The sequence below is a fragment of the Homo sapiens genome, chromosome 9, assembly GCF_000001405.40.
Source record: "Homo sapiens chromosome 9, GRCh38.p14 Primary Assembly".
Taxonomy (NCBI): Eukaryota; Metazoa; Chordata; class Mammalia; order Primates; family Hominidae; genus Homo; species Homo sapiens.
In genome coordinates, this window is record NC_000009.12 from 42,262,876 (window position 1) to 42,334,964 (window position 72,089).

The 72,089-nt window shown below is 41.0% G+C and overlaps 8 annotated features.

Annotated features, from left to right (window-relative positions):
• Window positions 7,801-8,301: an enhancer, noted in NCBI's record as "H3K4me1 hESC enhancer chr9:43543213-43543713 (GRCh37/hg19 assembly coordinates)". NCBI's record gives its function as "activates a minimal SCP1, AML or CMV promoter by ChIP-STARR-seq in naive H9 embryonic stem cells {active_cell/tissue: H9 hESC(naive)}" and the evidence as "EXISTENCE:reporter gene assay evidence [ECO:0000049][PMID:30033119]".
• Window positions 25,202-25,821: an enhancer, noted in NCBI's record as "H3K4me1 hESC enhancer chr9:43525693-43526312 (GRCh37/hg19 assembly coordinates)". NCBI's record gives its function as "activates a minimal SCP1, AML or CMV promoter by ChIP-STARR-seq in naive H9 embryonic stem cells {active_cell/tissue: H9 hESC(naive)}" and the evidence as "EXISTENCE:reporter gene assay evidence [ECO:0000049][PMID:30033119]".
• Window positions 25,822-26,441: an enhancer, noted in NCBI's record as "H3K4me1 hESC enhancer chr9:43525073-43525692 (GRCh37/hg19 assembly coordinates)". NCBI's record gives its function as "activates a minimal SCP1, AML or CMV promoter by ChIP-STARR-seq in naive H9 embryonic stem cells {active_cell/tissue: H9 hESC(naive)}" and the evidence as "EXISTENCE:reporter gene assay evidence [ECO:0000049][PMID:30033119]".
• Window positions 43,611-44,417: an enhancer, noted in NCBI's record as "OCT4-NANOG-H3K27ac hESC enhancer chr9:43507097-43507903 (GRCh37/hg19 assembly coordinates)". NCBI's record gives its function as "activates a minimal SCP1, AML or CMV promoter by ChIP-STARR-seq in primed H9 embryonic stem cells {active_cell/tissue: H9 hESC(primed)}" and the evidence as "EXISTENCE:reporter gene assay evidence [ECO:0000049][PMID:30033119]".
• Window positions 44,418-45,224: an enhancer, noted in NCBI's record as "OCT4-NANOG-H3K27ac hESC enhancer chr9:43506290-43507096 (GRCh37/hg19 assembly coordinates)". NCBI's record gives its function as "activates a minimal SCP1, AML or CMV promoter by ChIP-STARR-seq in naive and primed H9 embryonic stem cells {active_cell/tissue: H9 hESC(naive and primed)}" and the evidence as "EXISTENCE:reporter gene assay evidence [ECO:0000049][PMID:30033119]".
• Window positions 45,225-46,032: an enhancer, noted in NCBI's record as "H3K27ac hESC enhancer chr9:43505482-43506289 (GRCh37/hg19 assembly coordinates)". NCBI's record gives its function as "activates a minimal SCP1, AML or CMV promoter by ChIP-STARR-seq in primed H9 embryonic stem cells {active_cell/tissue: H9 hESC(primed)}" and the evidence as "EXISTENCE:reporter gene assay evidence [ECO:0000049][PMID:30033119]".
• Window positions 54,399-54,899: an enhancer, noted in NCBI's record as "NANOG-H3K4me1 hESC enhancer chr9:43496615-43497115 (GRCh37/hg19 assembly coordinates)". NCBI's record gives its function as "activates a minimal SCP1, AML or CMV promoter by ChIP-STARR-seq in primed H9 embryonic stem cells {active_cell/tissue: H9 hESC(primed)}" and the evidence as "EXISTENCE:reporter gene assay evidence [ECO:0000049][PMID:30033119]".
• Window positions 60,434-61,027: an enhancer, noted in NCBI's record as "OCT4-NANOG-H3K27ac hESC enhancer chr9:43490487-43491080 (GRCh37/hg19 assembly coordinates)". NCBI's record gives its function as "activates a minimal SCP1, AML or CMV promoter by ChIP-STARR-seq in primed H9 embryonic stem cells {active_cell/tissue: H9 hESC(primed)}" and the evidence as "EXISTENCE:reporter gene assay evidence [ECO:0000049][PMID:30033119]".

Sequence of the window (72,089 nt, forward strand, 5' to 3'; positions counted from 1 at the left end):
TAATAAATGTGATACATCACGAAAATAGAATGAAGGATTAAAAACCTCAATAGATGCAGAAAAATCATTTGATAAAATTCAGCATCCCTTCATGATAAAAAAAAAACCCTCAAATAACTTGACATGGAAGTAACATACCTCAAATAATAAAAGGCTTATATGACAAACCCACAACCAACATCATACTGAATGGGGGAAAGGTTGAAAGCATTTTCTCAAGAACTGGAACAAAACAAGTATTCCCACTTTCACCACTCCTATTTGATATAGTATTAGAAGTCCTAGCCACAGCAATCAGGTAAGAGAAAGAATTAAAAGACATTCAAATAGGAAAAGAGAAAATCAAATTATTTCCATTTGCTGATGATAGGATTACCTGTCTAGAAAAACCTAGAGACTCCACCAAAACACTCTTGGATTTGATAAATGAATTTAGTAAGTTTATTTAGTAAAATTGATACAAAAGTAATATACAAAAATCAGTAGCATTTCTATACACCAATAACAAACTAGCTGAGAAGGAAATCTTATTTACAAGAGCTACAAAAAATAAACTACCTAGGAATACATTTAAGCAAGGAGGTGAAACATCTCTACAAGGAAAACTATAAAACACTGATGAAAGAAACTGTCAGTGAGACAAACGAATGGAAAAATATTCCATGCTTATGGATCAGAAAAATTAATATTGTTAAAATGACCCACTTTGGGAGGCTGAGGCAGGCAGATCATGAGGTCAGGAGATCAAGACCATCCTGGCTAACACAGTGAAACCCCGTCTCTAAAAATACAAAAAAAAAAAAAAATTAGCCAGGTGTGGTGGCGGGCACCTGTAGTCCCAGCTACTTGGGAGGCTGAGGCAGGAGAATGGCATGAACCTGAGAGACGGAGCTTGCAGTGAGCTGAGATCACGCCTGGGCAACAGAGCAAGACTCCATCTCAAAAAAAAAAAAAAAAGACCATAATGCCCAAAGCAATCTATAGATGAAATGCAATCCCTATCAAAATACCAATGTCATTTTTCACAGAATTAGAAAAAACAATGTTAAATCCTTATGGAACCAGAAAAAAGAGCCCAAATAGCAAAATCAATTCTAAGCAAAAAGAACAAAACTGGAGGCATCACGTTACCTGATATGAAATTATGTTACAAGGCTATGGTAACCAAAACAGTGTAATACTTCTGTAAAAACAGACACATAGATCAATAAAACAAAATACAGAACCCAGAAATAACACGACATAGTTACAGCCAACTGGTCTTTGACAAAACTAACAGGAAGAGACACTGAAGAAAGGACATCCTTTTCAATAAACGGTGCTGGGAAATTAGATAGCCATATGCAGGAAAATAAAACAGAACCTGAGAGGTGAAGCCAGCTGGACTTCCTGGGTCGAGTGGGGATTTGGAGAACTTTTCTGTCTTAAAAGAGGATCGTAAAATGCACCAATCAGTGCTCTGTAGCTAGCAAGAGGATTATAAAATGCACCAATCAACGCTCTGTAAAATGCACCAATCAGTGCTCTGTAAAATGCACCAATCAGCAGTAGCTAAAAGTAGCCAATCACAGGGAGGATTGAAAAAAGGGCACTCTGATAGGACAAAAACCAAACATGGGCAGGGACAAATAAGGGAATAAAAGCTGGCCACCTCAGCTGGCAGTGGCAATCTGCTTGGGTTACCTTCCATGTGTGGAAGCTGTGTTCTTTCGCTTTTCACAGTGAATCTTGCTGCTGCTCACTCTTTGGGTCCGTGCCACCTTTAAAAGCTGTAACACTCACCGTGAAGGTCTGTGACTTCATTCTTGAAGTCAGCGAGACCACCAACCCACTGGCAGGAACCAAATCTGGACACAGACCTTTATCTCTCACCATATGCAAAAATCAACTTAAGATGTATTAAAGACTTAAATATAAGACCCAAAACTATCAAAATACTAAAAACCTTGAGAAAATTCTTCTGGACATTGGTCTAGGCAAAGAATTTATGACTTAAGACCTAAAAGGACAGGGAACAAAACCAAAATTAGACAAATGGGACAATTAAACTAAAAAGCTTCTGCACAGCAAAAGAAATAACCAGGTGTGTAAACAGACAATGCACAGGAGAAAATATTTGAAAACTATTTATCCCATAGGGGACTAATATCCATAATATAGAAGAAGCTCAAACAACTCCCTCAACAACAACAAAAAGCGCAAACAAGGCCAGGCATGGTGGCTCACGTTTATAATCCCAGCACTTTCAGAGGCCAGGAGGACTGGACCACTTAAAGAGTTTGAGACCCGCCTGGCCAACATAGCGATAGCCCGTTTCTACTAAAACTACAAAAATTAGCCGGGCATGGTGGTGGGCACATGTAATCCCAGCTATTCGGGAGGCTGAGAGGCAAGAATCCCTTGAATCTGGGAGGTGGAGGTTGCAGTGAGCCAAAGTTGCACCACTGCACTCCACATTGCACTCCAGCCTTGGCGACAGAGGGAAACTCTGTCTAAAAAAAAAAATTAAAAAAAAAAAAGAAAAAGAACAAATAATGTTCTTTAAAAGTGGTCAAAGGATATAAATAGACATTTTTCAAAAGAAGACACACAAATGGCCAGCATGGGCATATAAAAAAAATGCTCAACACTAATCATCAGAGAAATGTAAATTAAAACCATAATAAGATATCATCTTCATTAAAATGGCTATTATTAAAAAGATAAAATGTCTCATCTGCTATGTTGGTGAGGATATGGAGAAAAAGGAATGTTTGTATGCTGTTGATGGGAATGTAAATTAGTACAACCTTTATTGAAAATAGAGATTTCCCAAAGAACTAAAACTAGAACGACTGTTCGATCCCACAACCTTACTACTGGGTATCTACTCAAAGGAAAATAAATCAATATATCAAAGAGGTACCTACACTCATGTTTCTTGCAGCACTATTCACAATAGAAAAGATATGGAATCAACCTAAGGGTCCACCAGTGGATGACTGGATAAAGAACATGTGGTATATATACCTGATAGAATTCTATTCAGCCACAAAAAGAATGAAATCATGTATTTTGCAGCAACATGGTTGGAACTGGAGGTCATTATCTTAAGCGAAATAAGCCAGATATAGAAAGATGTCGCTCATAAGTGAGTGCTAAAAAAAGTGTCTGCATGGATGTAGACAGTGGAATGATAGGCAGTGGGGACTCAGAATTGTGGGGGGATGATGAGAAATTACTAATGGGTACAATCTACAGCATTTGGGTGATAGATACCCTAAAAGTTCTGCCTTGACCACTATGCATGTAACAAAATTGCACTTGTTACCCATAAATTCATACAAATTAAAAAATATATAAGACAAATGTAACCATGCTTTCTTCAAAAAAACAAAAACGAGGTAATCCCCATTGTAGTCCCAAAGATGGGAGGAGAGAGGCTCATCCAAGAAGGCCAGAGAGGGCTGGATGTACCCTGCTTCCAAATCTGCTGTCTCTCCCACACCCCTTACAACAGACCCTTTGCTCTCCCTTCTACCTCCCTGTTCTCAGAGGCTTCCCTTTCTCTTATTTCTCATCTGCCCCCTAAAAAGGAAGGCAGAAGATTCCAATTCCTTGTACCCTTAGGTACTTGGAGCAGAATGAAGTAAATTTAGTGAATCATTTGCAACTCTGTACTTCTTGGGTGCACTTCAAATATCAACAAGAACATTTATTCTGTGGAATAGACTGGTTTAATTTCGGCCTTTTACTTCAACTTTCAGCCATCTGAAATTGTGTAGACTTTTCCAAACTGTGTTCATGTGCCACCCTGACCTACTGCCTATCCCTGCAATTGGATGGGCCTTAAGAACCCAGCTCCAGGCCAGGCGCGGTGGCTCACACCTGTAATCCCAGCACTTTGGGAGGCAGAGACAGGTGAATCACCTGCAGTCAGGAGTTCCAGACCAGCCTGGCCAACACAGTGAAACCCCCTCTCTACTAAAAATACAAAAACTAGCTGAGTGTGCTGGCAGGCAGGCACCTGTAATCCCAGCTAGTCAGGAGGCTGAGGCAGGAGAATCGCTTCAACCCTGGAGGCAGAGGTTGCAGTGAGCGGAGATCATACCACTGCACTCCAGCCTGGGCAACAGAGCAAGACTCCATCTCAGAAAAAAAGAACCCAGCTCCAGACACTGCTCCCTGATGTCTATGCATCCAAGAGGTGCCCTCTTCCCAGCAGCTATCGCTGTAGTGGAACAAAGCACCAGGTTTCTTCTCTAATTACTTCTATTAGTAAATAATTTCCAGGCACCTAAGAGTTTAGATTTAGCCATGTCTTTGAGGACTGTAATTTTTCCCTAATTTGTGCTTTCTATAATAATAATTAGGGATTTATTGCTTATATTAAAAACTCATCAGAACTCTAATTGAAAAGGTTAACTACTTCTCATGAGTTCAAGTTGGGCATTACTATTCAAATTCACTGACAACTTAAACTGTAAGATAATTTTCTTTCCTACCGTGCAGGTTCTTCATGTGATAAGGATTTTACTTTTGCCAAACAGAAGTTCCTAGAACATCCTGGGAATATGGTATTTTAGAAGAAAAACAATAAGCAATTACTCAAAGCAAATTTAACATTCAGAACAAAACAGTGTTTCATTTGATTGATACATATTTTGTTTTTACCTTGAAGAACGTACCACAAAAAAAGGGTCACAGCAATGAGATATAACTTCACTTAACTTTTCAAACTGATACTGTCCAAATATTTAATAATATTCTGTTGATTAACACAGTGCTTTTAAAATTATGGATAGGAAAAGCATATTTCTTGTAGTTATATGTCTTGGAATAATATATAAATCACACATCAGCCTTAAATATTACTGCTTAGCAGAAGACAATCATAAAAAGAATTTTATCAATTTAAATTAGAATACTAAATAAACCAGTAAAGCTAGCATTTGCAGAACACTTGGTGTGTTACACGTAAATATTCAATTAATTCACAGAAAAATCACAAGAGATTGTCAGTTGCATAATGTCACTTTGCTAGTTAAGGTGGTACAGAGATTTAAACCCAGGCCCAGATGAACAACCACATCAGCATAGAGACAGATGTTATTGCATGTTGGCAGATGAAATTGTGAAAGTGAAATTCCCATGGTTCCAAATCAGAAATTGCTGCCTTAGGGTGTGGGGAGTAGGTGACAGTCATTTAGACGGCTGGTGGGAAAATTTTAAAAATAACACAAGAGGGATAATTGGCAATGTCATACAAATAAATAAATGGCAACTTTTCTGAGTGGAAGAAGGCAATCCACAAGGAGGCTGGTGGGTTACTATAAGTCCACTTTCATATTCATTCTTTTCTTTTCTTCTTTTTTTTTTTTTTTTTTTTTGAGATGGAGTCTTGCTTGTCACCCAGGCTGGAGTACAGTGGTGCAATCTTGGCTCACTGCAACCTCCACTTCCCTGGTTCAAGCGATTCTCTTGCTTCAGCCTCCTGAGTAGCTGGGACTACAGGCGCCTGCCACCATGCCCGGCTATTTTTTTTTTTTATTTTTTTTTTTTAGTTTCACCATATTGGCCAGGCTGGTCTTGAACTCCTGACCTTGTGATCCGCCTGCTTTGGCCTCCCAAAGTGCTAGGATTACAGGCATGAGCCACCAAGACCGGCCATATTCATTCTTTTCTAAATGGTGATTCTTATGAGAAATACTCATATCCCCCGCTAAATGGAGATGTTAATTGTATCAATTTTTATAACAGTGAAATAGTACAGGTCCAGTTCTCCAGCAATAGGTGGCTGACTAAGCAAATAATAGTGCCTCCATGCCCCAGAATAACAAGCAGCCATGAAAAAATAAGGTCATATTTACTGATAACGTTAATATATATTGCTTTTTAAAAAGGCAAAATACAGAATAGTGTGCATATTGTGCTCCGTGCATAAAAAGTGACTACAGTAGGTTTGTTTTACTCAGCTCTTTTTAATCTCTGGGAAAGCTTGGAGCCACAGGAAGAGAACTAACGACAGGAATGTTCGCTTGGTCAGTGATTAAGATTGTATTCTCTATGGCCCAGGCAGTGGGTCAGGATGTACTGGGCTGACAGCATTGTTTAAACATGAAAATTAATGATGTGTACCTGGTGCCTGTTTGGCATCTGCAACTTGGCTGGTTGGGTAGCTGTGTGATCAGCAGCCTTTAAGAACTCTGGATTCTGAGATTTGAGTGGACTTTTTTTGTTGTTTGTTTGAGACAGAGTTTCGCTCTGGTCGCCCAGGCTGGAGTGCAATGGCGCAATCTCGGCTCACTGCAAGCTCAGCCTCCCGGATTCAAGCAATTCTCCTGCCTCAGCCTCCCTAGTAGCTGGGATTACAGGTGCCCGTCATCACGCCCGGCTAATTTTTTGTATGTTTAGAAGAGACGGGATTTCACCATGTTGGGCAGGCTGGTCACTAATGAGCGGACTTTCTGAGGTGGAGATGCCTGCCACACATCTCCACAGTTTGCAGCCAGAAAGGGCGTGTCTGCACAATTCTCGCGAGAGAAGGAACGTGGAAACCTGGGCCTGACCTCTCTAGTCTTTGCTTATGCATGCAAAATATGTGTCTCACAGTTCCTGCACAGTATCCTTTGCAGTAATATATCTTAGCTGTAAGCATAACTTTTTGACTTACATGAGTCCTTCCGGTGAATCACTGAGCAAATCATGACCATGATGTAGTCGTGGGAACCCCAAAATATGTTCTCAGTTGAAATTTCCAAATAAGATTTATACATATACATGCATATAAAGGTACAGGATTATTTCTGGAAGGATCTTCAAGAAATTAGTGTTCCCTGATCCCCAAGTGAGAGAGCCAGTGGTGTGAAGTGAATGACTTTTTTTTTTTTTACTCCATATATGTGTTTCTTTTCATTGATATGAGATAATTTAAAGTATATTTGTAAAAAATATATAGTAGTTATACTTAATGCTTTGCCGTGACCATGGAGTTGTTGTCTTGAGGTAAGATGTGAAGGATCTTTAAGTTGCAGTGGAGAATAGGAGAGAGTAGAAAGCCATGAGTGTGCTACTGGGGCTTCCCTGAACCTGCAGGTGAGAGCCAGACTCTTCTGACCTTTTGGATGAGATCAAGAAGGCAGGCAGAAACAGGAAAAGGGTCTCTGATAGAACAGCATGTGCGGGAAAGCATCTATACAGTGGGTTTATAAGAAAGATGACAGGAATCCCTCATACATTGTATGATGTTTATAACCTTATAACATTTATTAATGGTATAAATATAAATATAACAATTTTAGTTTTGCACCTATGTTTTGCTAGTAACTGAAAAGGAACCCACAGTTGTTCATTTGTTCAATGATTTTGCAGCACTTGTGACTGTCTGTCACCTTGTTGTGACTCTTCTATGTCATGTGGACAGAGCAGCAGGCCGAGAGCCAGAAGACATGGTACTACTCATGAAGGGGTCCTAACAAGAACATCTCCAACAGCTAGTCACGCAACATGCATGAGATTCTTTTACTTTGGTTGAAAAATGAGGGTTATGGTGGAATCGAGTTGGGCCTGAGTGATCCCTAATTCTCTCTTGCTTTTTAAATTGCATGTTTCTGCTGCAATCTCATAAAGAAGAGGAAACAACTTCACTTTGCCAACTGAGGAAATAATGGTTCAGGTATTAAGTTCCCACCAAATTCACATTTACAACTGCCACATTTTATAGAATTGCATATTTTAGATTTTTGGTGCCATCCTGATGTTTATCAATACAGAAGGTTGGCAAAGAATAATGTTTCAATGCACTAAAAAAAGAGAATCTGATATGGTTTGAATGAATGGGGTTAAGGTCACTATATCTTATGAATGAACCCAATGATAGTCTCCATAGTTAGATAGTATTGGATAATTTATTATTTTAAAAAGTATGCGGCCAGGTGCAGTGGCTCAAGCCTGTAATCCCAGCACTTTGGGAGGCCGAGGTGGGCGGATCACAAGGTCAGGAGATCGAGACCATCCTGGCTAACACAGTGAAACCCCGTCTCTACTAAAAATACAAAAAATTAGCCGGGCGTGGTGGCGGGCGTCTGTAGTCCCAGCTACTTGGTAGGCTGAGGCAGGAGAATGGCGTGAACCCAGTAGGCGGAGGTTGCAGTGAGCCGAGATCACACCACTGCACTCCAGCCTGGCAACAGAGCTAGACTCCGTCTAAAAAAAAAAAAAAAATCCTTAAAGATAGTACCATCCTGGCTGGGCACGGTGGCTCACGCCAGTAATTCCAGCACTTTGTGAGGTCAAGGCAGGCTGATCACGAGGTCAAGAGATCGAGACCATCCTGGATAACGCGGTGAAACCCCGTCTCTACTAAAAATACAAAAAAAAAAATTAGCCGGGCGTGGTGGTGGGCGTCTGTAGTCCCAGCTACTCAGGAGGCTGAGGCAGGAGAATGGCGAGAACCCGGGAGGCGGAGCTTGCAGTGAGCCTAGATTGCGCCACTGCACTCCAGCCTGGGTGACAGAGTGAGACTCCGTCTCAAAAAAAAAAAGATGGTACCATCCTAGGTCATGAGAAGTTCCAAGTACGTCCATGGCATGGGTGCTGAAAAGGAGCAACAGTGAAGATCATTTACACATGAAGGAATTGCAAGTTCCTAGCACTTAAGTGTCATCTACAAGGAAATTGAAGATTGAGGAATTGAGAAGATGGTGATGGATGTAAGAAAATGACCCATTTGGAAGATGACACTTGCTAGAAATGGTAGAGGTTGCTGTAATCAGCTGATATTTGTCTAAAAGGATAAGTGAGATTGTCATTTTGTTTGCTTGCTTGCTTTTTTTTTTTTTTTTTTTTTTGAGACTGAGTCTTGCTGCATCGCCCAGGCTGGAGTGCAGTGGCCCGATCTCGGCTCACTGCAAGCTCCGCCTCCCAGGTTCACGCCATTCTCCTGCATCAGCCTCCTGAGTAGCTGGGACTACAGGCGCCCGCCACCAAGCCTGGCTAATTTTTTTTTTTGTATTTTTAGTAGAGACGGGGTTTCACCGTGTTAGCCAGGATGGTCTCAATCTCCTGACCTCATGATCCGCCCGCCTCGGCCTCCCAAAGTGCTGGGATTGCAGGCTTGAGCCACGGCGCCTAGCCTACTTGCTGCTTTTTATGAACACCAGTGACCAGGAATTGATGGAAATTTACCAGAAATGTTTCCTGATGCTATGGTAGACAAACTATGGAAGTAATGAGTTCTACAAGGGCATTGAAAATGGTGGTCTAGGCTTCAGTGGAGTTGAGGATGTATAGTCAACCCTTTTTTTGTTGTTTTATTATTTTTTGTGTGTGCCAGGCATTAGCCTGTGCATTTTATGGGCATCATCTTATTTAATCTTCACAATGGATACCTTCATTTTACAGTGGAAGATACTGAAGTTCAGAGACATTAAGTGACTTGTTAAGGTTTGTGACTGGTAAATGGTGGAGTCTGCATTAGAAATCCAGACTGTTGCTTCCAAGCCATACTCTCAAACGCTATGCTATACAAGGGCATTCTGTGATGATGTTGAGATAGTCCTTTTTGAAAATGTAATGAGTTCCCAGAGGGCACAGAAGGAAAGAGCTGGAAGGCAGGACCACAGTGAAAGGGTGAGCTAGAAGAATAGAGGTGCTTAGAGTAGAAGAAAAGACAGACTTACTGAGGGGTTTGGGACTTGACAGAGCACCCAAAAATGGCAGAGCAGAGAAATATGGGGGAGGATTATGGGCCTTGAGGTTCAGAGTGGACCCTTGCAGGGATGGGGCTTCAGTCTCCACCCCTGCTCACGCCCTTGCTTCCTGGAAACCTATCACGGGTTTTGCTCAGGTTACCCCAGGACTCCAGAAGTTTTATGCTTCTTGGAGTCTGTCTTCTGAGTAGGAGTGGGAATGTAGATGTGGCAAAGCTGTTCTCACTCCAGTTTGGATGCCAGGTGGTAAGAAGTTTAATTTTTCTGCAAAGTTTATACCCTTGATTTATGAAGGGGTATTGACGTTTCTCAAACTAAGGAACCCAAACCTTTTTTACGTGGTGTAAGGACATTACATGCTGAAAATTTGATTTTTACTTTGGTTCCACTATTAATTTGCTGGGTGACTTTTGGCAGGTCACAGCTTCTTTGAGTACCTGGTTTCCTTTTCGTAAGCTCAGAAATTCAGCTGCGTGACCTTTAAGATTTCATATGCTCGCCAGGCACAGTGGCTCATGCCTGTAATCCCAGCACTTTGGGAGGCCGAGGTGGGCGGATCACGAGGTCAGGAGATCGAGACCATCCTGGCTAACATGGTGAAACCCCGTCTCTACTAAAAATACAAAAAATTAGCTGGGCGTGGTGGCTGGCACCTGTAGTCCCAGCTACTCAGGAGGCAGGAGAATGGCATGAACCCAGGAGGCAGAGCTTGCAGTGAGTCAGGATTGTGCCACTGCACTCCAGCCTGGGTGACAGAGCAAGACTCTGTCTCAAAAACAAACAAACAAACAAACAAACAGAAGATGTAGTATGCTCTGAAGTTTTGCTGACATGGAATTTCTTCCCTCACAACCCATACCCCAGCCCTAAGCATCATTGTTCCTGTTCTGTACCACTGCATAGAACAAGCTGCCTCCTAATTTAGTGAATGAACACACTGCATTGATTTCATGGCAGGGGATGGTGATGTTGATTACTCCAGATTAGTTCTCACTTGTGGCACCTCAGATGGCAGACAAGGCTGAAGCTGTCAGAAAGCTTCTGCACCTCTATACCTGGCACCTGGAATGCTATGGATTGAAGAGCTAGGAGCTGGTCAGGTAACTTGGTCTCCACACAGCCTCTCCATGTGACAAGCTTGAGGTTCCTCACAGTATGACAGTCTTGGGCTAGTCAGAGTTTTTGTAGAGAGCTTGGCTTTCCCCAGATTCCCCTGCATTCCACGAGACCCAGGCAAAAGCTAAAAAGCTTCTTATGTCCTAATCTTGGAATCTGCAAATGCAGATTCATGGGGGTACAGAAATAGATACCACCTCTCAGTGGGCGAATGACCTGATGGAAAAGAAGGGAAGAAAGGAGCGGCCACTTTGCAGGCAAGCTCATAGTCATTCTGTCTTAATAAACCTCATCCCAGGTTGCTAATTCCAAACAAATTTCCCAGACCTAAACATACAAAGAGGAAGAAGGAGAAAGCAATTTACCATTCAGAAATAGACTGAAATTAACATGAATACTTACATCTTCATTTTATTCCATGCCCGAAGGTAGAATAATTTAATAATGTTAATTTTTTCTAGTCATGACTTGCTGAGCCAATTAATTTTTTTCATTTATTTTCTCATTTATTCTTTCTTCAGAGTTTGAATTGGCTTTGTTTTCTGCTTTTTCATATCTTGATTTTAGCCACATTCAATCCAATTACAATTTTCTTTCAGTTTTTACTTTCTTTTTATTGTCAACACTTTGCTTCTTTGTATATTGAATTTCCACCCTTAACGCAAGGATGTCTAGTCAGTAGCTGCTGGAGGTGTAACTACTGATTTATTTTTTCTTCTGTATGGAGCAAGTGTCAAGCCAGTGTAGTAGTCGGTCTCCTAAGAAACTTTATTATCTCTTTCAGCTTCACTGGCTGTATTCGCTGGGAAGCAGTTTAACGACACTGGCTGATCTTAACAGGTTGCTATAACCACTTGAAGGCACAATAAATGTGGGAGGAAAATGTTCTTTTTCTTTTCTTTTGGTGGAAAAATAGATGTATAATTTTCTAGCTTTCTTTTCTCCATTTGGGTTAATGATATGAAGAAGATTTCTGCTAGTTTAAGTGTAATTAAAAGAGAGAGATTGGTAACCTCTGGATAACGGTGGGCATTTTGAGGATTGCACTGTGTAGAGCTGATGATGAAAGAGCTTCTCTAGCTAGTATGTGCTCAAACACACAGTGACAAGAACTAGAATGACAAAATCCAGGCTGTATGCTTCTGAATGGTATGGATGACGAGTGGATTTTTCACCACCTGGTATGAACATGGGATGTTAGGTGGAGACAGACAGCGGATACCTTTGGGTATCTGGGAAACTTATACCTCCTGCTGTGATAGTGCTGAAGCCCTCAGGCCTTTTGTGTTATAGAATTGGGATTTGTGGTAGGCAGGATTCTAAAGATGGCGCTCCCAAGGCGATATCCCATCCACCTGGCATACAAACACTGCCTAACCCCGGGAACCATGAATATAATGTGTTTGACTCCTGTAATTAGGTCATTTGTATGGCACAATTGTCCCTAAGATAGGGATATTATTTGAATGCATTGACTTAATCAGAGGTGCACCTGACTTAATCAGAGCTTTGAAGAAGTCAGAGAGGTGAGAAGCCTGAGAGAGTTGAAGATGCGAGAGTTTCTCTGCTGCTGAGATGACAGGCCGCGTGGGGAGGCCTTGAGAGGAATCTCTGGAAGCTGAGAGGGGTCCGCAGCTGGCAGCTAGGAAGATGGTGCGTACTGAGTTATACAATCACAAGGAAACAAATTCTGCTGATAACCTGAGGGGTCTTGGAAGCAGCTCTTTCCCTGGCCGAGCCTCCAAGATGAGAATGTATCCAGGCAACATCTTGAATCCAACCTCACGAGACCCCAGGCAGACTCCCACGGATCGGGAGACATATGACATAATAAATGCACATCATTTTAAGCCAGTGAGTCTGTGGCAAAATTTGCAGCAACAGAAAATAAACACAGCAACCACCTCATTTATGAAAATGCACCTTAGAATTTAATTTTCATAATTTCATAGAGATTCTGTGAATGTTTTTGTATTATGAAAGTAATTCAGCTGTTCTCACTCCAGTTTGGAGACTTTAGGGGAGAATTCCTATACTGTAACTTATGTTTCAAAATATTCTGATGGGCACGTTTGAGCTCTGTAAGTTCTTCCTGCCTTATTTCCAGCTGTGTTTCACAGTGATTGCACAGACTTCGGTCCCTGCAGGATTGGCCTTACTATTGCAGAAAGAAAAACACCAGATTCAAAAACTGTCACATGACAATGATGACAAGGTGCATCATTGTCGAGATGCAATGTGGTCAGGAGTCTGAGGTATAAAAAGGATCCATTCATTTACTCTTTATAATTGGAGATTCTTCTACAAAATGGTTCAGTTTTCTCCCACTGATGAGTGGTGTCTGTTTCTCTGGAGAGTGCTTGGAGAAAGGCAATGTGGAGTACTGTGGAATATTGATGGATGTTGTACCTTTATAGCTAAAGCAACCTTCCCTCATGCCACCAGCATCAGGCAGTTCATATCATAGGACCAAGCACAAAACTTATTTTTTCTTCATGTTTTCTCCCAACACCGAGGCTTTTTCTTCTGCTCTGCTCCTCTGTCACCTAGCTCTGCAACTTCCCCAACTTCTTGCACCCTCTTAGTCCCTGTTCTCTCTATGACCCTGCCTCATCGCTTCTCCACAATAACTTCCTCATACAATTTTCATGAGGGTCACCTAGAAGAGTGACAGGTACCCAAAGCATATACTTTATGCTGAGCATTTGATGTCATCCAATGTCCTTTCCAAAAGGAACCATTTCTGCTAGGTTGGTATTCTCCAAAGCCCAAAAGTCCTTAGAAGTGCTCCATAGTGCCTGGGCATGGTGGCTCATGCCTGTAATTGCAGCACTTTGGGAGGCCGAGGTGGGCAGATCACCTGAGGTCAGGAGTTCAAGACCAGCCTGGCCAACACAGTGAAACCCCATCTCTGCTAAAAGTATGAAAATTGGCCAGGCGCGATGGCTCACGCCTGTAATCCCAGCACTATGGGAGGCCGAGGCAGGTGGATCGTGAGGTCAGGAGATTGAGACCATCCTGGCTAACATGGTGAAACCCCGTCTCTACTAAAAATACAAAAAAGAATTAGCCGGGCTTGGTGACAGGCATCTGTAGTCCCAGCTACTCGGGAGGCTGAGGCAGGAGAATGGTGTGAACCGGAGAGGCAGAGCTTGCAGAGACCCGAGATCACGCCACTGCACTCCAGCCTGGGCGACAGAGCAAGACTCCGTCTCAAAAAAACAAACAAATAAAAAAAAAAACAAATGAAAATTAGCTGGGTGTGGTGGCATATGCCTGTAATCCCAGCTACTCAGGAGGCTGAGGCACGAGAATCGCTTGAACCCAGGAGGTGGAGGTTGCAGTGAGCTGAGGTTGCACCACTGCACTGCAGCCTGGGTGACAGAGCAAAACTCAACAGCAACAAAAAAAGAAGTGCTCCATAGTGTCCATAGTAGCGCCTGAAGTGAGTTGCGAAGACTGAGCTCTTATGGAGCAGCCTCTCAGGCCCTCAGGCCCCATGAGCCCAAATCTCTTTCTGGGAGATTCGAAGAGATGCACAGGTCGCTCCACCAGGTAATGGGGCAGGTCCAATAAACTGTAACCTCATGCAACCAGCAATGCCTGAGAAGTGGGTTCTGAAAGGGCTCAGCAATCTCATGTAGCCTCTCCAGGACTCTCTCACCTTCCTTCACAGTAAGTCCTTTGTGAGTCAGGCTCATATAAGGAGAATGTGACTTTCCTTACCTCAGCTCTTCACACCTATGGACATCTTTAATTGTTACTGCAAATTGACCACAACTTTGTTGTAACTGTAGCAATTTGCAAAAGAAGTGTATGTGTGTTGGGTGATGGATGGGTGATGGGCACCTGGTTTTGCTCCAGGAAATAAAATAATTTGCAATTTCAGGTCTTTAAAGAATGTTGAGTCTATGATAGTCCGACTGACGCACAGACGTTAGCCCAGAAAGACTGTGGCAGACCTCTGATTTACAGAGCTGTAAGATGGAGTGTTTCCTGGCCTCCTTCGCCACACGTTCTTTCCTCCCTTTTCTGAACTTCCCAGCATGAGGTTTGCCTACATGCCTGTGTCAGGCACTGAGTTGTGACAGTCCTGAAAGTGAGGTCCCTGTCTCTCTATGCCTAGCATGCTATCTCACCAAAGTCAGTCTTTCGAAAGTATGTGAGGATTTATTGCATTCCAGTTAAAAGCAGCTGCCCCATTATATGAAATCTTTTTAATTTATTCTTTGTTTGTTTGTTTGTTTGTTTATTGAGACAGAGTCTCACTGTGTTGCCCAGGCTGGAGTGCAGTGGCACATTCTCGGCTCACTGCAACTTCCGCCTCCCAGGTTCAAGCGATTCACCTGCTTTGGTCTCCCAAGTAGCTGAGACTACAGGCGTGCCCCACTATGCCCGGCTAATTTTTTGTATTTTTAGTAGAGATGGGGTGTTACAATGTTGGCCAGGATGGTCTCAAAATCCTGACCTCAGGTGATCCGCCCACCTCAGCCTCCCAAAGTGCTGGGATCACAGGCGTGAGCCACTGAGCCGGGCCCCATTATACCAAATCTTAAAACAGATAGTTCCCTGTGTATAGAGCATATTGCAGCTATGCTCAGGGGAGATGATATTCCTAGCACTAAATTACCTGTTTTGAACTATTGAGTAAATGTAGCCTCAACCGTGCAATGCTAAAAGACAAACACTATTTTTTATTTCTTGCAAAATAATATTTTATTCACAAAATATCCATTATAAGGCTGAAGAGTTCAATGATATCCATATGGTGAAATATGTAAACAAACAAATCTTTATAGTTGCTAAGAGGTTAGCGATGCATTTACGTGCTCTTCCAGCCTGTTGGCATTTAACCTGCATTAATCACTTTTGAATAATTGATACTGTGATCTCCCATTGTTCATTCAACTTAATAAGGTGAAACTTTAAAAACCACACTGATTAAGATCTTCCAACTTGAAAACCTCTATTCTTTTCTCTATCTTAGTTTCCTAAGAATGTGAGCTACTAGTTTTTAAAGAAATATAGTCCTAGACAGAAATAGAATAGAGATTGCACACATTCATAAATTTGTCTGACTCCTAACGAGAGTACCTTGTCAAGGGTAATATGGCTTATGTGTTAGAAATATAATTTAAAATTAATAAAATACCAATTTTATCACATTATGGTAATGTTTACTGCTTTCCTGAAGTGTTTGAGATTTTCCTGTAGAATGTACTTGGAGCATGTACAGTTATACAATGAAAGTAATAAACTATTAAATCAAAAAATATTTTAGAAACACTCAGTATATGAACCTCTTGCTCTAGCGTAATCTATGTATATGTTTTACATCCGGTGTTAGAACATAGGCATTTTTCTTACAGAAATTCTCAAATAAGGACAAAACATCCCCCTAATATGTAGTAGAATGTTTACTGCGGCACTGTTTGTAATAATAATTTCTAAAAACCTGACAACTCTCTAGAATGTTATCAGTGAGGGATAGAAAAATCATTCTGAATCCTTGCTATCTAGCAGGGTGCAGCTGTGAGAAAGTAGGAGAGAAACCTAGCTACGGCGTGACACGGAGAGATCACCAAGACAGAAATGACATGAGAGAAGAAAGGAAGTCAGATAATAATGCATAAAGTAATATTCCATTGATGCTAGAATGCAGCCAGACAACACAGGTGTGTTTAGAGAAATTTATTAGCTAAACTTAGACATTGTTTGAAACTTTTATAAAAATGCATTTGTGGTCTACAAATATGTACATTAATAAAAATAAAACAGCACTTATTGTGCATGCACACTCAGTGCATCTCTCTGAAGTGAGAACTCATAATTTTCCAGATGAGGAAACTCAGGCACAATGAGGTTAAGGGGTTTCACCCAGAGCCCACGTTCAGTGAGCAGGGAGCTTTGTAAGGCTCTGGAGCCTTTGTTCTTAATTATCGTTGCTGTATTATGCTTTGAGTAATGAAAACAAATCAACTCAGGAGTTTTAACCAAAAACATCTGTTAAAGAAAACGAGGAGGCCGGGCACGGTGGCTCACACCAGTAATCCCAACGCTTTGGGAGGCCGAGGCGGACAGATCACAAGGTCGGGAGACTGAGACCATCCTGGCTAACACGGTGAAACCCCGTCTGTACTAAAAATACAAAAAAAAAAAAATTAGCCAGGTGTGGTGGCACACACCTGTAGCCCCAGCTACTCGGGAGGCCAAGGCAGGAGAATCGCTTGAACCCGGGAGGTGGAGGTTGCAGTGAGCCAAGATCACGCCACTGCACTCCAGCCTGGGTGACAGAGCAAGACTCCGTCTCAGCGGGGAAAGAAAAGAGATTGGATCAGGTGAGGTCTAAGATCTCTTGAGCAATTACATCTTACAGGAGTGTGAGCTTTGGGGTCAGCTGGCTTTGGGTGAGACTCCAGTTTTGATGCTGACACTTGACTGTGGGCGGTTAACTAAGTCCCACTGAGCTGGTTTCGAACCCGTAAAATGTAAAGTGTAGGCACTGCTTTATGGGGTTACTGTAGCGAGAGGGGCTGGTCCTGAGGCAACCTGGGGATAGTTCCTAGCAAGTGCTCAGGAATAATATCACTTTCCCCCATGACTCCAAAATCCCAGGATCTTTAGTCTTACCTGAATATGTATGGAGTAAAACATATTCCCAAGTTATGAGATCTCTCTGGAGCTCAGTCTTTCATATCAAACTGCTAACCAGACACCTCCACTTGCATGAGCCACGGACCATTAATACTCAGTCTATTTGTTTGTTTGTTTGAGACGGAATCACCCAGGCTGGAGTGCAGTGACACAATCTTGGCTCACTGCAACCTTTGCAACTTCTGTCTCCTGGGTTCTAGCGATTCTCCTGCCTCAGCCTCAGAGTAGCTGGGATTACAGGTGAGCTGCCTCCGTGCTTGGCTAATTTTTGTATTTTTAGTAGAGACGGGGTTTCACCATATTGGCCAGGCTGGTCTCGAACTCCTGACGTCAGGTGATCTACCCCCACCCTCGGCCTCCCAAAGTGCCCGGATTACAGGCGTGCAATACTCAGTCTATTTGAAACCAGTATTACCTCCTTTGTTCTCGTCCAAAGCTGTCTTATTCTCTAGCGCCCCCTATCTTGACAGCAACATCCTATCAGTTGCTAAAACACATATTCCAGACTGTTGACGCTCAGTGGCACTCTAAGCCCTGTGGATGCCACATTCTTAATACATTTTGAGTGTGCCCACTTTTCTCTGTCTGGATGGCTGGCATCTTGCTTAGGGTGCCATCATCCTTGGCATAAGTTTCTGCATCCTATGTACGCCACCTGCCTCAAGTCCCTTCATGTTGGAATCACACTGCAGTCAGGGGTATCCTTCCAAAATGTACAGCAGATTCTCTGAAAAATAATCTGTCTTGCTCTTAAATGTGCCCCTCAGATACTGTAAGAGCTCCTCCTTGCCTGTGGATTAAATCCCAAATTCTTTATGCCCGAGTTGATCTTCAATGTCATCTCATATTCCATGCCCCTTCCAGACTCGGAAGCAGTTCATGGAGCAGAATATTCAACTATTCAGAAACACTGAATCAATTTTCGCTCTGAACAAGAATGATTTTTCTAGCTTCATGGGCTCTGCCCACACCACCTCAGACACCTGCCACATTCCCTTTACACCCACCTATCATTTCCTTACTACCTGATTCTTTTCATTCTCCAGATCTCAGTAAAGAAGTCGCTTGCTTTCTGTTAATTTTCCTGACATCTCCACATCTCCATCTCATGTTCAAGATAAAGGAGGTTCTCATGTCTTCCCATAATGAACTATCTCGTACTGTCCCCATCATGACAGAGCATGCTGTATTACAAGTTCGATGTGCAAGAAATAGGGCCCAAGTGGTGTTTGCCATTAATCAATGTGGCATATGCAGTGCAGTACTGGGGCAGACTCCTATAAATGACCTTTTAAAAGATGCTAACATGACCTTTCAAAAGATGCAAATCTGACTTTATCACTTTCCTGCAAGACCTTTAAGCAGCTTTGAACCTCTTTGTCTTCGTTTCCTCCAAAGACACCATCCAGCTCCCTGTGCAGCCTCAGGCCTCAGTGACTTAGCCCCCGCCTTTTTTTTTTTTTTTTTTTTTTTTTGTGAGATGGAGTCTCGCTCTGTCACCCAAGCTGGAGTGCAGTGGCGCCATCTCGGCTCACTGCAAGCTCCGCCTCCCGGGTTCACGCCATTCTCCTCCCTCAGTCTCCCGAGTAGCTGGGACTACAGGCGCCCACCACTACGCCCGGCTAATTTTTTTGTATTTTTAGTAGAGACGGGGTTTCACCACGTTAGCCAGGATGGTCTCGATCTCATGACCTTGTGATCTGCCCGCCTCGGCCTCCCAAAGTGCTAGGATTACAGGCGTGAGCCACCGCACCGGGCCTAGCCCCTGCCTTTCTGACTTCCACTCTCATCCTCCATTCGTCTCTGGTATAAAGTTCTTTCCTGACACAAGGTCTTTGCTTATGTGGTCTCCCCTCCCCCTCTCTGGATTTCTTTCCTGGCAAACTACAAATCATCATTTAGGTCTCAGCTTAAATGCCACTTCCTGAAAAATGACTTTGCTGAGAGCCTCAATTGGGTCTCTCAGTTCTAAAAACCCTGCACGTTCCCATGTCTGTGTGTCCCCCGATGTGCTCTTCCCAATTAGACAGCAGGGTCCCCGAGTGCTGAATTTTCTTCACTGCTATCACGCCAACACCTAACAAAGAACTTGCCCCAAAATCTATTTGTCAAATGGAAGAATAAATCATTAAGGAAAATATCTGATCAGTGATTTGATGATAAAAAATACACTATATAATGAATACCTAGAAGTTTATTATAGTTAAATGGGCCGTCTCTGAGATGGAATAACTTCACTACGATTTATGTGTTTTAGAAACATAATGACATATAATTCACAGATTTAATGACAGTGTCACATCTATACTTCCATTTTATGTGGCATAATATAGAAAGAGCGAGTTTTATTATCCAGATTACATAATAAGGAAACAGTGTTTAAATGCTGATATGGTTTGGCTGTGTCCCCAGTGATTCAAAGACCAAAAGGGCTTAAATAAAAAGAAGACCGAAGGAAGTAAATAGAAAAGAGGAGGGAATTTATGAGAAACCATTTTAAATGGTCCATTTTCAAGGCATGATAAATCAAAAGTACTGGAAGCCAGCCTGCAAATTTAACAAACCGCACTGCTCATGCACCTAGAAGGTCACAGTAAGCAAACAATGAAAAGGAGGGGTTAGCCCATAAAAGGGAAAAAAGTTTCATTATTGGGAAATTGAAACAAGCAAGAAAGAGGACCGGGATATAACCTTATAAGGGGGATAATGAAACTTAGGTGACATCCAGGAAAATTGTAACCCCATAGCACTCAACCAATGAGGAACTTGGGGAGGGACTTGCGTACTGGAAGATAAATTACTTGTTGTGACTGCCCCAGATGTACCTACCTACCAGACACCCAATCTTGCAAGACCATTATTAAGTCTCACTTTCGCTGTTCTTCATGCCTCTAAGTCCATTCTTTGGGTTTGGATGGATGAGTAGATTTCTCACACCCACCCAAATCTCATCTTGAATTTCTACTTGTTGTGGGAGGGACCTGGTGTGAGGTAATTGAATCATGCAGGCAGGTGTTTCCCATGCTATCTGTGTGATAGGAACGGTGTCTCTTGCACACAGATGGTACTGACTTCAACTATGTCAAACAAAAAGTTGTTTGATAGTTACTTAACAGTCATCTCATTTGCTACTATACCTTCAAGAATAAGCCACTGATTCAATTTATCTAAAATTATGATGTTAAAATAATTTTTGAAGTTTGTTTTTACATATATCTGATTATCTACCTACCTATATTTTATTTTACCAAGTTAATTGCTTTTAACTTCAGTGTTCTTAAAATCACTCTGCCTCCTTTGCATTATGGTATAAAAATAGAACAATCTTTTTCCTATTGATTTCTAAATGCTTGATGTCTCCTCTCCTTCTCTTTAAAACCCAATCTGATAGTGTGGATTTAACATGCCTACCTTCAACATTTTGTTATTTGTATTAAGTTATTTCACAGTATTATTTTTTAAATTATATGCCTTATAAGTCAGGTTTGGACTTTTACTCCTGGTTGGGAATTCTTAAATAAAATAAAAAGTGATTAGTTGTCAAAGTTTACTTCAAGCATAGCTAAGAAAATTTGGCCCATAGTTCTTTCCTCTTGTTGCTATAAGATCTGTGCTTTATCTATCAAGAAGAAGCATTTCTCATTTTCAACCTACAAGTCATGATTAAGGAATTAATAGAAGAACACGCAATGTCCTTGTTCAACAGGAATTATCAGGGTTAAGTCAAATTCTTATAACTCAGCGGTTAATTACTCAATTTTTGCATTTTGTTATATAAATTTTTACCCGGTCTACTTTGCAAGTAGTTTCAAATAACTACTTGCAAAGTAGTCACTAGCTGTTATCAGTCTATTCATGATTTGCCATGGTAATTTCTTCCTATCACTCATCTCTTCTGCATTGCTGAGTAAAGGAAACAATGATCAACTTAAAGCATGTGGAAAACAAAATAAATAGAGACTGAGAGAAAAACAGCAAATTTTACTTGTGTATTTAAGATTTTCTTCCTTTCTATGGCTTGATTTTATTTGATGTTTAGAACACAATCTATTTCTAAAATTTGTGGGGACAGTTCCATCTTTTGGTTTCTGTGTTTGCATTTCCACCTCACTTCCTTAAATTAATTTTCTTCCATAATATTTCATGTTAACATATATCTAGGTTTTGTGATCACACACAAACACACACAAAGACACACACAGCTCTTCTTGAAGTTTGTACACCATTTACACCATTTTTCTGGACTGTCGAGACTATTATGATTGTTTACATTGAGGGATGAATTTTTGAAGACATATGAATTGAAACAAAGGTCAGTGGACCAATTCAGTGTATTGCAAAGTTGTTTATTATAATGAGATTATTATCAGGGCTTTAAGCCTTTTAGGCCATGAGGAACAATTAATGGCACTCCAAATTTACATTGAGTAAATTAATATTTGTAATACTTTATATATCTTTTGCCCCCCTCAAAATAAAATAATATAGTATTAAATCAACTCAAGAGAAAATTTTAGGAAACAACTTGTTTATAGTAGACAGAATTATAAGATACCTCCTCCCACTGCCCATGGCCAATATTTTTTACCCTATTGTATACACACCTACTCCCAGTTTTTCAAACACTGATATAGATACTGCTGTGGAGAGATTTTGCAGATGTAATTAAGGTCCTGATTCATTGATAAGGAGATTATCTGGATGGACCCTAACATGGGGAGATTTTTCTAATCATATGAGTCCTTACAAAGCAGAAAATTTTCTCCAGCTGATGTCAAAAAAGGAAGTCAGAGATTCAAAACACAAGAAGAATTTGACATGCTATTGCAGTTTTGAAGGAATACAGTATCCTCTAGGATGTGACAGTGGCCTCAGTGGACAGCCAGTGAGCAAACAGGATCCCAGTCCTACAACCACAAGGAATTGGATTCTCTCAATTGTGCTGATAAGCTGGAAGCAGATTCTTCCTTGCTCAGTCCTCCAGATGAAAACAGCCCACAGCAGTTTGATTTCAGATTTGTGAGATGATGAGCAGAGAACCCAAGCAAGCGACACCAGATTTCTTTTTTTTTTCTTTCTTTCTTTTTTTTTTTTTTTGAGACAGAGTTTCACTCTTGTTGCCCAGGCTGGAGTGCAATGGCACGATCTCAGCTCACTGCAACCTCCGCCTCCTGGGTTCATGCAATTCTCCTACCTCAGCCTCCCAAGTACCTGGGATTACAGGCACCCGCCACCACGCCCAGCTGATTTTTGTATTTTTAGTAGAGATAGGGTTTCACCACTTTGGCCAGGCTGGTCTTGAACTCCTGACCTCAGGAGATCCACCCGCCTTGGCCTCCCAAATTGCTAGGATTACAGGTGTGAGCCACTGCAACTGGCCTCACCACACCAGATTTCTATCCTACAAAACTATGAATTTATAAATGGCTTAGTTGGAACCTGCTAAATTTGTAGTAATTGGCAGTACAGCAACAGAAAACAAAGACAGATTTTATAATTGAGACTAGGAGTGGCTTCATAATTAGGCAGTGGAAGAAAGACAGAAGAAAATGAGGAATATGACTCAGAAACCCTAAGTTACCTCAGACAACACCTAAATTGTTGTGCCCAGGCAACTAAAACTGTGAGATAATAGATTCGTATTATTTTAAGCAGCAGAATTTGTGGTAATTCATTATGCAGCAACAGAAAATGAAGACAGCGCCTATAATATGTGAGACTAATACTTCATTGTAACATGAAGCATTTCATGCTACAAAGTACTCAGATGCTGGACAAATTATGGCATATAAATCTTAAAAGATATTGATGAGCTTCCAATCCAGTAATTATAAGCTCCACCCACCTACTCACTCTAGGGACTTGATATGGTTTGGCTGTGTCCCCACCGAAATCTCATCTTGAATTCCCATATTTTGTGGGAGAGACCTGGTGGGAGGTAATTGAATCATGGGGGCAAATCTTTCCCAGGCTGTTATCGTGATAGTGAATAAGTCTTACACTATCTGATGGTTTTAAAAAGAGGAGTTCCTCATGGACACAGGGAGGGGAACATCACACACCAGGGCCTGTCGTGGTTGGGGGAAAGGGGAGGGAGAGCATTAGAATAAATACCTAATGCATGCAGGGCTTAAAAACCTAGATGACAGGTTGATAGGTGAAGCAAAACATCATGAGACATGTATACCTATGTAACGAAACTCCATGTTCTGCACATGTATCCCAGAACTTAAAATAAAAAAAAATAAATACATACATACACATATATGCACAACAAAAATTAAAATAAAGCACAAGCTCTCTGTCTTTTTGCCTGCTGCCATCCACGTAAGACGTGACTTGCTCCTCCTTGCCTTCTGCCAGGGTTGCAAGGCTTTCCCAGCCACATGAAACTGTTAAGTCCAATAAACCTTTCTTTTGTAAATTGCCCAGTCTTGGGTATGTCTTTATAAGCAGCGTGAAAACAGACTAATACAGTAAATTGGTACCAGTAGAGTGGAGTGCTGCTGAAAAGACACCCAAAAATGCAGAAGCAATTTTGGAACTGGGTAAAAGGCAGAGGTTGGAACAGTTTAGAGGGCTCAGAAGAAGACAGGAAAATGTGGGAAAGTTTGAAACTTCCCAGAGATTTGTTGAATGGCTTTGACAAAAAAAGCTGATAGTGATATGAACAATAAGGGCCAGGCTGAGGTGGTCTCAGATGGAGATGAGCAACTTGTTGGGAACTGGAGCAAAAGTGACTCTTGTTATGTTTTAGCAAAGAGACTGGCAGCATTTTGCCCCTGCCCTAGAGATTTGTGGAACTTTGAACTTGAGAGAGATGATTTAGGTTATCTGACAGAAGAAATTTCTTTTTTTTTTTCCTGTTAAAAGAAGTGTTTTGTCTCGTTTTAATATCTTATCAGCTTTACAGGGTTACAATCGTCTTAAATATTTCTGAAGTTAAAATACAATCTGCATAATAATGCTATTATAAAATGTAAACTTTCAGTGTTCTTTTAAATTTCAAAATCACACCTTTTTTCTGGTCTTTTTGTCTTTTTTTATTTTTTTTCCTTTCAATACCTGGATGTTCTGCAAAACTGAAATTGTTACAGGCCACCCTGCTGCGGCCAGGGCAAGAAAGGCTGGGCCCAGCCAGAGGTAGAGAGTAGTTTTATGATTCTTTTATTTTTTATTTTTTTAAAGTCTATTATTTTTTTTCTCCCATTACCTAACTTTCAGGCGTGGTCCCCGCGTCCTCTGACAAACCCCAGAGAAACTGAAATGTCACACGTCATGAATGAAAGGCTGAGTTTACGTTTGCCAAGAAAAAAAAAATGCAAGAGCACAATTAGGGGAAAAGAGGGACAAAGTGGGTAAAAAAAAAAAAAGATAAAGGAAATTCAGACTGTACAGATGCGTGACCCTTAACGACCCCGGCTCTCCCCAGTGCCCCATGCCCATCCTCCCGCCTGTCCTGACGGCCACTTAAGGGTCCCACTGAAGGTTCCAGAAGCTGCCTGTCCCCCAACATCTCACAGCAGGGAGAGCCCCCCCTTGGCCTCGAGTGTGGGGTCCCCGCCCAGTACACAGCTAGCCCCACGGCCCCAAGAGAACTCGAACCCGTCCAGGGTCCTCGTGGCTGAGGGAGGTGCCCGACCCCATCCCAGTCTGCATAAGAGGGGATGCTGAGCTGCACCCCAGAAAGCCACCCCAACTTTAAACCCCCACCGACAGGCAGTGGCGGGAGGTGCGTACGGCTGGGGTTGAATGGGGCCACCTGAGGCAGGGAGTACCCTCTGGAGACCACGGCTTCCTGCCCAGTATCCAGGACCGGGCCCCACAGACCCCCTGCGACCCCCTCCCATTTCCACGACCACTGCCTTCAGTGATTTCCTTCTCCTGGAGTCGCCAGGCCGCCCAGGACCCAGCCCCGTGCCCACCCACCGCCCGCCCCACCTGTCCCTACAATCATCGAAGTTAACAGCAGGCCCAAGTCCCCTGAGTTAGAATCCAGTCCCACCCACAGCCAGGGGGCCGGATCGCCCACACAGGCACGACACGCAGGATTCCCGACACACACACGTGCACACGGGAGCGCAACACACGCAGCCCGAGAGAGACGACCCAGCCCACGGCCCTGCGCAGCCCCTCCCCAGACACCAAGGCGGGCGGGTGCAAAGGGGCCCATGGCCGCCTCCAGGGCCGCCAGATGCAGCAGGCAGCCTGGCCCCAGTGGCTGCTGCAGACCCTGGTGCACGGGAGGCGGGGGAGAGGCACCCCAGGGGCTTAGATTTTGGCATCAAAAGTCAGACCTGAGGTAGACAGAGATAAGCAGCAGGCGCTTCCCCCAGCGCGGGACCCAGGCGCGGGACGGCGGCTCTGGGGAGAGGAGCCCTGGGGGCCGGAGGGCAGACACGGACAGGGTCCAGGCGGTTCTGCGAGTGGGGCCCGATTGCGTCTTGGAGCGAAAAGACACCCCCTTCCCGGGGTGATTGTGCTGCTACGGTGCCGGCCCCGGGAAGGGGCAGGGAGAACCTAGCTGCCCACCAACCCCTCCTGGAAAGGGGGTGTGTGTCAATGGCCCTGAGATCAGAAGAAAGTGGGGTCCCGTCCCCAAAGACAAAGGCAAGTGAAAGTCCCCTCCCACAGCCCGACGGGAGAGTGAACCTAGACTCAGGGGCTCAGAAGCCCCCCAGCCCCCTCCCCCAGGGGTCTCCAAGGCTATGCGGAGGTGGGGCGGTTGGGAGTCGGGGGAGTTGGGGAGTCCCCTTCCTCACCGACCCCCAATGCCGGTGGCCTAACAGGGCTCCCAGGGCCCAATTAGAGACCCAGGCTTACCATGGGAATAGCTGAGTTAATCCCCACCCCACCACAAGAGAAATGAAAGCCCGGAGCTCCCGTGTAGGACGCGACAGCCCAGCCGGTCACCAGGCGGGTCCAACAAGGTCCCCAGACCCTGCCGAGCATTTCAGACTCCTGCCTTTCTGCTCCAGCAGCTCCAGCCAAAATAACCCCCAGCTCGGCTGCTGTAAACCCACTTTCTCCTAGCCTGGCAGAGGGGCACTGACCCACAGGGTTGGGGGGCAGCCTCCCTTCTCGGCCTCGATTTAGTCACCGCACAACACAGGGAGCTCGCAGCCCCGGCACAAAAGCGGTCGGGAGAAGAGGAAGAGATAGAAGGAGGAGAATGTTGGGGTGTGGGGTGTGTTCAGTACGCCAGGGCCCCGAAATCCTCACCCTGAGCTAGGTCTGGCTTCACCCCCACTCCCCAGTATTGTTAGTCCCCAAAAGCAGCCCTTTTGGACAAGAGAAGAATCCCAGTGAGAAGGCCACATTCATCCCTGAGACAGGAGCCTGGGGGCTGTGACAAGAACCACCCCCGCCCCCCAGGCCCCAGGCCCTTTTTCCAGCAGTTGCTACTTTTTAGATAAGATTTCCAGGCCGGGCCGGGCGCAGTGGCTCATGACTGTAATCCCAGCACTTTGGGAGGCTGAGGAGGGCGGATCACCTGAGGTCAGGAGTTCGAGACCAGCTTGGCCAACATGATGAAACCCCATCTCTACTAAAAATACAAAAATTAGCTGGGCGTGGTGGCGGGTGCCTGTAATTCCAGCTACTCGGGAGGCTGAGGCAGGAGAGTCGCTTGAACCCAGGAGGTGGAGGTCGCAGTGAGCCAAGATCGGGCCACGGTACTCCAGCCTGGGTGACAAGAGGGAGACTCCATCTCAAAACAAACAAACAAACAAAACAAAACAAAACAAAACAAAAACAGAAAAAAGAAGAGCTAATGAGGAAATTAAAAGAATTGTAAGAATCTATTTAGCTTAGTTATTCAAATTAGTTTGATAATCTTAATAAAGTATATGATTTTCCAAGAAAATATAATTTAACAAAATGAATCCTATAAAAATTAGAAAAGTCTAAATTGACTGACTTCCATGCAAAAGACAAAGAAAAATGTCAGTCCTTCAGAATATTAGGTGGCCACTACTTTCTAAGAGAATTGTATCGCTCCTTTAAAGAGAAGTTAATTCCAGTGCAGTCTATACTGTTCCGAAGAATTGAAAACTGATAAAAGCTTTCTAATTCATTTTATGAAATGAGTACAACATTAAAGCTAAATTACTTTTAAAAGATTAAATACAAAAAATAAAATTACAGTTACAATCTCAGTTAACCATGCAAAAAATTCTAATGAAATAGAAACAGCCGATTAGCAGAATCTGCTTCATGATCACTGCTTTTAGTCTAGAAATGGTTGGATAGTCTTATGTGTTTTTTTTGTTTTTTTGTTTTGTTTTGTTTTGTTTTGTTTTTGTTTTTGAGACAGAGTCTCGCTCTGTCGCCCAAGCTGGAGTGCAGTGGCGCGATCTCCGCTCACTGCAAGCTCCACCTCCCGGGTTCACGCCATTCTCCTGCCTCAGCCTCCCGAGTAGCTGGGACTACAGGAGCCCGCCATCACGCCCGGCTAATTTTTTGTATTTTTAGTAGAGACAGGGTTTCACCATGTTAGCCAGGATGGTCTCGATCTCCTGACCTCGTGATCCGCCCACCTCGGCCTCCCAAAGTGCTGGGATTACAGGCGTGAGCCACCGCGCCCGGCCAGTCTTATGTTAAAATATATGAAATAAGGTTCCATTTTTATTTGCAGTCCATCAAAATCGCAATGGAGAAAAAGCCAAGGCCTTGTCTAAAGGACAAAAGAAATTTTATGATATTGTTCTGTGTCTCAACTACCTGTTTACTCTTTATACAGTAAGGGCAGAAAGGGGTGATACCTTTCCAAAGTTCCCCATCAGAAAGGTCACAACCAGTACTCCTATAACAAAAGGCAGTTTAAAGAAAAGTATAGCAAATCAATTTAATCAAAGTTTTACATATCAGAAGAGCTTTCAAAAATGAAGAACCAAAGACCCAGGGAAATCATCTATTTTTATAGGTAGGCTTCATGAAGAAGGGACAGCCATGTGGAAATGTGATTGGACAAAAAGGAATGATCTCATGGTAATAGGCTGAGAAAGAACCCAGCAAGACCTGTCTTCCTGGCCTCTAAGCTGCATTTATTTCTCCTGCTGTGGGACACACAGTCTTCAAGGGAGAAGGAAAAGAATGACTTTTCTAGGTTTTATGACTTGCTTTGGGGAAGAGGGGCTCTAGTTTCTGTGAGTTGCCTTGGGGAAAAGGAATTCTGGTTTCAGCTTCAGAGTAATGAGAGGGGAGGGAGACAGGAGGGTAGGAGAAGGTCAGCGACCTTGCCCTTGATTCTGAAGCCTCCAATCTCCTTTAGTTCAAAGTATTCAGCAGGCCGAGGTGCCATCTGTTGGAGTATTGTGTTCTGAACCCCAACAACATCACTTCGGAAGACTGAAATGGCAGATGTTATATGCCATGGAGGATAAATATTGCTGTTACAATCTAACAGTAATACTAGCCAAAATGAAAAAGAGAAAAGAACATACCAAAATAATCTAGACTATATCTCAAAGCAAACTTTTTATAATTAGCTAAATTGTAAAAATAGTTCTCATATAAAATAAAACCTTACTGTTCTTATTTAAGATACTCGTAACACAAAGATAACTGTACTGTCATAAATGTGACAATATTGAAGGCCCTGCTCCAATTGTTCTTATGTTATTATGATTAATAATCACTTTTAAAATCACTTATATTTGACATAGAGATTTTTTCTATTGTGCCTAATTGTTCTGTAGTGTATGAGGAGAAACTGTCCAATCAACAGATTATTTAGATGTAATTTGATGCTTACGCATTGTGTACTCGGTAAATGAATTTTTAGAAGTACATTAACAAGATGTGAGAAAACACATTACATTTTCAAAAGAAAACTACACAAAATAGACAAGATTTTTAAAATCATGAAAGTAAATATTTTACATTATATATAATGTGAATGAAATTCATACCCGTAGATTCAAATGTTTGTGACTTTTAAAATCAAATTAAACAAATTGAGAAAATATGTAATGCCATTATATTGACTTAGAACATGTCAGTTGAAAAATAGCTTCCTATTTTATTTGGTTTCTCTGGCATCTATATAAATGTATGTTTAAAGGGCAATTACCTTTCCTTTTCCCTTTTTATTTCTGAAGTATGAAAGACAGTGTGAGATTTTTCTGGGTAATATGAGCTTCTCTGTACATCTTTTTCAGGATGCCACTGATGTTGACAGCTGTTCTTTTAAAATACTGATATTCAACATGACAATGCATGTGACTTGCCAAGGAATTGAGAAGCTGAAAGTACAGTGACATGGTTATGACAGGGCTGCAAAAGACATGACTTGTAATGTCATTTCAAAGCTTTCTCTAAAAATAAGTTGAAAAACACAAAATGAATTTGCCTTTTATTCAGCCAAAATGAGTATCTCTTTACTTCAGGTACCTAGTTTGTATTGGAAGTGGTTTTTGAAGATTCTAAAATGTGTGTGTGTGTGTGGTGTGTGTGTGTGTGTGAGAGAGAGAGACAGAGAGAGACAGAGAGAGAGAGGGAGACTGTGACTCTGCTCAGGGGTTACAAATCATTTACCTTGAGTAGCATATTTTCTTTAGTCTTTGCAACTAGCTGAAGGATATCATAACTTTCCAATATTATCATTTCATAAAAGTTGTCTTTAAATAAACAAAAAGATGGAGTAGACGTTGACCAAATGTTTTGATTATCATATGTTTTTACAAAAGGAAACAAAATGGACATTTATTTGTTTTCATAATGATACGTGTAAGATAGGAGCAGTAAAGAGTAGGGTATGAGACAAACTTCTAGTTGGTATATTTTAGAAAAATGTTAGCTAACAATGGGATTTAACATATTAACCTCTGATACTGAAAGGGAATTCCATTTCTGGTGGTATGTTTTTCCTTAAGTGAATAGGCCAGAGATACCCTCATACTAAAAATGTATGTGTATGTGTAAAGCTTCATATATTTTAAACACCTTATTCAGCATCATATTTATACTTGGAGAGTTTTCACTGTTTTTCTAGGATCTACTGAAGTGTTTAGTTTTGATGAAAGAAAGTCTGTGGGTTTGATCAGAAGCCCATGAGTCCAATCAAAGGTATTATTTATTTGAAATTTAAAAACCATGCAAGCAATTTCAAGCATGTAAATTAACTAGGATTTTAGGACAACCTGTGAGCGGAGAAGCACAGGAAAACTAGGTTATCAGAAATTCATAGGAGATCCTCCTGAGGCAGAAGTAAAATTATAGTGGAGGAGAAATATAAGTCATCATCCCAGATTAATTTGCTTGCAATTTGAAATTATGGAAAGAGGAAAAGTCCATGTGCAAGGATCTTCTTTTCCATGCAATCTAATTTTTAAAAATTGGGATAAAAACAGCATGAGAGCTACCCTCTTAAATTTTTAGGAATACAACACAGTGTTCTTAACTACAGGCACAATGTTGTACATAGCAGATCTCTAGGACTTATTCATCTTGCATACCTGAAGCTTTATACCTGTTAAACAGTAACTCCCTATTTTCCACTTCTCCCAGCCCCTGGTAACCCACTGCACTTTGTGCTTCTGTGAATGGGGTTATTTTATATTGGACATATAATAACGGACTCACACTGTATTTTCCTTTTGGCTTATTTCGCTTAGCATAACGTCATCAGGGTTCATCCATGTTGCCACATATGGAAGGATTTCATGTCAGACAATAATATTTTGTTGTAAGTAGATGCCACATTTTCCTTATCTATTCATATGTCGGTGGGTCTTTATGCGGCTTCTACATCCTGGCTATTGTGAGTACTGCTGCAATGAACATGAGAGTTCGAATATGTCTTCAAGATCTTAATTTTTTGAATAAATACCAAGTGTGGGATTGCTGGATCATACGATAGTTCTATTTTTAATGTTTTTGAGGAGCCTCCATACCGTTTTCTATAGTGGCTGCACCATTTTACACTCCCAATAGAGTACAAGGATTCCAATTTCTCCACATCTTTGCTAACACTTGTTATCTTTTTGTTGTTGTTTTGACAACCAGTGGGGAGTGATATCTCATTATGGTTTTGATTGGCATTTCTCCGATTAGTGACATTGAGCATTTTTTCATATGTGTGTTGGCTACTCAGATATTCTTTTAGAGAAATGTCAATCCAAGTACTGTACACCTTTTAAAAATCTGGGTATTTGTTTCAGGCGATTCAGTTGTAGGGTTTCCTTATATATGTTGGATATTAACACCTTATTAGATAAATAGTTTGCAAGTATTTTCTCCTATTTTATAGGTTGCCTTTTCAATCTGTTAACTGTTTCCTTTGCTGTCATAAAGCTTGAACCCTTTCTGGGTTTACCCTACAGATATCTTGTCATTATGAATCTTCTTAAATGATTTCATTTTTATATGTACAATAAAAATCAATGAGAATTGTTAAAAACAAAAACCTCAGAGAGATAGGATTTTACTCCACAGAGAACAAAGTGGAGCTCATATCAACCTGGGATTAATAAAAGGAAAACTCTTTTCACTCAGATAAAACTCTCAGGCAAGGCATTTGGAAATATTTTTGATGCATTCATTGTCTTTGAACAATTTAAGAGTATATTTATATCACATGTTCTTACCTACAAGTGGAAGCTAAACATTAGGTACATATGTACACAAAGATGAGAACAATAGATTCTAGAGAATCTGAAGGACAGAAAAGAGGGAAGGGGCAAAGGGTGAAAAACTACCTATCAGGTACTATGTTCACTATTTGGGTGATGGGTTCAGTTGAAGACCAAACCTCAGCATCACGCAATACATCCTTGTAGCAAACCTGCACATGTACCCCCGCTCCAAATCTACAATAAAAATAGAAATCTTTGGCAAAAAAGAGTGTATCTACAGCTCTTAAGGGCTATGTTTATATATCTCTATTGTCTTTTGCTTTATATTTTGTTTATATTTTGACAATTTGTGAAATAAGTACATCTTTTAATGCTCTTTATATAGTTCTAATGTAACAACATAGCTACACACCGTTCTCATAAAAACAAGGACAGGACATTTAGAGGTAGCAATAATGAACAAAGGTAACATTTCAATGGAAACTGAGCTAAATGACTAAAAACAATACAAATGATATGTAAAGGATTACAAGGTTGATAGGATATTGTGTTCAAGCCCTAGATAAATCCAAACAACTAATCTTTGAGAGAGAAGTACGTAGTATGGAAGCATGTAACTGTAATTATTTTGAGAAATGCTAAACCTCAAAATAAAAAATGTGTTTTTTTGCACTTGTCATAATTGAAAGTTTGTTTTTCCTCTCTTTTTGGTAACATTCTATCACTCTCGCCTGCAACCAAAATGACCCTCACCCTGGCAGCCAGCACTGGGATTCCATCCTCATCGAGCTCCTTGACACGAAGGTCAGCTTCACCGTGGGCAAGCATAATCATCATTTGCAGACAAAAGGAGAACCCAGTTATTTGATCTTGATTATCAGATGTGACAATTATCTCTCAAATATTACAGATTTTATGTCATAAATTGCTCTGGGGCACTGCAACCTAGCAAGTCCTCCTGAGAGGCCCATCTAGCCTGCTGCCCAGGCCACAACCAACCTTGCCACTAGCCTTTTCATCAATACAAAGGACAACTATTTGTAATTGTCCTCCAATTGAAAGAACATGTCTGAAGTTGTCAATTGTGTTTATATATTTTAGGTAGGTAGGTAAAGAAAAGTTCTTGTTGTTGGTGAATCACAGACAATTGTTCAATTTAGAGGAGAAGGCAGCCTGGGTAGTGGAGAGGAGGACATTGTTTTCATTGTTGTGTACCCAGGGCCCAGCATAGAGATGGGAAAATAGTTGGCATCAGATAAACTACTATTGAATTCAATTATCATGAGATTCCTTTGCTAATGCTGAGAAGTACAGAAGGTAGAGAAGATAGAATTTTATGCTTAGGGAAATAAAAGACTCAGAAGGGTTTGCCTTATTGAAACTCACTTAGATTTGAAAGCCCTTTAAGATAAATATCATTGAATTTGACCTAGGTGAGCATTTATATTAATTCTAGGCTTACAGGTCTAGAAGAAGCCTTTGTAAAGACTTTGACATTTCTGAGTAAGATTGAAGGTGCCACTCTGAAACCTACTCCATAGCCTCACTTACTTTACTTACTAGAAAACATGTTGCCCTCTTGTTCCACTCTTCAAAGTCAAAGACCTTGTGACTTTTCTGAGCCCTGAGGATGAGGATGAGGTTTCCATCACTTTTCAACTTTGAATATAGAACAGAGCAGGATATTTGCTGTCCAGTGAACATCAACATATTTCAGCAAGCCTCATCTTTGTTCTCATTGATGGAAAGTTTAAATTAAATCTTTCTCAGCCAGAACATTCAGCAAGGGATATAATAAATGAATTATGTAAAGAAATACACAGATGTTTTAAACAAAACTTCTCTATGGTCTCCCACAAACCTCACACATAAATAGAAAGTTAATCATTTGGCAATAAATGAACACTTTAGGTAATGAGAGATACTCAGGATCCCTGAAGAAATTAAATTCTTATTTTCTCTTTTTTTTTTTTTTTTTGAGATGGAGTCTCACTCTGTTGCCCAGGCTGGAGTGCAGTGGCACGATCTTGGCTCACTGCAAGCTCTGCCTCCTGGGTTCATGCCATTCTCCTGCCTCAGCCTCCTGAGTAGCTGGGACTACAGGCACCCGCCACCACGCCTGGCTAATTTTTTTGTATTTTTAGTAGAGACAGGGTTTCACCACATTAGCCAGGATGGTCTCAATCTCCTGACTTCGTGATCTGCCCACCTCGGCCTCCCAAAGTGCTGGGATTACAGGCATGAGCCACCGTGCCCGGTCAGATTCTTATATTCTCTTAAAAAGACAGCATGTCCTGGGCACATATGGAATGCCATGTCCAAGCACACACCCAGCTCCATCCCCATTAGGAGTCACAATTAGCACATTGCTAATGACAAGGTCAAACACAGACCTTTCCCCTTTGGCCTAAGTCTGCTGACAAGGCAAAACACAGATCCTCCAACCACCCATTCTTTGTCTCATTATTAATTAGCTAAGATTAGAACTGTTTGTCCCTCCGAACTAACAAAATCCAAAGATAAACATTTCCTGTTGAGTTGACTAAGACCCCCCTGATTGCAGAATAATTTTGATAGTAAATTATACCACCAGTTACACAGTCACAACCTGCTGAGATCAGGCCATGTTCTCTCTATTAAAAATAGTCCTAATGAAATCATATGCTCCACAGTCTGGTGCATTTTGTCTTTGACAGTTGCCAGGCTCTTTTACTGGAGTTGTAGCTCATGATGTAGAGGAAGCTACTCTGGGGACTTTGGTCATTTTGCACTTTGTAGGAATTGTGCTCAGTAAGTGATTGATTCACTTATCATGAGAGATAATAGGCAAATAAAAAGAATTCTTATACTTTTGATGGCAGCTAATTGGGTTCCCAGGTTAGTCTGGCATAGTGGAAAGAGGATTCCTGGGTTCTATAGGCTGCAGACATGAACCTCCACATTTGCTACTTGTCTCCTTCAAGGAAGTCACTTCACCTCCCTAAGCCTCAGGTATTCAATTTGTGAAATGGTAAGTGCTAGATTTCTAATGTTAACACTGTGGAGAAAAACTCCTTTTCTTAGTAGAAATATCTTCCGTACTCCCAAAACACACACACTCCTGTTTCTCTTCAGGAAATGATTCTATTGACCTGTTAGAATAGGAGCTGAAATCCCAGGTGACAATTTTGAATAATGATATAAGAGGTTAATATTCTACTTTAGATGATGGAGGTTAGAAGCAAGTCAGCTAACTGCAGAGCTGTTGTTTTGCTGATTGGATTCAAGTAGAGTGACAGATCTGAGTACCTTGGGACAAAATGAGGGCATTTCTGAGGAAGCAGAAGTCTGAAAGAAAAGAAAGAGGAGAAGTCATGGGAACCACCTTCTCAAATTATAGTTCCTTTTGGCTAGATACTTAGTTAACTAGTGTAACAGTAAATACAAATGGAACATAAGAAAAAAGTAATAATTCTCCCTGATGGAAAAAGGGAAAGAGATCTCCACCACCACCACCACCATTTCCTCAGAATATTTTCTTTTAGAAACATAAATTCTTTCTCTGCTTCTTAGGGATATAGCAATTTTTTAAAGAAAAAAGATAAGTCTCTTGCAGGTTTTACAATGTAGGAATGTGTTTCTCAAGGGTCTGGAACTATCTCTGAGATAGAATCACCAAGGAGGATTGTACCTCATCCCCTCATCTTTATAAACCAAAAATAAAACTCATAGCCACCCCCTACACCCCTCACAAACATCTGAATGGACCCCTCCTCTGCCAGGGCACCCTAAATTTAACCTGAAAGACTGGTTTAGGCCATGATGGTGAGACAGCCAGGTGGGAGAGGGTCCCCAGTGAAACTGCAACCAGCCCACACTGGAAGGAATGCACCTTGGGGTGGAGCCACAGAAGTTTGCACTGTTTGCAGAGGGAGGAGCCTGGCCCCACCTCTTCCTGTGTGGAAACTGGGATTCAATCTGCAAGGCAGGAAGCACACCAGCAGAGACTCTGACTTTGCAGAGGGTCCCTGTTCCCCCTTTTTTTTCCTTTTCACCCAATAAAACCCTGCTTTACTCACCCTTCAACTCGTCTGCAAGCCTAAATTTTCGTGGCCATGGGACAAAGACTGCATCTTTAGCTGAACTAAGGAAAAGTCCCACAACAATGGGGAGGGAGGGTCAGATATGCCTCATTATGCCCTCTTTCCTCTTGGAATTCAGGAAAAGCCAATCACCATTTAACATCAACACAAGCCTTAGGTCTGAGAAGAAACCTGTACAATCTATTTTCTCTGAAGCCTGCGACATGGAGGCTTCATCTTCATGATAAAACTTTGGTCTCTGCAACCTCTTATCATAACCCAGACATTGTTTTCTATGATAAAACTCTTTCAAGCAATTGCCAATCCGAAATTTTTCATTCTACCTATAACCTGGACACCCCCTTGCTTTGAGTTGTCCCACTTTTCTGGACTGAACCAACTTATATCTTAAATGTATTTGATTGATGTCTCATGTCTCCCTAAAATGTATAAAACTAGGCTGTGCTGCAACCACCTTGGACACATGTTCTCGGGATCTCCTGAGGGCTGTGTCATGGGCCATGGTCACTCATATTTGGCTCAGAATAAATTTCTACAAATGTGTTACAAAGTTGGACTCTTTTTATTGACATTTTCATGGGAGGGTAGGAACCTAATGTTACCTAGGCGTCGGGCTCCACATTGCAAAACTACCTCCTGGTATAAAGATATGAGAATTTGTTTTTCCTTTGGATAAAGGTAATTAGCAAGCACCCATGGCCAATTTCAATTACCCAGTGAATCTGGGATGAATTCTATGTGGCAAGTGGTGCTGTCAAGTCCTTTTACTTACTTGCAAACAACTTATCATCAATCTTGAGAACGTGTATGTGAGGGTTCTACCTACTTGGCCACATGAAAGGGTGAGATTTCTGTCTGTTTTTCAATCTCTTTGGCAGATTTCTTGTGATGCACATTGAAGTGAGCTTTAGTGCTTATTCAACAACATCTATTCTACTTTTGTGGAGAGGTTTCCTGAACAGGTTTTGTTTTAAATTATTTCCCAAACACTAGATATTTGCTATACTTGAGGCTGCAAAGAAGGGGTCAGCAAGCTTTTTCTGTAAAGGCCCAGATAGTAAATATTTAGGCTTTATGTGTCACATACAGTTTTAGGTCATATTATTTTCTTTGCTGTTTTTTTTTTTCCCCAGCCTGTCATTAATGTAAAAAACATTCTTAGCTTGTTGCCCAAATGGGCACTGGATTTGGCCCTTGGCTCCATAATTTGCCAACTGTAAAGTGTGGGAGGAGATTGTGAAACCCTTCCCAGAGAGGCCTGTAAGGGGCACCTTCAGAGGGTGATGCTACCTTTAGGGAAACAGGTGACTCAGACCCAGTCTTTCATTTACTTCCCTAGCCACTAGAGTTTGGCTCCATCTCTGTGCCAAAGGAATGCAGTGAAGAGAGAAGAGAGGTATTCAAAGGTGACATATACAGTTGATTCTCATTATTCACAGTAGTTATGTTCTATAAAGTTTCTGTAAATATCAAATTACTGTAGGGGCAGAGAGAAATCTTCCCCTCTGCCCTCTGATAGTTCACTGCTGAAATGAGCTGACAATAGACAGATTAACAAGGGAAAAATGCATGCAATTTATTAATATGCACATGGAGAAGGAAGTCCTAAAAATATGAGACTCAAAGAAGGGCTTTGGTTAAGGCTTAAATGCCCTCTAGTTGGTTAATTCTTAAATATCCTATTCACAGGGGACAGGGAAAAGGGGGACTGTGGGCACATCTAGAGGGAAAGTAAATTATTTTAGGGAAAATGAATGAGCTCAAAGAAAAGACAATTGGCCTGGTACAAAGTTCGTCTGAGCTCTGGGGGAGGTACAAGCAAATTATGGAAAGGTGAGACCAGAACTTCATTGTAAACAAAGGTTGTCATTATGCAGATAAAATCTTTCCCATAATCTCTCTGAGCTGCCCTCAGAAGGATAGATGAAAAGTCTGTCTGGACATGGTAATGACTTATTTTCTCCTCTCTGGTGGTTACTCTTTCCTGGTTATATGATAAGATCTGTAGAGAGGGAGTTTTAAAACATCTGCATTTCTGGCCCGGTGCAGTGGCTCACGCCTGTAATCCCAGCACTCTGGGAAGGCCGAGGAGGGTGGATCACGAGGTCAGGAGATCGAGACCATCCTGGCTAACATGGTAAAACACCGTCTCCACTAAAAAATACCAAAAAATTAGCCGGGCGTGGTGGTGGGCACCTGTAATCCTAGCTACTCAGGAGGCTGAGGCAGGAGAATGGCGTGAACCTGGGAGGTGGAGCTTGCAGTGAGCTGAGATTGCGCCACTGCACTCCAGCCTGGGTGACAGAGCGAGACTCCGTCTCAAAAAAAAAAACAAAAAACAAAAAAACAGGCCAGGCACAGTGGCTCATGCCTGTAATCCCAGCACTTTGGGAGGTCGAGGTCGGTGGATCACAAGGTCAGGAGTTCGAGGCCAGCCTGGCCAATATGGTGAAACCTTGTCTCTACTAAAAATACAAAAAAATTAGCCGGGCATGGTGGCACATGCCTGTAATCCCAGCTACTTGGGAGGCTGAGGCAGGAGAATTGCTTGAATCCAGGAGGCAAAGGTTGCAGTGAGCCAAGATCACGCCACTGCACTCCAGCCTGGGTGACAGAGCAAGATTCCGTCTCAAAAAACAAAAACAAACAAACAAAAAAACCCTGCATTTGTATATGTCAATTTGACTGGGCTAAATTAAAACAAACAAACAAACAAAAACACTGCATTTCTTCTGGAGAAACCTCCCTTGGTCAGACTTAATCAGATAAGGAAACTTCAGCAAAAGCCTCTCCTTTCTTGCTTCCTTGCTTCAGGAAAGAAAGAGGATGGTAGGTGATATGGTTTGGCTACGTCCCCACACAAATTTCATCTTGAATTGTAGCTCCCATAATTCCCACATGTTGTGGGAAGGACCCAGTAGGAAATAATTGAATCATGGAGGCTGTTCCCCCCATATCCCCATATTGTTCTCCTGCAACAGAATAAGTCTCATGAGAGCTGATGTTTTTATAAGGGGAAACCTCTTTCACTTGGTTCTCATTCTTTCTTGGTTGCTGCCATGTAAGGTGTGCCTTTTGCCTTCCACTGTGATTGTGAGGCCTCGCCGGCCATGTGGAACTGTGAGTCCATTAAACCTCTTTTTCTTTATCAATTACTCAGTCTTGGGTATGTCTTTATCAGCAGCATGAGAACAGACTAATACAGTAGGGTGGGGTTGGGGGGGCTGATGGTGTTAGACAGAGTGTTGGTCCTGAGGCTTATTTCTGAGGCCTTTCAATTTTATTTAATTCAAAGCACTCAACATGTCAAAGTGCCATTTTTGAGGATATGGTTTTCAGAGCTCCAACATTAGCAAGTACTAAATTGTTGCTTCTTGGGAAAATGTAAGGGGAAGTTTCTGTGAGCCTCTGGCTGCAACATTTTCATCAAATGATCAAGACATAATCTTGTTTTATATGTGTTTCTGTTTAAAGACACCTTATTTAACATATAAAATTTATTCATCAGCATTGAGATTATAGCCAATGGCACTGTAGGTCATATCTGAACAAAGTTTATGTCACATGTGCCTCCATAATGCACATCACGGTCTTTTTGTGCTTTGAGAGCACTTTAGCACTATGTTTGGGGGCCATTGTAAACATCAAAATCACCAAAAAAGCACAAAAATATGAAAACCGCGACACTAAACAGATTGTGAAAAGGACACTTGATTTTAGTATGAGAGTTGAAACAAGAAGGCAGAACACGGTTTTGTTCAACATCAGCTGGGAATGTGCAAGCTGGGAGAATGAAATTTTTGGCCAGTCTGTGTATGACAAAAAAGGTGCTGTGAGTGTGAATTTTGGGGTTAGTAATAAATTTTAGCAGGTGGGTGAATTTGCAAATACAAATACATTTTAGCAAGAAGGTGGATTTGAAAATACAAAATCCACGAATAATGAGAATTGACATTCTGTGGGAGTTTTATTGAATGTGAAATGTAAAATCTATTTTCTAACTATTCACAACTACTTATGAATAATGAATTCATTTCCAAATATGTTTCTGTAAAGAGTGTATATATGTTGGGGGGGGGTGTCCCTGGAAGTGCTGAGTGGAACCTCCATTTGGGTGTTATTGTCACCTGACATTTCAGCCCCATTTTTGGGTTATATCACATAATCTTAAGAATTTAAAAGAATCTAATTAAAATATTTGTATGTTAATGTCCATTTGAGGATATTTCAGGAGTAAGAGTGTGTGTGCCTTTAAAATGTCATAATTCTTGGCTTGGATTATTACAGTCATCTATTACCATATTTAGAATAATAGCTATGACAAGCTTCTGCAAGTAGGTCATGTTTGTGCTAATTGCTTGTCAAAGCTGTATCCCCAATTATCACCAACATAACATGTTGATGAGACAAAGTTGATTGCTTATTTATTGCAAAGTTTTTTTGTTTTTTTGAGATGAAGTTTCGCTCTTGTCGCCTAGGCTGGAGTGCAATGGCGCAGTCTCGGCTCACTGCAACCTCTGCCTCCCAGGTTCAAGCGATTCTCCTGCCTCAGCCTCCCGAGTAGCTGGAATTACAGATGCCTGCCACCACGCCCAGCTAATTTTTGTATTTTTAGTAGAGGTGGGGTTTCACCATGTTGGCCAGGCTAGTCTTGAACTCCTGACCTCAGGTGATCCACCCACCTCAGCCTCCCAAAGTGCTGGGATTATAGGCATGAGCCACAGCACCCAGCTTATTGCGAAGTTTATTGCTTACCTATGTGGCAGGAAAATAATTGACCTCCCAAAGATGTCCACACACTCATCTCTGGAATATGTGAACATGTGAACTTACATGAAAAATGGAAATTAAGACCACATTTGGAATTAAAGTTGTTAACTCACTTTGAAATAGGGAGATTATCCTGGATTATCCAGATGGGGCTAATCACAAGATCTTAAAAGTGGAAGAGGGGGGCAGAAGAGAAAGAACCAAAGAGATGGCAGCGTGAGAAGGCCTCCCAGCCTATCACTGCTGACTGTGAAGATGGAGGAAGGGGCCAGGGGCTGAGGACAGCAGGCAGCCTCTAGATGCTGGAAAAGTCAGACACAGGAGCCCAGAGCCTGCAGGAGGAACCTCTACCCTGCTGATGCCTGAATTTTAGGTCAGTGAGACCCACATGGAATGTCTGACCAAGAGGACTGTAGGATAACAAGTCTGGATTGTTTACAACACTGTTTGTGGTAATTTGTTACAGCAGCAATAGAAAACTAATACACTGGCAAGGGAGAGAGTACAGCCTTTGTAAATTTCTATCAGCATCTCAGAGGAGAGAAGGGGAGATCAGAATTTATTGAGAACTGCAAGTTTGTTTTAAGATGGGTCTCTGAAGGAGAGGATTTGATTAGAATTGTGTGAGAATCATGATACAACAGTCTGGGCTTAGAGAAAATAGTGAGGTGAGGATTTGTGGGGAAGGATTCAAAGACTCAAGCTGTAAACTCGGTCTATGACTTCCCCTGAAGAGTTGATAAAGCATTTGGGAAGTTCCTATAATGAAAAATCAAACCATTCTTTAGCTAGGACAGTCCTCGAAAAGTAATACTAATGGAACAATAGAATAACAAAGTCATGTTAATATCAGTGGGAAGGTGTGGCTTCGGTTCTCAGTGTCCAGGCTGAGATGGTTCTCTTGGTTCTTGATTTAATAGCTGATCTTCTGTAGAAAAATGTATAGCTGTCACTGCCCTGCTTCCTCTGTGTACTAATTTATGACTATGCTCAAAGGCACAAAAGCAATACAAGTATGATCTGGATAGAAAAAAAGAAGTATTTGGCAGCTAACTATGAAGAAAATAGAGTATTCTGATGGCTGCTTTCATTACTATCACTGTGTACATTGCTGAAAGTAGAACATGAGCAGAAAATAATAATTTTTGAATTTAAAACATACTTTGCTGTCTACTTATGACATGCTAATAAGGTAACAAATTCTTATCAATCATGTCTGAAAAGGACACAAATAGAACACAGTGCTTGCCATTTTAGTGATTGTCAGATTTCTTGTGACAACTGAGAATGTTAATTTTACAGTAAACTTGCCATTACTCTGTATGTAGTTCATCATGATGTCTTCTGAAGACCTTTCAGTCATGGCCTAGTGTTAAATACCAATGCAATGCTGCTTTGATCAATGCAATGCATGCAGTGCCCATAAAACTAATGTCTTGTAAAACTACTTTGTAGCCAGAAATCTTTAAGACATTACCAGTATTCTGAGATAACACAGAATACTCTCTCATAATTTTTAAATCTTTAAATATTAATTTCAACATCAAACACAATTCATTATGGTACCACTTTTTTTAACATGATTAACTTGATAGCTAATACAAATCAATGTGAATGTAAATATATAAGAAATGACCTAGGTAAGACAATAAACATCTGATTACTTGCTCAGCAAATATTTTCTTACCAACTTTACAAACCTCTTTTTTTTGCATTATTTTGAAACATTTACTTTTGCTAGATTCAATGAAGCAAGTAAAGTTTGAATTTGAAAATAAACTAAACTGTGATTTGTGGAAAAGGTTTTTATTTCACTTTTGAAATAAATGACACATACTGCAATTAATTAAATTTGAGATAATTTGATTATTAGAGATAATGACTTTGAGCAAATTTATCAAAATTTATTATAATAACTCTTAAAATAATCGCATTGTTATTCATGTGCTATGTTAAACCACATAATCAAACTGAAACTTTAAGAAAGTACACAGGTCCCAGAACAGAGCAGTTTTTCCTCAAGACAGGAAATTCTGGTCTACCTGAGTCAGTGCAAAAAGGAACTTTTCTCTGCTTTAACCCTTACAACAAATTAACCTGGATTAACCCTGATCTTAACCAATCAGCTTTTTGTCTATTGTTTTGTTTAATTGTTCTCATTTTACAGAAGCTACTGTTCTTCCATTGTCTGTGGAAGCTCTCATCCTATTTTGTAGAATGCCGGCTGCCCTGATTCATGACTTACAAATAGAAGCCAATTACATCCATAACTAAATTTGTTCTAATTTTGTCTTTTAAAAAAGTTATCGTCATAGGCCAGGCACAGTGGCTCACACCTAAAATCCCAGCATTTTGGAAGGTCAAGACAGGCAGATTGCTTTAACCCAGGAGTTTGAGACCAGCCTGGGCAACATGGTGAAGCACAGCTTCTATAAAAAATAACCAGATATGTTGGCATGCGCCTGTAATCCCAGCTACTCCAAAGACTGAGGTGGAAGAATCACTTGAACCCAGGAGGTCAAGGCTGCAGTGAGCCATGATCACTACAGCCTGGGCAACAGGGCAAGACTCTGTCTCAATAAAACAAACAAACAAACAAAAAACAGTTAACATCATAAATTTTGTTTTTATTAAGAAAGGGCAACTTAACACTTTCTTAGCTCTTGAGGATGTAAATTGGTTATCTAACATATATTAATGTCTCAAATATTGTATTATCTTTTAAAAATATGTTTGTGTAGAATATGGAGTGAATTAAGTTAAAATCCAGATAAATATTTTCATTATCTTGCAAAGTTTCCAAAATGCTATGTGTTTTTGCATATAATTATTTACAACTTATTTTTAACACATTACTTCAGCCTATTAGGGATCCAATGACATAGCCTGGATGTTTGTCTCCTAAACCTCATGTTGAAATTTGAACCCCTGTGTTGGAGGTGGGGCCTAATGGGAGGTGTTAGGGTCTTGGGAGCAGATCCCTCATGAAAAGATTGTTGCCCTCCCCGGGGAGAGGGGATGAATGAGCTCTTTGTTAGTTCCCAAGAAAGCTAGTTGTTACAAAGAGCCTAGCACCCCCTCCCCCCTCTTTCCTCTTTTCTCACTATGTGATCTCACTACATGCTGGCTTCCCTTTGCCTTCCGCCATGTGTGGAAGCAACCTCAGAAATTCACCAGAAGCTGAGCAGATGCTGGTGCCATTCTTCCTGTATGGGCTGCAGAATCATGAGCCAAATAAACCTCTTTTTTAAATACATTTTTTAGTCTCAGGAGTTTTTTTTAATAGCAACACAAATGGGTTAAGATATTCAATGCAATGGTTCATGCCAAAAAATACTTTGCTATCCCATGTCACGTTATAGACTTCAGGAGAAAGGACGTTTAGAAGGCATAAAGACATTTACAAAGCACAGTAGTCCCTGTTTTTATTAAAACACATCATTGCTCTATGTAAGTATTTGCTCTGGTTCTGTAAGTGACTCTCCCAGCACACCTCTGGCCTTCAGGTTTATTCTATTTTCTCAGCACAGCACAGTTTTGCTAATTTGTAAAACTCCAATTTCTCATGAACATAATCAGATTTCTGGTTTCTCATAAAAAGAAATCATAGAAGACCTGGTCACACTGGGAGGCATCCCTTATAGGGTAGGACTATGCCCTTTCAATGAGCCAGGCTCTGTCCTGAGAGACAGCATTCCCTCCCAGCTCCATTTACTCCTTACCTCTCCTTGAAGGTTTTTACCTGCTATGATCTTTAGCAACTCTGCTGCCTTTGCTTGCAAGAGAAGATTAGGCATATAATTAACATTTCAGTAGCAGATCAGGCAGAGTCAGAATGAGGGCTTTTGAAACACATCGCAGCATTCATTTACAAGTGATTAGTGGTGGCCACAGGACTGGCTGTCGCTGATTTGCCTTGCTTTAGGGAAGCCATTTTTATCTTCCCTCTACTTCTGGCTGTTGGAATGTTTCCATCTTCCAGCATATGGCACACTTAGTTCCTGAGGTTTTTGCTCCCAGGAAAAGAGAAAGTCCCCAAACTTAATTTTATCCTGGGAAGAGTGCATCTAAACCTTTAATTCAGAGCAGATGATCACTAATCCTAGCATAGTCAGACCTAAGCAGGCAATATTTAGGGACAGACAAACTTTGAAATAATAGCAACTGGCTATTGTATCTCTACTAAGAACTCTGCCTCAAGCGTAGACATGGTTTTCTCCTATAAATCTCACCCTTAGGAACTGACAATTTGTCTTAGGTCAGGATGATATTAGTTTAGCACTCACAATAAGTTTTTCTGGAAATTTAGAATGGTAACAGAAGTTTATATTCTTAGGAATAAATATAAACTATTTTCTTCCTACTATGTTCTGTGTGTCATTGTGGCTGGTGAATAAAGAAAGGACAGACACTTTGGGAGGCCGAGGTGGGCAGATCATGAGATCAGGAGATCGAAACCATCTTGGCCAACATGGTGAAACCCCGTCTCTACTAAAAATACAAAGATTAGCTGGGCGTGGTGGCATCTGCCTGTAATCCCAGCTACTTGGGAGGCTGAGGCAGGAGAATCGCTTGAACCAGGGAGTTAGAGATTGCAGTGAGGTAAGATTGTGCCACTGCACTCCAGCCTGGTGACAGAATAAGACTCCGTCTCAAAAAAAAAAAAAGGACAGAAAGAAAGAGAGCAATTTCTCCCTCCAAGCTTCCATACTCTCTTCATCTGCAGTGCATATGGACATGTGAACACTTTCCTTCACTACTGGACTTAACAGACTGACACATGAGGGGGCAGGCAACACCCTCCCTGCAAGGCAACACAAGAAATGGTTCAAGGTGAGGCAGAGGACAGGTGATGTTCCTGACCTGGCTCTGAACTTTGCTGGCTGAGTGACCATGGATGAATGGCTGATCCACCATAATTCTCATCTTTAAAATGAGATTTTAGAATGGGTTGTGTTGTAGATTAGTACAGCCATTATGAAAAACATTATGGAGGTTCCTCAAAACCTTAAAACTAGAACGAGCATATGACCCAGCAATCTCACTTATGGCATATATGGAAAGAAAATGAAATCAGTATGTCAAAGAGATGTCTTCACTTCTACATTTACTGCAGTGTTACTCACAATAGCCAAGATACGCAATCAACCTAAGTGTTCATCAATGAATACATGGATTTTTAAGATGTGGTATATATATGAATACTATTGAACCAAAAAACAGAATGAAATCCTGTTATTTTCAACAACATGGATGAACCCAGAGGACATTAGGTTAAGTGAAATAAGTTAGGCACAGAAAGAGAAATATTGCATGATCTCACGCACATGTAGAATCTAAAAAGTTGGGCTGGGTGTGGTGGCTCATGCCTGTAATCCTAGCGCTTTGGGAGGCCGAGGAGGGTGGATCACCTGAGGTCCGGAATTTGAGACCAGCCTGGCCAACATGGCAAAACCCCATCTCTACTAAAAATGCGAAAGTTAGCCGGTCATGGTGGCACACGCCTGTAATCCCAGCTACTTGGGAGGCTGAGGAAGGACAATCATTTGAACCCAGGGAGGTGGAGGTTGCAGTGAGCCGAGATCGCACCACTGCACTCCAGCCTGTGTGACAGGAGCTAGACTTCATCTCAAAAAAAAAAAAAAAAAGTTTATGTCATAGAAGTAGAAAGTAAAATGGTTGTTACCAGAGACTGGGATGTTGGGGGCAATGGGAAGATACTGGCCAAAAGATATATAATTACACTTAGATAGTTAAATGTCCAGGAAATAATAAATGTATAAAGACAGAAAGAAGATAAGCAATCACTTGGGGCCGAGGGATGGTGAGGAGAGGATAGATGGAGGGAGGAGAGAAATGAGGAAAGACTACTAATGGTCATGGAGTTTCTTTTTTGGGTGATGAAAATGCCCTAAAATTAATCGTGGTGATGGCTGTGCAACCCCTGAACATACTAAAAACCACTGAAGTGTATACTTTAAATGGGTGAATTGTATGATATATGAATTATCCCAATAAAGCTGTTTAAAAAAAATGGTTGTGATGAGGAGTGATGCCTATGAAACCTTTAACATAGTGCCATATACAGTAACAACTCAGTAATATTTAGTTATTTGTATTATTATGCCATCTCCAAGACACCTCACCACTAGTCTCTAGAGTATCACAAGTAAAACTATGTGGAATCTTCCACTCACTCCAGTTTCCACTCTGGCAATCGTGTGGTCTATAAAATATACTGTCCTCTTTCAGACCTGGAAGTGGAAGGAGGCTGCACACATTTGAAAGAAAATTGTCCAATTAAATTCATTATCTTTATGACATAGAGATATGGAAAATGGATATAAATGCAGGAGCTTTGTTTTTAAAAGTTGAATAATAAATTCTGCTGAAATACAATGTCATTCACTATGTAGGCAAATAACATCTACAAAAATTTAGGTAGAGGGATGTATACATCTATTAGGATATTCTAGAATGACTTTTTAAAGGTTATGCTGTAAAAATGCCACCAGGTGTTAGAAAAAGATCAAACTGTGTCAAACTTTTTTTTTTCTTTTTTTTTTGAGATGGAGTCTCGCTCTGTCGCCCAGGCTAGAGTGCAGTGGCGCGATCTTGGCTCACTGCAAGCTCCGCCTCCCGGGTTCACGTCGTTCTCCTGCCTCAGCCTCCCGAGTAGCTGGGACTACAGGCGCCTGCCACCACACCCGGCTGATTTTTTTGTATTTTTAGTAGTGGCAGGGTTTCACCGTGTTAGCCAGGATGGCCTCTATCTCCTGACCTCGTGATCCGCCAGCCTCAGCCTCCCAAAGTGCTGTGATTACAGGCGTCAGCCGCTGCGCCCGGCCTCCTCCATAGCCCTTCCAACAGAAGCACCAAATGACAACTCTAGAAGAAACATTTACAACTCTTTCCATTTTTCATCATACCTTTAAATTATAGGATGTCATTTGATGGTTTATTTCAGTGGTCTGTTGTTCTACTTGGTGGTCTATTTCATTATAAAATATATCTTTTATGACAGTAAACCACTGGGCTACAGAGTCATGATAATTTCTAAATTTTGCTGCTGACCTCTAGACTCACAGTCTGTAAATAGTCTGACTTTATATCACTCCTATAAATGTTGTCAGGTTAGGGTCAAGTAAATAATTAGAAAATAATTCAGTATTTTTTTAATCAAGCATTATGATTTTTATCTTTTTGCAAGTTTAGAGTAACTTTTTCTCGGACAAATGCTTCTCTTGACCCTGACACTCTCTGAAGATTTGTTTTGTGTGCCAAATTGTATTACTGTTCCCAATTACTTGCTGTCCTCCAAGTAAGAGGATTATACATCCCTGACACAATGGAGTTGGGATTGGTCATGTGACTTGCTGTAGCCCATAGAACGTGAAGAGAAATGCTGAGAGCCACTGCTGTGAAGAAGCTCACATTCTGCCCATAATGGCCAGAGAGCACATCAGCCATAAATTAGGTTGTTCAGTTCATAGCCTGCCTCCCTCCAAGCAAACATTATGGTGATAGGCAGAATAATGCTAGGAATCTTAAAGGTTTGGTCATTTTCTTTTCTCATTTTCAGAGCTTTGTGCACTTTTGACCCATATTGTTTTTAAAACTTTGCCACTTAGGATAGATTTACAGCAACCCATAGGAAACAAAATTTAAAAACAATACATAAGGCAATTATCTAAGAGCTATAATTTTTAAATTAAAAGATTTTAAAACACTAAAAGGAATGGGAGGAAAGTTCTCTACTAATTTATTAAATGATGCAAAAGAAAATAGACTGGAGAAAAATGACTAATAACAAATACAGCATCCTCTTTCATATTTTAATATTCTACGTATTAGATTTAATGATGACCAGGTATTTGAGAGTATATTTATTGTCATAAGTTAGGCATAAATGTATATATAGACACATTGATACATTAAGTGCCTTTGTGTGATTGTATACCATATCTACATTTAGTTTTTGTGAACTATATGTAGTTCACATATATATCACATGTCATGCACATATATGTCATGCATGTGACATATAGCATACACATACATTTAGGAAAAAAAGTTCTATGAATGAAAATATATGTGTCCATCTCCTAGCTTAATAAATTAAACATTACCAATATTTATTAGTCCTCAAGGTAAATGCTATCCTAAATTTTGTTTATCATTCCTTTACTTTTTGTTTGTGATTCTTTGAATATACTCTTTTGTTTTTCCCTATTTTTTTTTTTTTTTTTTTTTTTTTTGAGGTGGAGTCTTGCTTTGTCGCCTAGGCGGGAGTGCAGTGGCACAATCTCGGCTCACTGCAAGCTCCACCTCCCGAGTTCATGCCATTCTCCTGCCTCAGCCTCCCGAGTAGCTGGGACTACAGGCGCCCGCCACTACGTCTGGCTAATTTTTTTGGTTTTTTAGTAGAAACAGGGTTTCACCGTGTTAGCCAGGATGGTCTTGATCTCATGACCTCGTGATCCGCCCATCTCGGCCTCCCAAAGTGCTGGGATTACAGTCGTGAGCCACTGCGCCTGGCCTGTTTTTCCTCTTTTTAAAGACTTCGTAGACTTGGAACATACATATTAACTCTGTGTTTTTTTAAAAGCTATTATTGTTCAACTTGAGTTTTTGAGATTCAGGCATGCTGATACATGTAATTAATGTCCTTAATTTTCACTGCTATATGATATTCCACTGAATGCATCTGCCACATTTTATTCATCCATTTTTTGGTTTTTAGGCATCTTAGTTGTTTATTTTTCCTTTTCTGGCTTTCATAAAAAATGTTTCTATGAATATTTTAGTTTATAACATCTTTTCCCAGTGACTTTTGGATTTTCCTATTCACAACCTATTTAACTGAGTTTACTGGTTTGAATAGAGAACTTTGGGAGGCAACCAATGTGACTTATTTTAGCAGACGGGATGGTGGTTGAGGTGAACTGATATGCACATGAGGTCAGGCCAGTTGTGCACATGGGCATAGCCTTTTATCAGTGATACTTCTGAACAGCCCAGCACATTATTGCTGGGAAGTCCTTTAGAGACCATGGGTCCGATTTCCTCTTCTTGAATTGCTGTGCCAATTCATTTTCAAAAATTACTGTCATGGCTGGATGCGGTGGCTCACGCCTGTAATCCCAGCACTTTGGGAGGCCAAGGCGGGCGGATCACGACGAGGTCAGGAGATCAAGACCATCCTGGCTAACATGGTGAAACCCCGTCTCTACTAAAAATACAAAAAATTAGCCAGGCGTGGTGGCGGGAGCCTGTAATTCCAGCTATTCAGGAGGCTGAGGCGAGAGAATGGCATGAACCTGGGAGGCGGAGCTTGCAGTGAGCCGAGATGGCGCCACTGCACTCCAGCCTGGGAGAAGAGAGAGACTCCGTCTCAAAACAAAACAAAACAAAACAAAAAAAAAAACAAAAAAAAAACCCTGTCATGTTAATGTAGTTTCCTATGAGAAACAAGTGAATTAAAGAGTTAAAAATTAATCGTGTTACAGATGAGCTTGTTTAATTGCTGCATTCCTTCTTTTTCTGTAGTGACTTTATATGAGCACTGAGAGGCAGAAATGGTGATGAGGGTTGAGAATTTGCGGTTGTTTTCTTCCCAACTAACTTGTAAATTTAGAATGACCTAAATTTAACGACAACAGCTGCAAACTCTAATCTGAGTACTATATTATAATATTAACCACTGAATGAAACTAGACATATTATGTCAACGTAAGAGCAACATTTTCAGGGAAGGGTGAGGAATTTGGACTATTTTAGAAACTAAAGGAATACAGCAGGCAAAAGCAAACACCAATCTGCTGACGTCAGATAAAGACAAACTTTATTTCTGAAAAAAGAAACTTGGGGGAGAAAAGCTTAGGGCAAACCACCAGCTGATATAGTTTAGATGGCCAGGTGCGGTGGCTCACGCCTGTAATCCCAGCACTTTGGGAGGCCGAGGCGGGCGGATCACAAGGTCAGAAGATCGAGACCATCCTGGCTAACATGGTGAAACCCCATCTCTACTAAAAATACAAAAATTAGCCGGGCATGGTGGCCGGCGCCTGTAGTCCCAGCTACTCGGGAGGCTGAGGCAGGAGAATGGCGTAAACCCGGGAGGCGGAGCTTGCAGTGAGCCGAGATCGTGCCACTGCCCTCCAGCCTGGGCGAGAGTGCAAGACTCCATCTCAAAAAAAAAAAAAAAAAAAAAAAAAAAAAATATATATATATATATATATATATATATAGTTTGGATGTTTGTTCTTTCCAAATCTCATGTTAAGATGTGATTCCCATGTTGGAGGTAGGCCCTGGTGGGAGGTGTTTGGGTCATGGGGGTGGAGACCTCATGAATGGTTTGATGCCTTCCTCATAGTAACGAATAAGTCCTCCCTGCATTAGTTCATGCAAAAGCTGGTTGTTTAAAGGAGTCTAGGCCGGGTACAGTGGCTCACGGCTGTAATCCCAGCACTTTGAGAGGCTGAGGCCGGCGGATTGATTGAGCTTAGGAGTTCGAGACCACCCCGGGCAACATGGTGAAAGCTCGCCTCTACTAAAATACAAAAAAGTAGCCAGGCCTGGTGGAGTGCACCTGTAGTCCCAGCTACACGGGAGGCTGAGGCACAAGAATTGCTTGAGCCTTGGAGGCAGAGGTTGCAGTGAGCCAAGATCGCATCACTGCACTCCAGCTGGGGCTACAGAGTGAGACTCTGTCTCAAATAAATAAATAAATAAATAAATAAATAAATAAAGTCTGGCATCTCTCTTGTTCCCTCTCTTACCATGTCATACACCAGCTCCCACTTTGCCTTCTGCAATGATTGTAAGCTTCCTGTGGCCTCAGCAAAAGCTGATACTGTCATTACACTTTTTGTACAGCCTGCAGAACTGTGAACCAAATAAACCTCTTTTCTTTATAAATTATCCAGCCTCACATATTTCTTTATAGCAACACAAAATCGACTAACACACCAGCAGACATGGTGTTCTTGTTCTCAAAGCCAAGGCGGGCAGATCACCTGAGGTCAGGAGTTCAAGACCAGCTTGGCCAACATGGCAAAACCCCATCTCTAGTAAAAATCAAAAAATTAGCCGGGTGTGGTGGTGTGCACCTGTAATCGCAGCTACTCTGGAGGCTGAGGCAGGAGAATTGCTTGAACCCAGCAGGTGGAGGTTGCTGTGAGCTGAGATTGCACCACTGTACTCCAGCCTGGGTGACAGAGCAAGACTCTATCTCAAAAAAAAAATTATTATAATCACAAAGTTTAATTTACAGATATGACCTGTTTGTGCAGGGACCTCACAGTCCCCGTGTCTATTTACAGAATCTCCAGCTTTGAACTCACTAAGATAGGGCAACCTCAGTTTCAGGTAGCTGGAGTGGAAACCCCCATAACACAGTTCTGACTTCATTGTTCTTTATATCTAATCCCAGGTATACCTTGTATAGAATCTGTTACAAGGTGAGGTAAGTGAGGTACTCCCCTTAGGAACACAATTAAATGGGTAAGCACAAAACTTAGCAATCAAAATAAATAATGTTTTAATACATTATTTAAAAATATTAAAATTAATGCAAAAAAGTCACCATGAGCAAATATTAAAATTTAGCAGGATCTGAGCCTGCACTTTTGCAACTCACCTTGTTCATCTCACCTTAATTCCTGTTAATTTCCTTCTCAATTAGTTTCCAGCAGGACAAAAATTCGTTGGACTTGGTATGAAGATTCAATCCATACCTTGCAGAAATATTTGGTTTAAGAAGGATATTTCATCTAGGCCGAGGTCATTTATTAAGTTTAATTCTCCCATCATGTCTTCAAGGCAACAAATATAGTCTAAGACCCTCTATGACCAGTTTTATTTGCCACTTTCCAATTATTTTGTCACTACACAGCCAATCACAATCTGTTGTAAGATTTTACTACAAATGATGACTTAATCTTGCTATTATGATTAGGATGATTATATAGTGTTCTTCATTTAAATTGGGACATTCTTTATTTGAAAGGAGTGCTATAGAAATCATGCCAGGACTAATGGGACTGACTTGGACAAAGCAGTATTGCTTTCTGTATGTGCTATTATATTTTAACCACGTTCTTGTCTCATGGATGGCTTTATTAGCATAAGAGTGGCCACTTTTAAAAAGCAGCATTTCTGGGAGGCTGAGGGAGGAGAATGGTGTGAACCCGGGAGGCAGAGCTTGCAGTGAGCCGAGATCGCACCACTGCACTCCGGCCTGGGCGACAGAGAGAGACTCTGTCTCAAAAATAAATAAATAAATAAATAAATAAATAAATAAATAAATAAATAATAAAAATAAAAATAAGAAAGCAGCATTTCCTACATATTGCATTCAATTTTTTACTTACCTATCCCTTTGACTTTTAAAACTTTTTTTCTTAGTCTGTGCTTATGTCTTTGTGATGTTTCCATCAGACAGCAGGCGGCACCACTGCAGCGCACTGTGCACCAAGTTTTGCATTCCTGCCATCCTTTTATACTTATTTATTTATTTAGACAGAGTCTCACTCTTGTTGCTCAAGCTGGAGTGCAGTGGTGCGATCCTGGCTCACTGTAACCTCTGCCTCCCGGGTTCAAGCGATTCTCCTGCCTCAGCCTCCCTTGTAGCTGGGACTACAGGCACCCACCACCAAGCCCAGCTAATTTTGTATTTTTAGTAGAGACGGGGTTTCACCACGTTGGTCAGGCTGGTCTCGAACTTCTGACCTTAGGTGATCCACCTGCCTCAGCCTCCCAAAGTGCTAGGGTTACAGGTGTGAGCCACCACCCGAGCCTTACACCATTCCTTGAAATTTGCGTTTATGGCATCTTTGACTTACTCAATAACACATCTTGTACCATCGTGCTAGAAATGCTAACTTGTGTTCAGAATTTCTGCATCCTTCTTAAGTGAAACTTTGCCAATTAAGTAAACCTGTGATAATACGGTAATGAAATCTTATCCCAGTATCTCATTTCTAGTGCCATAATAGTGACAATTTATCTTGTCATCTTCAGAGGGGCTTAACCTCACTGATTCTGTCAGTAGTAATGGATATATTTAATTAATTCAGCAGGAAGTTCTGTCTTTAAGCTCATTCTCTTTCCCCTATGCGGAGAGTGAGGACAAGCTTCTGCAAAAGAGCCGATTAGCAGAACTTTTGATATTCTGAAGACAGTTACTGTCCCTCTCTTGCCCTTTCTCTTGCTCTGTGTGTGTGTGTATGTGTGACACACACACATTTAATATGTTTATATAAATATTAACATATATCTTTAATATTTTCCAGTCCTTATCTCAATGCTCTTGATTGATAATGAGGGGCAGTGAAAGTCATTACAGAGATATACAAAGTTTACCTTAACTGTATCTAGATGTAGAGTTTTTTAAATCATTTGAACTCTGAGTTTCAACATTTTTTTAAAGCAATAAATGAAAGCCTTCAGAGTGCAAAAATTTTTAATATGATATTAATTTGAAAACCTCAAAGTCTCTGCAGTGATTTTAAATATGATGCAGCCTTCTACTCTAAAATATGAAATCTAGATTATTAAAGTATTACTAGAATATGGCTTTAGTTGTTAATTTAAAAATCTAAATAAAATACAACAGTTTTTATGACAGTTCTGAGGGGAAAAAAACACTGTGGATTGTGTAGGAGTTAAAGGCTGAATCTTCATTTCCTGCTCTCTGAAACTGTACCAGTGATTGACAACCACAAAATAGAGAAAGATTAATGCAGAATATGTCAGTGTAGCAGATAAATTCCACACTTCATAAAACATTTTTTCACAGAGATTAAAAAAATAGAACATTATCAAGAGAACACAACCCCTGGGTAATAAATGTTAATATTTACATCAATAATATACTATAAATATTAATATTTAAATGACACTGGAGATAACCTAAGGAAAAACTATCAGTTTGACTGGGCCACAGGGTGGCTCAGATATTTGGTCAAACATTATTCTGTGTGTCTGTGAGGGTGTTTTCTGAATGAGATTAACATTTGAATCTCTAGCTGAGTGAAGCCCACTGCACTCCCCAATATGGATGGTCCTTATCCTCTTGGTGGGAGGCCTGAATAGAACAAAACAGCTGACCCTCCCGTGAGTACTGGGGAGCTCCTTTTGCCTGACTGTGTGAACTGGGACATTGGTCTTTTCCTACATTCGTAAATGAACGAAAACATTGGCTCTTCTTGAGCCTCAAGGCTGCAAGCTTTTGGACTATACCTTACCTCTGCTGGGTCTCCAACTTGCTGACTTCAAATTTCCATACTAATCAGCTTCTGTCATTACTTGAGCCAATTCTCAATTCTTTAGACAGTCCCCAACTTACAATGGTTCAAAATGATTTTGCAGCTAATGATGGTGTGGGCTGTTTTGTTTTTATTTAATAAATTGACAATTATTTTAGCTAAAATAATAAAGATTGCATTTTGTTTTTTACTTTCAACATAGTATTTAATAAGTTACATTAAATATTCAACACTTCATTATAAAATAGGCTTTGTGTTACATGATTTGGCCCAAACATAGGCTAAATGTATGCTAATGTAAGTGTTCTGAGCACATTTAAGGTAGGCTAAGCTAAGCTATGAGGTCCAGTAGGTTAGGTGTATTAAATGCATTTTCAACTTGTCAGAGACAAGTGAACCAGAGCAACTCCATCTTAAATAGGAGCTGGGTAAAATGAGGCTGAAATCTCCTGGGCTGCATTCCCAGATGGTTAAGGCATTCTAAGTCATAGAATGAGATAGGAGGTCAGCACAAAATACAGATCATAAAGACCTTGCTGATAAAACAGGTTGCAGTAAAGCAACCAGCCAAAACCCACCCAAACCAAAATTGCGATGAGAGTGACTCTGGTCGTCCTCACTGCTACTCTCCCACCAGCACCATGACAGTTTACAGATGCCATGGCAACGTCAGAAAGTTACCCTATATGGTCTAAAAGGGGAGGGATGAATAATCCACCCGTTGTTTGGCAAATCTCAAGAAATAACCATAAAAATGGGCAACCGGCCAGGTGTGGTGGCTCACGCCTGTAATCCCAGCACTTTCGGAGGCCGAGGCGGGTGGATCACAAGGTCGGGAGTTTGAGACCAGCCTGACCAATAAGGTGAAACCCTGTCTCTACTAAAAATACAAAAATTAGCCAGGCCTGGTGGTGCACGCCTGAGATCCCAGCTGCTCAGGAGGCTGAGGCAGGAGAATCACTTGAGCCCTGGAAGGGGAGGTTGCAGTGAGCCTAGATAGTGCCACTGCACTTCAGGCTGGGCAACAGAGCAAGACTCCATCTCAAAAAAAAAAAAAAAGAAAAAGCGCAATCAGCAGCCCTTGGGGCTGCTCTTTCTATGGAATAACCATTCTTTTATTCCTTTACTTTCTTAATAAACTTACTTTCATTTTGCACTGTGAACTCGCCCTGAATTCTTTCTTGCACAAGATCCAAGAACCCTCTCTTGGGGTCTGGATCTGGACCTCTTTCCTGTAACAAACTTATGATGGGTTTATTGTGACATAACCCCATTGTAAGTTGAGGAACATCTGTGTGTGTGTGTGTGTGTGTGTGTGTGTCTATGTGTAGACAGAGATAGAAAGAGATAGAGAGAGACAGTACTCTAGAGAAACCTTACTAATAATATATGTAGAACAAACAAACAAAACAAAACCATTTCTATATTATGTCACACCTAACTTGTTGCTTTCCACTCTGGTATTATTGTTGAATAAATGAGCAAATGCCACACAGTTACAAAATGATACTTTTTCCATTTTTATAGCCAATTCAAACAGAAAAGCAATCTTATGGATACTATGGTCCACATCATAAAAGCATATTTTATTTTTTTATTTTATAGAGTAGATACTGTCAATAAACATTAATCTAAAAATTAATTTTTAGATTAATGGCGGCCATACTAGTTATAGTTTATGAATCATGTTTGGTCAACTAGTAGCAGGATATAATTTCTACTTGGCCAAGCCCAGTGGCTCACAGCTGTAATCCTTGCACATAGGGAGCTCAAGGGGAGAGGATCACATGAGCCCGGGAGTTCAAAACCAACCTGGACAACATTTCTACAAAAAAATGTAAAAATTTGCCAGGCACAGTGGCACGCCTGTGGTCCCAACTACTAGGGTGGCTGAGGTGGGAGGATCATCTGAACCTGGGAGGTGGAGGCCGCAGTGAGGTCTGATCACACCACTACACTCCAGCCTCGGCAACAAAGTGAGACCTCACCTCTCAAAAAACAAATCATTTATATGGACTTAGTTCCTTTAACGTGAAATAATGCCCCATATGTGCACATTCCATTGATTTGTAGGAAAAAATTGATGCAAGGATGAGGGATGCATAAAGGAAGAATTTCTCCAGTATCTCTCCATCTTTTTTTCTTTTTCTTTTCTTTGCTTTTTTTTTTTTTTTGAGACTGAGTCTCGCTCTGTTGCCCAGTCTGGGGTGCAGTGGCACGATCCGGGTTCACTGTAACCTCCGCCTCCGGGGCTCAAGCAATTCTTCCTGCTTCAGCCTCTAGAGTAGCTGGGATTACAGGAGCCTGCCACCACACCCAGCTAAATTTGTTTGTATTTTCTAGTAGAGACTGGGTTTCACCATGTTGGCCAGGCTGGTCTTGAATTCCTGACCTCAGGTGATCAGCCTGCCTAGGCCTCCCAAAGTGCTGGGATTACAGGTGTGAGACACTGTGCCCGGTCCAGTATCTCTCAATCTTGATTTAGGGGTTAGAGACTTCTTGGCCCCGACTTTGTGACCACTTTCACTAGTTATCTCCATGCCCACTCTGGAGAAGTGAAGCTAGGGAGGCCTTCAGCTGCTGGCTCACTAGGAAGCACTCACAGCGGGAGGGAGCCGACTCTGCCCTCCAGGTGGTTTTAGGTCCACATCTGTGGAGGGCCAGGAGCTGGTAACTATTCTGTGATGCACGTTGAATTTTCTCCACTGTAACTCATTCCCTGGACATCTTGTCAGTTCACTCACAAATGAGATGTTGACAGTATTTGTGTTAGAACAGCATGTCCTAAAGTGGCATTTTACATGTAGCTGCTTTGTGCATTTATCTTTTATAATACAAAACTATTATCCTTAAAAAAATGTCATTTAAGTACAAGCTTAAAAAAGACTTTCGGAAGTAGTTACCAATTTAGGGATACACCTGGGATATGACATTATTCTTTTTAATCAAAACTTCAGCCCCATGGAAAATGTAGCAGTAGACACTTTAGATGACAGTGACACAAATCATATCCTTTTATGTTTGGGTAGGCTTTAACTTCTAAAATCATCTCTTACCTCATTCTCCTACTTTTAAGGAAAAAAGTTTCATTTTACCTTGGCATGTTATGACTGCTGACATGATTTCCAACATGCCATTAAATAGAATCATCTTGAAGAAGTAAGGAGGGGAAGGAAGTGGAGGGAGAAAACCCAGATTATCAGAGGCTCTGGTAAACATTTGATAGGAATCACTATCTCCCTTAGTCCTCAAAAAACTCCACAAACCAGATATTGTGCATCTTGCAAAAGCAGAAACACAAAGCAGAAAGGTCAAGCAACTTGCCTCTGATTTCACTATTAAGGAGAGCAGAGCACAGCCTCAGGTTCAGGCCCTGGTTCTAGAGCCCCTGTTCTAACCACTGCTTGCGGCTGCCCACCCTGCAGAACATGCTGGCATACTATGCAGAGGCAAAGGCAATGTTTTACTGAAATGTCAGAGGTTTATGTTATTGGCATACTACAGATGACCTTCTTTGTGGCCCCAATTTTGCTTCAAATAATAGAAAATGCACAGTAGGCTGGGGATGGTGGCTCACACCTGTAGTACCAGCACTTTGAGAGGCTGAGGTGGGAGGATCACTTGAGTCCAGGAATTTGAGACTAGCCTGGGCAACACAGCGAGACTGTCTCTACCAAACAAAGAAAGTGTACAATAGTTCCACATACACATTTTACATCTGACAGAAACTAAGAAACAAAAATCTGGAATACCTCCACCTAAGACTGTACAGCCCCTGGTTACACAGATGTGACTGAATATTTCTGTGGGACTCTCAGGTTGCTGGTTCTCATTTCCATTCTGATTTCTGCATCTTTCCACTTTCATGAATTGTATTTTACACTATGTAAGTTGCAACCATTTGGAAAAACAAACAAAAATAAGTATTTTTGCAGCTAATTAATTTATAAAGTTTTTATTTTTAATTCACCTCATTTCAATGGGGAAAAAAGTATAAGATACAAAATAGAGTCATGAATAAAATAAAATAAAACGTGTATAATTGGTATTTCTACATGAACATAAATGCATGAATATGTTGTTCAATTGCTTGGTCCGAGTAATACTTTTATTTCTGAGAGTACTTGCTGTCAAAGAAAGGTTGAAACATGATCAATTACAAGACACTCAAGGTTAATAATAGAATTTAGAAAAAGCAATGGACAGGGATGCTGCATGGTAAAGTTGCAGAGATCAGATATCAGCCCCAATTTTCTTTTTTTTATACAATGGTGATGATGATGTTGATATTAATAATCATCTTAACATTTACTGAGTATTAATATTACGTCTGCACTATTGTAGCACTTTGCATGTATTAACTCATCTCCTCTTCACAGAAGCCCTAGGAGGTAATATATCAGTAATATTTGCATTTTACAGAGGCAGGAAGACACAACTGCCAAGGTCACAAGGTATATTAGTTTGCTAGAGACATCATAACAAAGTGCCACACACTGGGTGACTTAAACAATGGGCATTTTTTGTCTGACAGTTCTGGAGGATAGAAGTCTAACACTAAGGTGCCAGCAGGGTTGGCTCCTTCTGAAGGCTATGAACGAAGCATCTATTCCAGGCCTCTTTCCTGGTTTTGTAGACACCTGTCTTCTTCTTTGATCTCTTCACATCATCTTCCCTCTACGTGTGTCTGTCTCCAAATTTCCCTTTTTACAAGGATATTAGTCAAATTGGATTAGGGTCCCTTCACAACAACCTCATTTTAACTCCCATGTAAAGACCCTATGTCCAAATAATTCCTGGGTTCTGCAGTACTCAGTGTTTAAAAATTCAACATATGGGCTGGGCATGGTGGCTCACATCTGTAATCCTAGCACTTTGGGAGGCTGAGGCAGGCAGATCACCTGAGGTCAGGAGTTTGAGACAAGCCTGACCAACATGGCAAAAACCCATCTCTACTAAAGGTACAAAAATTAGCTGGGCATGGTGGCAGGTGCCTGTAATCCCAGCTACTCAGGAGGCTGAGGCAGGAGAATCACTTCAACCCAGCAGTTGGAAGTTGCAGTGAGCTGAGATAGGGCCATTGCACTCCAGTCTGGGTGACAGAGTGAGACTCTGTTTCAAAAAAACTAAATAAATAAAAATAAAATAAAAATTCAACATTTGAATTCTGAGAGATGCATGGTTCAACCTCTAACACACGGCCAGGAGATCTGCACACAGGCAGCCTGGCCCTGCACCCAGCCTCAGGGCTATTCAGAGTGTGGTCTGTGACCCTCAACCTCAAGTGCCACCCTGGGTTTCCCTTAGTTCCTTGAACACCTTTTTTTCAGTAAGTCTTTAGGAAGGTAACATAATGTAGGTAATTCATTCAAAGTAAGAATGTAGCTCCATTAATGACATAAGTGCATTCTGTCCTGGTTTTGTTGGACTATTTTATTCTTCCCCTTTATTTGTCCTCCCTGGATGTTAAGTCAGCCCTGTTGGGTGATGTAAAAAGGGCGAGTGTGATCTCAGGGCTCTTAGGGAGAGGGTCAATACCGTGACAGCATCAGTCAGGCAGTCTCTCACAGGAGCCATCGGCTTCCTGCGGCTTCCTCCAGAGCCTTCCTTCCTGCTGCTCCACAGGGGCTGCTGCACGGGAGACGCTGCCCTGCTGAGCTGTCATTTAAACTTATTCTGAAGATTAACAAGGCCCATCACTTGCAAATACTAAGCCCCTATCATGAACACAGTAAAATATTTACTTGAACAAATTAAAATATTCTATTCAATGATGATTCAGAATAAATTAAAATACTGTAGAAGTGTGTTTTATGTAAATATTTTCTCTTTTGTTCTGGATTTTAATTATCTTGAATTTTTATTTGCAGAACATTTAAGGAAGTTTCTGTTTTAAACCAGCCTTGGAGGGTTTTCATGACAAGGAATTGCACATTGGATGATCATTTCTACCTTTTGCAATAACTACTTCTTATTTGCAAGTTGTGTTTAAGTGAACAAAGGCAGTAAGTACTAAATAATTGAAAACTATTTTTTAGCAGATTTGTTGGATAACAACTATTTAAGGAGGTTAAACAAATGCCCTTCAGATTTTCAGTCAATATTGGCTATTACTAAGCTGACTTGCTTCTTTAATCACAGGGCTTCATATGAAGTCCAGTAACTATGACTTTGAGAAGATCCTTGGTTTCCACAGCATGTATGATTCATACCCACAGGTTTCCCTGTGAAACCTTTTCCAATCTTTTACACTATGCTTCAGAATCCTGTACCTCCTACTTAAAATAAAGAACACTTAACTAGTAAAAATATGATACTGCAAGATGAGTGTCACTAGATGATAGCATCATGCCTCCACTGTAACCCTGTCTTCATATTTAAACGCAGATACACTGTTTACTTCTTCATAACATAAAGAGATACCAAATACTTATTCAATACCTAACAATATGCAGCATTTATATGAACTTTGACTGGGTAATCTTTCTCAAGTGGGTCCTAGAACATACATACACACACTCACACACACACTGAAAGTATCGATATAAAATATAGGTACAAAAATGTTTCAGCAGAGATTACAGAAGAATGTTGAAACTGCATAAGGCATGTTCAGAAATTTCAGAGCCAGTTGAGCAGCAAAAAACACAGAAATCCTGTCAGGAGATACTATTTCCAAAATCCTCAGAACAAAACAGTCAAACTACAGCGAGAAACCTTAGAGTGTGTTCTTGGGCAAAATCTAAGAATTTAGCCAAGGTCAAAACCCGAAGTGTCAGAGTTCACCAGTTCTGTCATCATAATTTTTCCAGGACTCATTTTCCTCATCTGTATGATGAGGGGGTTAGCCTGGATAAAATACAGGGCCTAACCAATGCCCTGTCTCTGTAAGGGCAGCAATATTGTGGAAGAATTTCTGCACTTTAAATATCCATCTTGGCAGCAAATCCTCAGAGTCATGAAGTAGCACGTCGTTTATCCTCGTGTATCTGGGCACAGACGCTAGTGTTACATCCATCCCTCACTACTCATCAACATGAGTCCAAGACATCGATCAGTTCTTTATTTAGAGATAAAATGACAGGATAGATCCTCTCTGTGTGTTTATTTCACAATTCCTTCATGACTTGCATTCCCCTTTCTCATCAGAATCAGTGCCCTCCATTTCTTCTTAAAGGATGGTATTTTGACATAAATGGAAATGATTTTTGCCTTCTGTGAGACAGGGGGTTTTTTCTCCACTTTCTTGGAGGTCAATTTCCAAATCATGAATGATGGACTCACTAATTATAGTACTGTCAATGTTTTCTTGACAGGGTCTTTATTTTTTTTCCTCCAGGAGACATGGGAATGAGTACATTCCTATCTAATGTGAAAATCCAAGGTTATTTTCCTTTTACATAAGATCACTTTTTCCCTTAGAAATCACATAGATGGATTATAGAAGACATTTTATAGGAAATTATAAAAACTAGGAAAAAGTTGCAATATTGCAAAATTGCTGTAATATGGCAAATGAACTGAAACATGGGGTTTCATATGACATCTAGTAAATTTTATTATTTATACTGTGAAGTCCCATTAAATGATGAAATTAAAATAGTTTAACCTGCTAAATTGTGTGTTCTTTTGACCGCTCTTGACAGGGTGGACAAAGGGTCAATTAAGAACCACCCTTTTTGATGCCAGACAAGCTCCAGTGAGTCAGAGCAAACACGTTCTGAAGTGTCTTACTCCACCACATCACAGAAACTGTCTCAACATTTTGCCATTCTTAAAATTAGTCTCCCAAGTCTATTCATGATTCAAAGGTGGTGAACATCAGCTATATACTTTTCTGTTTTGCAGGTTACTTATAATTCCTTAAGCTGTTTCTTCCCTCCATCTCTAACATTCTTTCATTCTTTGAAGATAAGCTATGGACAATTAGGGAAACATAACATAATTGTCTGTGCCCGTGCTTGGGTGTTTCAAATATTAGTATTGTAAAAATCTGTGACTTAGAGGGATTATTCTCACACACACACACACACACACACACACCTATTATCCACAGATTAACTTATTCTACTCTTAAGAAAACATTTTATAGATGTATTCTCAATACTTCCCTTTACGGAGGATGTTTTTTCTATTATTAAATTTTAACCATACATAACTGGAAATCAATTATACTGACCACCTGCCCATATGAGCTATTCAGGCATCATTTTTTTTCCCAACACGCTATGAGCTGTGATGAGAATGAGAAAAATAGCACTTGATAAGTCAACTCCACAACCCAACTCAGTATTCTACAAGGTTCTCTTTATATTTGATTCATTTGAGAGAAAAACCCCTGAGGGTGAATATAGAGTAGGTAATGTTCAAGGAAAAAGAAAGCCTATTTTAGATATTTTCCGTGTAAATCTCAGAATATGATTAAAGGAAAGATCTTTTGAATTCAGATTTCCATGGAAACACTCACAGCATTTTTCAATGGCGAGTAAGTGAGCTACATGATCTAACAAACCATTTTCTTACTGAATTTAAAATTGTGTTAGTTAGACACTATCAGTTTCCCTCCCTGTTCACCATGAGCCTGAGTTGTTTCCCTAGGCTTGGTAACATCCTCTCCCCTTTCCTTGTCCCTGGGTTGCTGTTGTAAAGTATGCCATCCCTGTGGTTGTTAATTCTAATGCAAATTTATTAGTCAGGCCATTCTCAGCTCCCTATGATGGGCGTAGAAATGGGGAAGGTACCCTTGGTAGGTAACTTATCTTGTTTTGATTTCTAAATGATGTAAATGTAATAGCTTAAAAAAAATCTCCATATAACTGTTCCCTGCACCCTCTGATTGGGTAAATACTCATGCAAATTGACCATCTTATCAAATATATTTTTATGTAAGTTAAAGAACCTGCACCACATACGTAGCAAGACAACTTCCAGTCACTTCTTACCCTCTGAGCCTTGGGCTTCTCTGCAGCTGGGCAATGCTGCACAAACAGCATAAATGCTCCAGTTGGGCATTTGGTCTTAGAGGGGTAAAAGATCTAAGAATGCTTTTGCCTGTTACACAATTGGGCAGGTTGTATTTCATTTTTAAATACAAAAGAAGTAAATAATCGATGTGCCAGAAATATATTTGAATTTTTGTCAGTTGACATTTCAGTAGCAATTATGGACCCAAAGTCATTTTGTTTGAGGAGCTGATACTGGATAATATATTTTTATTTAACAAAAGTTATGATAACATATAGTCCACATGATCTGAACATGCGCGTCCTAAAAATATATTTGAAAATGAGAGAAATGCATATAGAGATGAGGAAAACCCTAGCTGAAAAGATAAATATATAGACGATAATTTTTTTTTAATTTGGGGAGAAGATGATGAACATGAAAAGAATTATGAGTTTGAAAATCTGTCTACAGAAACATCAGGTAATTCCTTATCTGTGCACTTACAACACATTTCCTCATATGCATGCCTGACAGCTGCCACAGCAAAGCTGCCATTCGAGAATTTCTTTTAAAAGTTAATGTACACAAATATCCACGAGAGACTTAGTATTTCCAGAAGCTTTCAATTGGGGTAGAGTTGAAAGGGAGGGTAATATTTTGCAGTGCTGTGGAATAAAGCAGCATCTGGCTCAATTACATCCAGCTCTTTTATGCAGAAGATTTCCCAAAGATGGCAGTTTTGATAAATATTGACCTCCAAAGCTCTATCATTTTGTCGACCTAAAAGGAAGAGGCTGAGACACAAACTCTATAATTTAAAGAGTTTACTGAGCCAAAGTGAAGACAGCTGTCAGGAGGACTCGGACCCATGTAACCTTGGATATGAGTTTGGCCTTTGTTACAAACAGATTTTTGAAGGCAAAAAAGGGGGAGAAGGCATGGCTGATACAAAGTTGTTTGTCAGGCATTCTTATTGATTTATAGAAATAACATTGATTAGCGATTGGCTATACATTATTAAGCTACAGGGTGTGGGTTATAGCGTTTGCTCTGGCATTATTAAGTTAATTTATAGCTACTTGTGGCAATAAGCAGTTTCAGAAGATGAATACCTAGCTCAAAGCGGGGAGTAGGATTTGACTGCTGCCTCATTTTAATGTCTCTCTGGGCCTCATTATTTAAAAGGACTCACATTCCTCAGATAAAAGTTCTTTTCTCGCCTTTTTTTTTTTTTGAGTAATACAAAATCAATCAAGCAATATTGTCTCCATTGCACGAAGTAATGTGTTGTTTACACCATGGATATTCTAAAATGAAACCATGAATGTGAGTTGTTAAAAAAGCAAGTACAATAAAAAATGCATGTTCAAAAATGGATACTCCCAGGCTGAGGAGCTGAGCTGTCAGCAACGGGAATGATGACTCCTGGCCTGCGAAATTCACTGAAAATTGAATTTGAGGGCATAGAGGAGGATGGGAGTCAGTGGCTAAAGTTGTTGAGAAAGTCATTTACATTTTTCTTATTTATTATTTCTATTCTTCAGAGTCTAATATTTTCACTAATTTTTAAAAAACTTTTTCTTGGCCGGGCGCAGTGGCTCACGCCTTAATCCCAGCACTTTGGGAGGCCGAGGCGGGCGGATCATGAGGTCAGGAAATCGAGACCCTCCTGGCTAACACGGTGAAACCCCGTCTCTACTAAAAATACAAAAAATTACCGGGGCATGGTGGCGGGCGCCTGTAGTCCCAGCTACTCGGGAGGCTGAGGCAGGAGAATGGCGTGAACCCAGGAGGCGGAGCTTGCAGTGAGCAGAGATCGCGCCACTGCACTCCAGCCTGGGTGACAGAGCAAGACTCCGTCTCGTTTAAAAAAAAAACAAAACAAAACTTTTTGTTATAGTCCCCTAAATGTTTAACAATATTTAAACTATCTTCAATGGTTCTAAACACATTTGGTATCTTTAAAATTTTATTTCCTATTTTATAAGAAAGATGAGAGATTTGGATGTAAACACACAATTTTGCATTTAGGTGTAATGATGTCTTGGCTCTTCAATCTCTGAAGAGAAAATATAATGACTAGTAATTAAGTTGAAAGTGGTATTTGAAAACCATCTATTAATTGTTTTACGTACTTTCTACTACCTAGTTTTAAGTTTCAACATGATTTTTAAAAAAATGTTTAATACTGGCCGGGTGCGATGGCTCACACCTGTAACCTCAGTACTTTGGGAGGCCAAGGTGAGTGGATCATTTGAGGTCAGGAGTTGGAGACCAGCCTGACCAACATGGTGAAAACCCATCTCTACTAAAAAAAAAAAAAAAAAAAATTAGCCAGGCATGGTGGCACACGCCTGTAATCCCAGCTACTTCGGAGGCTGAGGCAGGAGAATCGCTTGAACCCGGGAGGCAGAGGTTGCAGTAAGCCGAGATCTTACCATTGCACTCCAGCCTGGGCAACAAGAGCAAAACTCAGTCTCAAACAAAACAAAACAGAAAGTTTAATACTGATGCCTTCTTGCATATCTCACTATTCCTAGAATTGCATTTTATTTGTTGTTGTTGTTTTCCTTTCCCTGCTGGGCTGGGGTGGGTGGTGATATATGCAGTGATGTTTACAAGCAGAGAGACTGTTGCAGCAGAGGTCTCATCTAACAGGGAGCCTTAATGAGCAGTGGCGCTTATAAGTTAGGGAGATACTGAAGCATGCTCCAGATTCAGTCAGGACCTCAGGATGAGAGCTTGGGGTTGGGGAAGAAAACATAAAAGTGGCTGAGTATTTTTGAGGGGTTGATGAGTCTAAGCCTACTTTTTTTTTTTTTTTTTTTTTTTTTTGAGACGGAGTCTCGCTGTGTCGCCCAGGCCGGACTGCGGACTGCAGTGGCGCAATCTCGGCTCACTGCAAGCTCCGCTTCCCGGGTTCACGCCATTCTCCTGCCTCAGCCTCCCGAGTAGCTGGGACTACAGGTGCCCGCCACCGCGCCCGGCTAATTTTTTGTATTTTTAGTAGAGACGGGGTTTCACCTTGTTAGCCAGGATGGTCTCGATCTCCTGACCTCATGATCCACCCGCCTCGGCCTCCCAAAGTGCTGGGATTACAGGCGTGAGCCACCGCGCCCGGCCTAAGCCCACTTCTTAAGCTTTGCTCTTTGATTTCCTGTGTACTAGGTAGGTATTTACCTTCTGCTCCTCCTTTCTAAGCTGGGGTGCCTGCGAGCCTCCATGCAGCATTCGCTGGACAGTGCTGAGGAGTCAGTTATCAGTGCCGCTGGTGGACGTGAACGTAGCTCTGAGAAGCTGTGTGGCCAAGGGTGACATTTCCTCCAGGCAGGAAAGTCCATGAGTGTTGTTTCTTTGTCTTTGAATGAACAGTCAAGCCATGCCTCCAGACATCTTTGACATAAGCACATGCCTCCGCAAGACTTTTAAAATACTCTAGGGGAGAAAAGTCCTATCTTTTCTTCACCCGCCACAAGGTTTACAGCCCAAAACCCCCAAAACAAAAGACAGGTTAACAAGAGAAAAGCATAACAAAGGTATTTAATCAAAGTTTTCCTTGACACAGGAGGCTTCAGAAATGAAGACCCAAACACCCAGGGGGAAACTGTATTTTTATGTTAAATCTGATGAAAGAAGTGAATAGTTGTGGAGCAACGTAACTGGGTAACTGGACAAAATGGATATGATCTAATGGTAATAAACTGAGCAGAGCCCAGCAAGGCCTGTTTGTTCTGATTCTTCTTGGTCTCTCTGTGTGTAACCGCCCAATGGGTTCATCTTGCCCCCTGCCTAGACAGAGCTGATTTATCAAGACAGGGGAATTGCAACAGAGAAAGTGTAATACACACAGAACCAGCTGTGTGGGAGACTGAAGTTTTATTATTGCTCAAATTAGTCTCCTGGAGCATTTGGAGATCAGAGTTTTTAAGGATAATTTGTGAACTGGTGGGGGGCAGTGAGTTGGGTGTGCGGATTGGTCAGGTCATAGGGAGTCAAAGCTGTCCTCTTGTGCTGAGTCAGTTCCTGAGTGGGGCCACAATATCAGATGAGCCAGTTTATCGATCGGGGTGATGGCTGCTGATCCATCAAGTGCAGTGTCTGCAAAATATCTCAAGAGCTGGTCTTAGGCTTTACAGTAGTGATGTTATCCCCTGGAGCAATCTGGAAAGAACCTCGTAGCCTCCAGCTGCATGACTAGTCCTACAAAGGCAGTCTAGTCCCTAAGCAAGAAAGGGATTTGTTTTGGGAAAGAGCTGTCATTATGTTCATTTTAAACTATAAATTATAAACTAAGTTCCTTCCAAAGTTAGTTCAGCCTACGCCAAGGAATGACGAAGGACAGCTTGGAAATTAGAAGCAAGATGGAGTTGGTTAGGTCAGATCTCTTTCACTGCCTCAGTTATAATTTTACAATGACGGTTTCATGTGTAGCATTCCTTTCTCCAGGTAAGGGGCAGGACTCCTCTGGAATGAGGGTCTTATGAGCTCTCAGGGGAGGTAGGCAAAAGATAACCTTTCTAGATTTTATGGCTTGTTTCAGGAGACAGAAGGATGGGAGAAGGCCAAAGAGAACTACTTGCTTCTAAACCCCTCCTGTCTCCTTTAGTGCAACAATCCACACATGCCAAGGCACCATACTTTGGGGTACTGTGCTCTGAGCTCCGATAATGCAAAGAAGTAAAACCATGTCACGCTAAATGTTTAATATGCAGCTGGGAGTTTTATCTAATAAATGCAATAACAGAAATCATATCTCCTCATGACATTAGGGTTTTAGATAGGCACTCCATGGTCTCAAACAGATTGTAGCTTCAATCTCTACATAGCTGCTACTTATTTTTATGAAAACAATCTTTGAAAATTGTTTTCAAGAAATTACAGGGCCGGGCGTGGTGGCTTATGCCTGTAATCCCAGCATTTTGGGAGGCCAAGGCAGGAGGATCACCAGAGGTTAAGAGTTCAAGATCACCCTGGCCAACATGGTGACATCCCGTCTCTACTAAAAACACAAAATTAGCCAGGTGGGGTGGAATGCACCTGTAGTACTAGCTACTTGGGAGACTGAGACAGGAGAATCTCTTGAATTCAGGTGGCAGAGGCTGCAGTGAGCCAAGATCACGCCACCGCACTCCAGCCTGGGTGACAAAGCAAGACTCTGTGTAAAAAAAAAAAAGAAAGAAAGAAAGAAAGAGAAAACAAAAACAAAAGAAATTATGTAACTGGCCTGCTCAAGATAATTAATTTTGTGTAATTACTGAACATATTAAAGTCTCTTTATTTTATTTTATCTTTTTTTGAGACAGAGTCTCGCTCTGTCCCCCAGGCTGGAGTGCAGTGGCGCCATCTCGGTTCACTGTAAGCTCCGCCTCCCGAGTTCACACCATTCTCCTGCCTCAGCCTCCTGTGAACTGGGACTACATGAGCCCACGACCACGCCCGGCTAATTTTTTTGTATTTTTAGTAAAGACGGGGTTTCACCGTGTTGGCCAGGATGGTCTTGATCTCCTGACCTCGTGATCTGCCCGCCTCAGCCTCCCAAAGTGCTGGTATTACAGGCATGAGCCACCGCGCCCAGCCGTAAATATTTTTTAATTAAAAAAAAAAAAGCTGGTTAGTATTCTTAAAGAAATGTTCTGTTGCAGGGTTTGGACTTATTTTCTTAAAACTGTTTCTTTTGGCCAGGTGCAGTGGCTCGCACCTGTAATCCCAGCACTTTGGGAGGCCGAGGCGGGCAGATCACAAGGTCAGGAGATCGAGACCATCCTGGCGAACACGGTGAAACCCCGTCTCTACTAAAAATACAAAAAGCTAGCCGGGCGTGGTGGCGGGTGCCTGTAGTCCCAGCTACTTGAGGAGGCTGAGGCAGGAGAATGGCGTGAACCCGGGAGGCGGAGCTTGCAGTGAGCCGAGATCACGCCACTGCACTCCAGCCTGGGCAACAGAGCAAGACTCTGTCCCAAACAAACAAACAAACAAACAAAAAAAACAAAAAACCCACACACACCAAAAAACTGTTTTTACGTCATTATCTGAGCGGAAGCAGAACCGCATTAGGGGGTGAGTAGTTGGGCTAAATAGGACTCGCCTTTCTCATATTCTTTTTTCAGATGATACCCTGTTGAGCTGGTAGGTGGGAAGAACCAGAAAAGCGCACAGTTACCAGAGAGGTTATTTGCCCAATGCTGAGAAACATATGTGTGTATTAGAAAAAATCATATCGACTCCCAGGAATCCTGCAACATACTGCAACTGTGATGCTGACCAGAATGAGTGGAGATTTCCTCATGATTTCTCTGTGTGAGATGCAGGTTAAAAAAAATTATTACTTAATATATGAATAGGCAGATATTGAATAAGCTATTGCAATGAAAAAAATAAAAGTATGCCCTAGTGAGTAAAAAATGTAAGCTGATGAAATATAATACAATTAATATGAAAACTAAATATCAAGATGGAAGGTTTGCTAGTTCACTGTGGATAATAGATCATGTACATTTTTCTAGTAAATAGAAATACTTGGCTTCCATTCACTAGAAGTCCAACATCATCTCTTTAAATTTAAGTTCGATTAAGCAATCTATTACTACCAATATTTAAAGTAGTAATTCACAAAGTGTATCTGCTTATTAAAGTCCCATGATTATCTACATTTAAGAGTTAATGCTGCATATCACACCCCTTGGGGACGCCATACATTAACATATTTAGTTCTGATAGGACTGTTTACTTGTCTCAATCCTGATTTTCCAAAGTCATTTAATCACAAAATTATGTAGGCAATGTCATATGATCAGGAAAAAAAATGTTCTGTGAACCCTACCCTGCAAAGGGTGATCTAAAAAATGTCAGAGATTCGAAAATGTTTCAACTGTCTTTAGAACAAAGCAATAATCTCCTGTGGATTGCAATACTTCCTTTACTGAGAATTTGGAAAGTTTTTTGTAGATTTTTAGGTTATAGTTGGAAAGTATGCTGATTTTTTTTAACATGGAAAGTAAAAGTGGTTTTTAAATCTCTGGATTAATTTATTAACGTGTATCACTAACTCAAAAAAAAAACCTTTTTTTTTTTTTTTTTTGAGGTGGAGTATCACTCTGTTGCCCAGGCTGCAGTGCAGTGGCACAATCTCAGCTGACTGCAGTCTCCACTTCCCGTGTTCAAGTGATTCTCATGCCTCAGCCTCCCAAATAGCTGGGATGACAGGTGTGCACCACCATGCCTGGCTAATTTTGTATTTTTAGTAAAGATGTTTTGCCACGTTGGCCAAGCTAGTCTCAAACTTCTCACCTCAAGTGGTCTGCCCGCTTGGGCCTCCCAAACTGCTGGGATTATAGGCTTGAGCCACCGCACCGGCCCTCAAAAAAGTTTCATAAAGCCCTAGTGCTTCATCTACTAGCCTATGTATCTCCAAATCCATTTGACCATGCAGCGTACATTTATTTTTAATCTCTTAAAGGTCAATCTGGGTGTATATATCATTGATTGGGCTACAGAATGTCAGTTATATTTTATGTCTTTGGTTAAAAAATGAGGATACAAAATTTTATTCTCAAAACACGTTTATGTAATGTTGATTAATAAAAATAATTCACCTACTCATGTTTGATAATTAAATAATTAGTTTTATCTTTCCCATCACAGTAGGTGACACATAGAATATTTAGGTTTTGATTTTGTCAAGATGAAAATGAATAGCAAACCTGTTTGGAATTCTGAATTCAATCTCAATAAGGAATAGAAAAAAAAAAGCAGACTTCATTTTAATTTGGTTTGTATTATTCTCACAGGAATATACCTGGGGCAGATAAATCTTCTAGAAAATCAGATGTTCTTTCATATGAGAATAGAGTTCAATGATATACTTTTCATCATACACATCACATGACAATGTCATCTTTAAATATAGTAAAGGGGGCCAGGTGAGGTGGCTCATGTCTGTAATCCCAGCACTTTGGGAGGCCGAAGCAGGTGGATCACCTGAGG